Below are 60,948 nucleotides of genomic sequence, written 5' to 3' on the forward strand. Positions count from 1 at the left end.
AGTCAGAGCTATCTACCTTGAGAGAAAACCCACACAGACACAGGAAGAACATGTAAACTCCACACAGAAAGACCCTTCTTTGCAATCAGTTTCGAAGTTAAAACTTCTTGCTTGGAGGGGATAGTGTTCAACACAGCACCACCCTGCCACCCCATTGTATTTAACAATGTCAATCTACAAGTTATTTTGAATGGTTTGGGTGTGACCAGTGGAAAGACGTCCACAAAAGGTTGGTAAAAGGTTAAAGACACCTCCACTTGTCAGTCTACATAGGCCCTAAACAATGTTTGAATCTGGTTTCACTTGTATCGAATCAAAAATGGTTAAGTTAGAACATTTACCTTGTGTGACTACTGAATTTTAATACGAATAGTAAAGATAGCCCAAATTACCAGTAGCGTCCTTTTATTCATTTATCAGCCTTTTAGTCAATGAAGTCATCAACAACAAAGTTGCATGCCACGACCCATCACATTGCTCACAGTGAGTGAAGATGACTTGGAACACAACGTTCACAATTTGGGCAACTCATTGCATGTTAACATGACTGGAGTTGTCACCCTTGCTGAGGCAAGACCTTTAACAGTTGCCAGTAAGTCAGTTGTCTTTTGGTGAGTAACACTAGCTGTTAGCAACTTCATTTTGGCACACAACTCCTGAATGTCCAGTCATGTTTTCAGTCTTGTTAATCAAATAAGCCATTGCACAACATAGTGAAAATAAGCGTTGTCACCTTACTTTCCCCCTGATCTTGTGTCAAAATCTTTTACCCTTCAAGTTTTCTCTGGGGGAGGAGTAATAGCAGTCCCTTGCCGTTTCCTCCACAGTTGTTTTATTCAGAGGATTTCAGACTTCGAGGCTTTGCCATTTGTTTTTGAATGGCCAAGCAAAAGCTATGTATTTTGTATTTATTTTGCCACGTGCTCAGACTGAAAACAGCACTATGTTGTTAACAGAAAGTATTGTCTGAACAGGCATGTGTGTGAGATATTGCACCTAAACACAGCACATCATCATGGTTTCTATTTGACAATCATTTTATTCTCAGCTCAATTACCACAAGGTCACCGAAGAATAATGTTCTAGCTAAATCTTGAACCTAAACCTAACGTCAGGATGAGGCCAGTATCTAAAACAACCTGGAGATGCACAATGTCTCTGATTATAAGATTGTCCGGATATTTAGAGATACCAGAGTTAATGTTAGTTTTTTCATGATTATTTTTATGATCATGAGACAATTTTGGCACTGAATCCCTTGCTCCAGGCAGAGTGGTGGGGATCTTACTGGGTGGCTGCAGGTTTGAATCCTCTGAGCTCAAACTCGCTGCTGGTGCTGGCCTCTTGGCTGGTGGTGGTGCAACCTCACGCTGAGGGAAGATGCTGCTGAGAGCCTCAATCTGCTTTTTCCTCACTTCAAACTTCGCTTGAATGGCATTGAGATATTGTCCAAACAAACCCTCTGCCGACACAAGCTCATCCAAATAGGACATTCTATCCCTGTCCGGAACGTCAGACAGAGTCAGCCACAGTAGTCTCTCTGCCACCATCCAAATCCAAAGGGAAACTAAGTCGGGGCATATGAGCAGGTGGCTCTTTACCGTTGTCGGCTTCGGAAGAAAATAAAAGCCCACAGACTGCACTGTTTTTTGAGTTGGTGGAAGAGAAGGCCCTCAGCTGGTCAGCAGCGCGGTAAAACAGACGGAACAATGATGCGTTGTCCTGGTTAACTGACAAAGCAGTGGCTACAACCTGTTGGCTACAACACTCACATGTATCAGGCTCAGTTAACGCTCTCCTGGCGTATACAGTGCCCCTGAAGGCAGGACGCGTTTCATGCTAATCCTTCTCCTGTAGAAAGAAGCCACAACCCAGAGGCAAAACACTTCTTTCACTTGTTTAGGTTTGGTGCTCATCCCAAAATAGAATGTGGTAGCCTTAATATAAACTCAAAATCAACACTCTGTGAACAGCCACACTCCAGTCAAGGCACTGATGGCTAACAACAAGAGCAGTTAAGCTAAATTCGAGCTGGCAGTATCCTGAAAACGGAGCTTGCATTACAAGGAGTACCGAGTTTGCCCGAGGTGAGGTGTTCTTCAGAGTCCAGATGTTGTGTATTAATTCTGCCGCTGATATCACACATTTGTTTAAATCTACAGAATTTAGAAATGGGCTGCAACAGCTTGAAGTTACACGGAGGCAGCTAGCTTCCCCCCCAGCTTCCACACACAGTCAGCAGGGACACCCGATAATAACTACTACCGAGTGTTTGCTTCTAACCTGACGGTGTTTGAGAAACAGTGTCATGACAGCCGTGGGATTAAAGTCAGCGGGTTTTTGCGCTGTTCCCACCGTAGTTAGCATGGTGGCTAGCCCGCTAGCCCCGTTATGAAAGTTCGTTATAACCGTATACACATGCCGTAAGTGCTCTAACCAGCCACCGTCAGCCGGACAACGCCGCTGGCTTAACACACTTGTCACATTAATCATAGAGTCGTAGTTGTGATTTTGGTTTATTGTGATGTAGGGAATGGAACAGGAAGTTTGAGGTCCCGAAATGCTAGCGTTAGCGGACCAATCACAGCCAAGGGCTATCCGTGGGCTCTCCGCCATTTCGACGTGTAGTTAGAAAAAATGAGAGCTGCACGAAAAGCTCTCTGAGGAGCCACGGAGAGGCACGGAGAGGGCGTTCCACGTTGGAGAAGGCGGTCCTATCTGTCCGTGTCCGTCAAAACGCAGAAGCATACATTGGCCTTTAGAGAATGTCGAGAGTATCTGTGAGCAGATCACCCAGGAGCTCATCATGATATCAGACACAGAGCGCCACCTGTAACTCTCACACACATCTCAGGTGCAGCCACCATCATCACAGACACACTTCATTGGCACACACTCAGATTGATTATAAATTCAGGCCACGTCACCAAAAGAGCCCAGCAGAGATTGTTTTCTATCAGACAGCTTGAAAAAGCCAAAGTGACACAAGAACTCCTCACAGATTTATATAGTTGTTATTGAAAGCATCCTCGTGTCATCTTAAACTGTCTGCTGTGGCAGCTCTGAGACTCAAAGTTGCAGCATATTGTCAATAAATCATTTGTCATCAGAACAATAAATTGTTGTCCATCAAACTTGTATAAAAAAAATGGCAGTTTACCTCATGTCTAAGCCTGTCTGTCTACTCACTGCCTATTCTAATCTGGTGTCTGTCCATGCACACAAGCACAAACAGAAACAAATCCCTCTTACCCTGTGTTATCCAATCTTCACAACTGTTTCTTAATAGTTTGACTAATTAGGACAAAGATTGTAAAGGCTGAGAACATGAACTGAGGACCACAAAAGCACAACTCTTGAAACAATGTCCAGTTTCCAAAAACAGTGGTCGTTTATTCCATTCAGGGTTCGGTACACTGAAGGCGAAAGACAAGGCAGAGGTATCTAAAAGCCGTGAGGCTAAGGCAAGGTCGCTAAACACAAAAACATGGTCAGAAGCACAAGATGTGGGGATGTCGCTGGAACTCTACGTACAAGACAAGACGAACTGGCACATGACAGTGGGAGACGCAGACAATATATACTAAACAGAAATCAGGTTAACTAAACACAGGTGAAACATATTAAGGAGGGGCAGGTAATCCGTGAGTGAAGAAGTGAAGTTACCCGAAGAGAACAGAGACTAACGTGAGTATCAAAGTAAAACAGGAAGTGACATTAAACATGAAACAGGAAATACTGAGTGTGTGAGTGTGTAACCATGAAAAAGATGAACCACTTTTTTAAATAACATGGTTTATAATAAATAAAAAATGCTAAATTATGTATCTATCTAAGCAGATGGATTTTGTTAAGTTGTTATCTTATAAGAAGAGCTGTATGAATGTGTGTGTGACCTGTGGTGTAAAGCACTTTGAGTGGTTGAAGATGGAGAAAGACTCGATGGTTAATGACCTTTGACCTCTTCTTTGTGGATATTGTTTTGGTCTAACGTTCCGGTTGATGTTTCATCGATGAAGTGTTCCCCACAGATGTCACCTCAATATTGTCGCGTTTATGTGACTGAAATTCCATACTTGGGTCACATGATATCAACTGAACCAGCTGTTTGACCAACTGGATCCTGCTGATGTGTCTGAAAGCAGCAGAGGATGTCCAGTAAGTGACCTTTGACCTGATATTCCTAACAACAAATGAATCTTCCATATACTTTGTATCGAGTTAATATTTGCATTTACGTGATAGTTACTATTTATAGACATTGATCTGTGTAAAATAAAAAATATATAATATATTCCAATTCCCCCATACTTCTGTTTTTATCAACTCTGCAGTGACTTGACTTGGCTACTGTTATAATTATCATTGTGCTGCTTCAGTATATTGGCTCATTTGAATCTTTCTTCACATGCAGCCCGACAAGTTTGAGAGTTAGCGTAGGCAGGTGTTTTGTTTTTGTTGTGCTAGTCAGCTCTTTGCAGGACAAAAAACTTGAGACTCTGAAGTGGCTTTAATTCATGTCTAGTTGTCAGCTCAGTGATTTGGAAATATAGAGTGTGCTACAAACTAAAGGTTTGCATCAGGAAATATATTAAACTGAGCTTTTTATACTATATATACATTATATATTGTCTCTTATAGCATTAACTCACTATCTGCAGTCTAGAGGCTTTGAGACACTTTATGTTGATGTACTGCAGGGCCTCACATGGACTGTCAGAGAAAATAGCTTGATTTACACCACAAGCCCAGATTTAGATGTATCCCTTAGTCTATGTTTATATTAGTGCCATATATAACAAATTATGTTTCATACATTCAATGACAAACAACTGGTCATTAGGATATTGAACATGAGGCCACAAAGGTTTACTAAGATTGGGTTACCAGACCTAAGGAATATCCCATAAATATTTATATTTACATGCAGCTATAAATACTAGATCAAGGTAAAAAAACACCCCCAATTATTTTTGGGGATTTCTAAGTGTCTGATATGCTCTCATATTTATGTAGTTGTCCAAGACATTTCTCTATGTATCTTATTGACTGAAAAAAAACATTATATATTCCTATAAAGCTATGTTCACCCTAATTTAGCCTGATCAGTGATAACAGAAAATATCTTTGTGAGCATGCACTGTAATTCTAGTAATTTGGACCAAGTCAATTAAATATTAAACATCATATATGCTTTGGTAAAACAGCTCTGTACTGCATACAATTATTAAGGCATCGTATTCCGGATTTGGCTCCTACTACTACAACTAACATTGACCATTTTCAGTCACACAATAGGTGGTTTCAGCATCCAGTTTTATTTACTATTGATTTAGCAGTTTGTTGTACATGAACTTCCAAGTAGCTGCAGGATTTTAAAAAGTCTTAAATTTAGCCTGAGGCCTGAACTACATAAACACATTAACTTATACCGCTCCATAGATGGATTACAGCAGGAAGTCATTTACAATGTAAGCCATCATGTACAGGGATATTAAACACTTTGGCTTTATTATCGGGGGTGTAGGAGTGCTGCAGATATAATGGGGGTCAATTTTGCGTGGGGAAAATGTAGTGTATGTGGAGTATGTGTGTTCATTTTCGAGATGGCAGTGTAGGAGCAGGCTGACGCTGCAGTAAAGGGATGAGGTATAGAGCGGGCCCCGGGGTGCCTGCAGGCAGCTCCTCAATAGAGATGTCAGACTGGCTTAAAGAAAAGGTTTTACTGCCACTCAGACTCAGTCAGTATCAAGGCCCCATCAAGAAAGCACAGATATACTTATGTCTGCCATGTGTGACAATAACAATGGAATTCTCTCTCATGCAAACACACTCACATACACATCACTCCAGTTATTTTTTTCCTTGTATTGACCAATGTTTATCCATGCTACCAAATATCTACCCTTTAAAAAGCATCATCCCATTAGTGAGGTATTATGTCTTCCTCTCACTCTGCTATTTTGGTTGTAAAATTGAAATTGGACATATTGATGCTAATTAACAGCTCTTTATCATTATTCTGGGACTCCACAAGAGCATCTTTACTTGATTACCAGCTCCAAAATAGTACTTATGTTTCTCAAACTACTCGTTATGCAGCCCCTCAGTTGAGCCTTTGACCGAAACAGGAGGAATTAGCTCAGGCCTCCTGAAGAGTTATTGGCAGTACACAACCCTCCGTGACGGCCCCTGTTGGGTTGTGAACTGCCGTTTTGGAGTCTCGAGTTTGACAACTTGTCCTGCACCATTTTGGTTCTTTGAAAACAGAAGTAACCATATTTTGGAGCGAAGTGGAGCCTGACGGAGATCTTGAAGACACTGCGGGCCTACATACTTCTGCCACCTGCACATATTGGATCGTGTTAGCTGTCAGTCACATGGTATACACGCGCTCCAATGCACACTCTGCTTTTTGGTCGATTGACTCTTGGGACCGTATTTTTCAAAAAAAAAATCCTTATGAAGGTAGAGTTATTTTCATATAGACTTCAATAGAAACAACCAGTGGAGAAGTCCTCTGCTGGTCATTTAAGAAAATACAGGTTTCAAGCACTTCCAAATTGGCTTCACTTTCCGCACTTCTATATGGAATCTACAGTCCATAGATACAGTCTATGGGATGCTGATAACGCTGCTTTATCCTTTTATGGAGCACTCACATGTTCGGGTAGGGGGCTTTAATGGACGTGCTGCTCATTCTCCTTGGTTGTATGCGGTAGAAGTTGAGAAAAATATCAATTGTAGGCACCGGCCAGTCAAATCATGTCCAAACAAATACTCCAGCAAAAATACAAGCAAATAAAAGGCAGAGGCCCTTTAGCATAGAGCCTTAGCACAATAGCTGACTGTATAGACTGTCATTGGTTGAGCGACACTTACTGTACATGTGAATGCCAAGTTACAGCTGATTGTGGAGCTAGAGGTCGCGCCTTATGTTTTCCTATATGTTATTTTGCCTGGAGATAACATGAGTGGCTCCTTGCTAAGCATGTAAAATTGATGACCTTAGTTCTGTCATTGAATTTGGGGCATTTTATTAACATGTACACTACAGCATCTGTTGTCTCCTCGTCAAATATGACCTGACCCTGACGTAAGTGAAAAACACACAAACCATGTTTTTATCAGACCATTGATATGTCTTTTCCTACATGTGGGCAAGATAACAACAGACAACCCAAGCTTATAAATACAGCTTCCTTGGGGCACAATGAAGAGGCCCTGCTGTACTGCATCACAGCTCTGTTTAAGTTAGAAACCTGATGAGGAGGAGAGGGATCAGGAGAAACCTGCTCAAGAAGAGGACAACATTGAACCGGATCAGGTGTATGTGTCCAGGGATGACGAGGAAGAGGAGCCTGCTGAGAAAGCCGCATGTTGTTGACCATGAATCCAAAAAAAGAAGTTTAACGTTAACTCTAATGAGCTGCAATGAAATGTCAATATATGTTAGGTTTTAATATATACTTCATGCTTTATAATCAACCCAGATGGGGTCCCACTAAAGTCAGGATGATGTCATTTTCAGCACATGTACCATCCTGCCGGGGACACTGCACAATCCTTCCTCCAGCTTTTTCTAGTCAAGAGAGGGGTAAAAGAGAAAGTGAGGAAAAGAATGAAGGAGAGAATGCGAAATGAGATGTGAAAACTTGTGAAGGAAGCGGGTGAAGGTGAAGAGCGATAAGAGACGAATATGTGTTGACAAGAAAGGAGTGATGAGGAGAAAAATAGAGCCGAGGCGTCAGGAGCAGATGTAAGATAATAAAATATGCATTTACTCTTTTTTACTTATTAGGTTTATGATCAGAAATGCCTCGTCCTTTTTAGTTTTATAGTTTGTTCCTTCAGTGAAGACATAAATGAGTGGAGCTGAGCGGGTGAGAGGAAGAAAAGAGGGGGAAAGGAAAACAGTGGGAGAGCAGGAGTAGATCAAATAGAGCACTTAACAAAAAAGTACTTAAACTAAACTATATACTATAGTTTATGCCCATATTATATAGATGGATAGATATATGTACTTTATTGATCCCAAATTGGGAAATTATTGTGTCACAGCAGCATCTCAAGGGCATTGCACATAGAGCAATGAACAAAAGAGTAAATACAAGGGACGTCATAATAGAAAAGTGTGCAAATTTGCAGTAGTTGTTTGCAAAGATAAAGTTGGTAACATGATTAAAAGAAATATATATGAATATAAAAAAAAAATATTGATTACTCCTCACAGTTATTGCAGGAGTAATCAGAGAGTTTGGATGTGGACAGAAGCTATACAGCACCGTTTGATAGAGGTGAGAAGTTGTACAATCCTATTGCTGTTGGCCCTTTCAAAAGAGTCTGGTTGTTAAGTCTGTTGGTGTCACCGGCTCTGATGCTGCAGACCACAGCAAAGTATATTTCACTGGTAAACATGGAAGAGCTCAGCTTCCTCAGGAAATAGAGTCTGCTCTTCCCTTTCTTGTACTACATAGCATCAGTGTTGGTTTTGCAATCCGTTGTCGATGTGGACGCCCAGGTACTTGTAATCCTCCCCTGTGCCAACATCCTCTTCCAGAATACGCGGTGGCTGTGAAACCCTCCACTTCCTCCTGAAGTCGACTACCATCTCTCTCTGGACATGGCCACATTCAGAAGCAGATGCTTTTTACCAGCCCACTCCACAAGACTGTCCACCAGCACTTTGTACTCACCTCAACCCCCTATCCCTTATACACCCAACTTTGGCAAGTGGCACGACTCTGTACCAAAAGTTTGAGGTGTACAGTGTGAAGATGATTAGAGTGGGGGAGGGCAGACGCATTTGGGGCACTGAGGCTGTGTGGAAGTCTGGAAGTGTGGTTGGGGGGTACAGATGAGGGCTGTTCAACCTGAACCTGTTGAAGAACAAATTTAGCTCATTTGCCCTCTCCATGCTGCCTCCTGGCTGTCTGTCTCTCACCTCGAACCCAGTTATGAGTTATCCCTCACATTACTATGTTGGAGTCTGTCCTCCACATTCCTCCTGTAGCAGACTTTGCACTGTCTCAGCGATGGTGGTCGTGAACTCTCTCTGCAAATAATATGGCCGCATTCCCAATGCTAGCAGCTCAATGACCGGGCTACAAAGACGCTCCTTTGCATTAATATGTCCGGAATTTCACCATCTTTCACTCACATGCAATGCAATCCCTCCTCCCTTCTTCTTTCTGTTCTTTATATTGTCCCTGTTCGCCCAAACAATAGTTCAGCACGGTAACACCGCGCTGTGGTTGCGAAATCCGAATGCAGCCATGTCTCCGTGAAACACAACAAGCTACACTCATGGTGTCCCCTCTGGGTCTTAATCAGCGCGCTGTGCTCATTCATCTTATTTCCCAACGACCTCACGTTCACCATGATCACCGCTGAAACTGAAGGTTAATATTTCCTCTTCTTCAGTCTGCACATAGTTCCAGCTCTGCATCCCCGGCATCTCCTCTGCAGCTCCTTTGGGATTTTGGATCTCTCACCAGGCAGCAGCACTGGTTTACTCAGCGCAATCAGCTGGTCGCATGAGTAACCAAGGCTCTCACTCCTCTCTGCATAGCTCTTCATAACAAAGAGTGTGGAAAGTACAAGAAAAATTAGAAAAAAAGTCACAAAACAGCACGTTGCCATTGACAATTAGTCCACAGGACAATGACTGAGAAAGAGGTAAACTAAAAAACTAAGTGACCAAAAGAAGCAAATTCAAGAAAAAAAGAACTAAACAAGGATCAGTATCAACGTTAATGTTAAACATGATACACTTGAATGTGATAACTTTTTGTTGAAATGTGAAAATATAAAATTTATACAAAATGTGTGTAAAATCAATCTCAGTTTATTTGGTTTATTCACATCAACTCTCATTAAATTTGACCCTTTACACTAAACATAAAGTTAGCATTTAAGACAAAAAAAAAATTGTGAGTGTGGGGACATCTTACATTATAACACAAGGTTACCTTTAAAGAATCATCTTTCATAGGAGACCATGGTTGGGACTATAATCAAAATGGTTAAAACCTTTTCATTTACCTATTGCCTGGCGTAAATACACAAACACAAACAAATATCAGCCATAAATATAAAATGATAACTATGATTATGGATAAAAATCACATTTGTTTTTTCGATTTCACGTTGTATCTTCTGTCCTATTCTCTAACAATGTTTTCGCTGCTTTGCAATTTCTTTAAGTTTGTAATACCAGACAAAATTAGTCCCGAAATGTATGGATCTCAAAATTCTGGCTAGAGCATCAAATATTGTTGAGTAACAAGCGAAAATTGTTGAATGATGTATTTACAGCATCAGCAGTAAACGGAAAGTCATTATTCTGTGACGAGTGACTGTTGGCTGCAATGGCAACTCAATTTACTAATGTACCATTTTCAGCTCCACTGACTTCAGGATCACTGACTTGCACAGCAGCTAATAAACAACAACATAAAGTCATATCTTGGCTTGTTCAGGTGCAGGTGAAATTACATCAGATAGCCATCAAAGTCTCCAGGCAGTGAGCTGGACACACTGCAGAGCTAGCTCCAGTTTTTCTCCTTCCAAACAATGTAGTTACCTGTCGTCTTCCCTGTGCCACATTTGATTATTATCTGTAAAAAATGTGATAATGGTGTGAAAAAGCTTGGATGTTTTATTGATGAAATAAAGCAAAGTAAATGGATGCACAAAAAGACAGAGGTCACCTTTGTCTGGTGACTTATAGTTACTAGGAGGATTATCGGTATATACATGAAAACACATGTGCTGCTTCTATTGCTGAGCAGTACTATTATATCACAAAGATCTTTATGCCTTGTTTTCTTCATGTAATTGCTCTGGAATGGTTGGTCCACAAACTGAAAGATCTGTGGTTTGATCCCAGGCTCCTCCTGTTTGCATGTAAAAGTTGTCATGGGCAAGATAATACCCCTTGATGGTTGTAGCATTAGTGTGTGTGTGTGTGTGTGTGTGTGTGTGTGTGTGTGTGTGTGTGTGTGTGTGTGTGTGTGTGTGTGTGTGTGTGTGTGTGTGTGTGTGTGTGTGTGTGTGTGTGTGTGTGTGTGTGTGTGTGTGTGTGTGTGTCATGTAGTATAAAACGCTGGCTGAACTAGAAAAGCCCAATGTAATTGCAGTCCATTTATAATTCAAAAAAGTAATCAATATTTTATAATAGTGAGTGAAAACTTGTCTCTATGCCACAAGATGTGTTTTTGAAATTAGCGAAGGATTTCGGTACCTGGACTAAAGCTTAGGTCAGGCTGTTGCAATCAAGCGCAACAAGGCCAGAGTAATTTCATGGTCCTTACTTAGGCCTCAGGAAGGTGTTCACACAAGAGGACTGAGCCAAAGTGGGACCTTGCCGGCATACAATATGAACACTCATGCAGAGGGTAAGAGGGGTATCTTAGTCTGTGGCCTCACTGAGAACAAAAGAGGAAAACACACAAGGACATGTAATGGCTTGACAACAACAGACATTTTTTCCAAAGCTCGGGCCGTCATTTCTCACTGTAACAACATCATATTCACTAGATCACCCGCTGAGAACATTGGGCAAGGGCAAGAAAACAGGGAAATTGTGAAGCTGGGAAAAAAAGCTGAGGGTGTCCCCCCCCCCCCCCCCCCGACTAATGTAGCTCCCTAACACACTGTTACTTTGTTCTTTCACTCTTGAGCAACCCGTCGTGACTTACACAGAAAATCTACAAAGCATTACAGCGACATGACATCTTGGAAATATGTTGTCAACACTGGCTGGAGTGGATGGAGTTGCTGGTCTGCTCCCGCAGGCCATCGATACTCATATTAAATTTGCCTTAAAAGAGAAAGGGAAAAAGGATCATTCATTTTGAAAGAGTCACAGCCCACAAGGAAACTTAATCATGCTGTCAGTCTGTCACTGACATTTGCATTCCTAGGGTTGGATTCACTGTGGCAGCCAAAAAGAGAATATAACAAGACACAAAAAGCATTTATACAAGTTAAATTGAAGAATACAATAAACCAAACAGAACATGTGGAGTGGCTGTGGTTCAGGAGGTACAGTGCGGGTCATCTACTCTCTAGAATGTCACTTGTTCGATCCCCTGCTCCTCCAATCCACAATCAGAAGTGTTTTGGGCAAAATACTGAACCCCTAATTTCCCCAGACTGCGATAGTAAAAGTATTGCATGTAGAAAGGTAGTATGAATGTGTGTTTAAATGGGTGAAGGTGTAAAGTGCTTTGAGTGGTTGATAAGACTGGAAAAGCTCCATACAGTCCATTTACCTTTAACATCTATTTAAAATACGAGAACGGAAATTACAGGGACTACAGAGCAGTGCAAGATATCGGAGTGAACCATCTCAAGTAGCGATCGGGGTTTCAGTGCGATGACATTTTTGCAGTGGCTCTACATAGCAGCTGATCATCTTAGGCCAATTGTGTTGTCTTTGTGACTCACAACTTTACAACTTCTGATTCAGACTCGATGTTCAACATGGTTTCCACCAATAGCAGGCAAAGCTTTTAGAAACCCACTCTGCACTGCAGTTGGCGAGGAGTGTTTGAAAATCGTGAAGAATTTAGCAGCTAAAGATTCAAATACTTTTCTCAGGAGTTGGTGGAGACCAGGGTCAAGTGAGGACAATCATTGGACCGGCCAGCTCCAAATTAATTATCCATGTTTGCTGGATGTTTAAAGGTAGGGTTGGTAAATTATTCCTGAAACACCTCTTATCTTATATGTTGAAATGATCTTCACTTTGCACGACTGTAATCGCGGTCAGTGCGGGTTCATGTGTTTTGCGGGTGGAGCTTTGACAAGACGGACGATGGGGATCAGGATGTATCGGTTGCATTTTTTCAAAGTGTAACCTGCTGTTGCTAATCTTTCCAGGATTACCAACCCTAGCTTTAATAAGGCACTATTCACCACAACTGTATAAAGTGATAATAAGTCAATGTTGTAATTGCTGCTTATTATACAGAACCCACGTGTCCTGATGCTGAACCCAATATACATCAAGACTAGATAAGTGCCTCACAAATACAGACCATTGATAATTTGTGACGCCCCCCAGAGGGCAGTATAAGAACATGACATCACGTTCACACGGCTTGTTTTCATCTTGGTCAGCTACAATTACACTCAGAAGCCACAGAGCTGCAGGTGTTATTCACATGTGAGCGTGAAAGCAGAAGTGAAAAACTTTCGTTTTTTCGTGACCTTTACAATCTTTTCATACTAAACCTTGATATTTGTGCCGTGTCTTGATGATTTCACAATAACTCACCAAATAAATCCGATGTTCGTATCCACAGTATCTTCACAAACCAACTTTGATGCATCCACTTTGCTTCTGTCAAAATTACACGTGTGGATATTTCAAGCTGAGGCTTAACGTGTCTAAAGTGAAACCAAACCCGGTGCAGAGCCCAGCTGTGCAGCAAACACACTGCTTCCTCTTTCATCACAAACAGAGAGTGAAACGAGCTTTACGTCTGGTCAAAATGACGAGTGGGCTTCTTTCATCCGACACAGACAAGACAGATAGAAGTCACCCACAGGGCCGAGCCGTTCTTTCATCTGCAGCCGAAAGCACGAGGCTGTTACACTCGAATTTGTTCCTGACATTCCCAACTAGCAGGTAAGTTGTGAAAGGCTGCTCTTTGTTCGCTGTACTTAGACTGTCACGACATAAAGAGGCTTTTTTTACAGCGAGATATCACCATGTGTCTTTTTTCATAGATAACCTTGACGTGGCCACGGTAACGAGATGCAGCACTTGTTTTATGTCACGTTGCTGTTGTCGCTCATTCTGACCTCGTCTCTCAAAACCCTGGACTCGGACCAAGAGCTGCAGGACAGCGGCTTTGGCCAACCACCGCCTCGCCACGGCCTCAAGCTGCTGGTGTGGTACGTTCAGAAATGCCTGGACAACAACATGGTGGCTCTGTGTGACCCCACAAAGGGAGTGTATGGGTTCCATGAGTTTGATAACCGAGGACCCAGGCACCTGCTTCCAGTGATAAGGGATAAACAGCAGTACGGGTACCACACTGTCGGTAACCTCCATTCTCATCATGCTGAGGACCTACCGTATGAAGTCAGGAAGTACTACAACCGCAGTGACCCTAAAAGTAACATGGACAGAGTTCTGGTCCGATACAACACCAACAACAAGCACATCGACCAGATCTACGCCTCTGCACATTACGATCCAAAAGAGACGTACATCATTGGGCCCAAGCTGTTTGCTTATCTTCGACACCCATCTACCATCACTGAAGTAGTCCCCTGCAAATCCAATATGAGATCACTTTAAAAGCTTTGGGATTCTTCAAACATTTCAAACAATCTTGAATGATATATGTTGTATTTGGCTGCTGCTTCTTCTTTGTAGACTTGAAAAAATACTTTGATGAGCTTATTCTGAGTCTTTTTTGACATTGGTATTCAAACTGTGGTTCTGTTAATTGCTGAGAAAGAACATTTTCCCCTGTTGATGCTGCCAAGTGCAGTTTGCTTTGACAATATTGTTATTCTATGATCATGATAATAAAGTCTCTTTGAATCTGAATATTTGAAGCAAAGTTTTGTGGAATTTTTTGTTAAGCCTGCATAACACTTAGCATGCTTTCAACAAAGTGTGTTTGAATAGTATGGAAAATGTTAGAATGTAATACTTTGGATTATTTTATTAATATAGACGTGATTGTTTCCGTGTGTGTGTGACCAAAATTCCATCCTTATGTGTGGTCTTTACTGTTTAACATCAAATTCTTTTATGTATTTTCATACATAATATTTTAGTGATAACATTGTATTTATCCACTGGGATAACAAAATCCAATGAGTTGAGAGAAATGAGCAGTCAGACAAAGATGACAACGAACCAATACCTTTATGGCAGTAACACTGAGAGTCAGTGCACCTGAAATGGTGGTGAACATTTGTCATTGTAGGCTACAGGGAAATGTGTGTGTACGCGTATAAAGAGTGTGAATGATAATTCTAACTTTAGCTTCCCTTTCTATGTTAAATAACTTTGACAGAAGTAGAAAAGCTTCGGCAAAGCTAAGAAAAGTTTTACATTTTTTTCTGAAAACAGTGGTCATGTAAAAATGAGCACAGTGAAACAGGCTTTGCTTGCTTTAATCATTCTTCCAGCTCATACTTATTAAATGAATGTTTATCTGAAGTTACAATTCCATTAAACTTGGCTGAAGGATTTAGTATTACATTTTACTGTAAGTAAAGTAGAATGTTTTTTGAATGATTCCTCAGGATAATTCACGGTTGACATGTTTAGGGGACTGATATTTTTAGTGTAATTTGGTGCAGCTCCAATTAAAAATCCAGACCTAGTGAATTTAAATTTAGTAATTTTAGTTTCATCACAGGACTGTTTGGCCTCTCTCAATGCCTCAGTGTAGCTTTTGTTAAACATACTTTATACAGTCGTTAATCGGTTGATATAATATATATTATATAATACATATGGATGGATAGATGTATGGATGGGAATATAGAGAGACAGACAGACAGATTTATAGATAGTGTAGTGTAAATTATCTTGAGATGTGAAATAAAGATATTCTCAGACCGGAGTTGCCTTTTGAGTTTTTAATATTAAGCTCTGCAGAGGTCATACATTCAGCACGGTGTGTCAAAGTGAAACCGCCGAAGTCAAAAAAGCAGGTTCTTATACACAGTGGTGTTTCAGGAAACATAGCATGAAAAACAGACAGGAAATCATTAGCTGTGTTTGTCTGCCGTGGCTGTTGGAGAGAACTTTACTGTAAAAGGACATACACCCTGTTTGTGGTCACATGTATTTTGGTAGACGGATAGAGGAATCAATTTCAGATGTCATGGTCAACACGAGAAGCATTGCCAAATAAGGACATGAACTTTGAGGTTACATCCTGTCAAGGCAGACAGCATCAGTCATGACAGTAAGACACTGATCAGTGGAACTGATAGATAGATAGATAGATAGATAGATAGATAGATAGATAGATAGATAGATAGATAGGTGAATGTGTTGTTTAGTTCTTACTTCTTAGATCTTATTACCTACTGTCAAGGTAAAAAAGTACCAACAAACATTTAAAAACTCTGGATATGAAGGTTCCGCTGAGCTTTGGAAATGTGTACCAACCCCAATATCAGCTTGAATAGCAGGCAGTCAATCAAAGTGTGGACTCTAATGAGTTGTGAAACAAGGCAGCACACACCTTCATGGCCAAAAGGCACAAACCCTCACAAAACTCACTCTCAATATTATGATGACAAAGCACCCTCACGCCCTGCAGTCCTCAAAACCCACAGAAGGGCCTCATTCATCTTCGGCTCCCCTCTGTTGCCAATGAGAGGACACTGCTCGAATCGCTGTTCGCTCACAGGTTGAATTCACATTTGATTTGATACTCCCACTGAAAATATTACAGGCCTCCTGAAAGGACCCATGCACAAGGAGGAACAATCTGAGTAGGTAAGATAGATTCATAGGATCCTCTCCCTGTGCAGAAAGTATGTGGAACATCACTGCCTGATTTTCTCACAGGACCCGAATGTGCCTCAGAACCCTTCAGAGACTTCTGGCTGTTAATATGTTAAAACTCTGAACTACGCAGCACATGGCAGTTAAAGTTTTAAACCTTGAGATGCCATCTCTGGTGAAATGCATTTGAATGATATAGATTCAAACGATGTGTGCAAAACATTGGTTGCAGGAAACACACCTTGAGCAACTGCGCAGTTAAAAACACAACAGGAAAAAAAATTGTGTAATTATGTTGTCTTGGGGAAACACAACTTGCAAAAAGAGGATAATAGGCCCTTGTCCAACAGAGATAGCAGAGCAATCGCACACATTAAGAAACTGGGCTTCTAATGTAGAAGTTGCCCTTCAATGGATTTTTTGTACATTACTATTCATAAAGGGCACAATGTTTCTGTCAATGTTAAATAAAAAAATAAAGTGTGTTTTTCCCTTGGCCCTAATTTTAAACCTTCAAGGATGGCAGTATTATGCACTTAGAGACTAATTATCTTATCATTGTAAAGACAGGAGCTACAGGCAACCAAAAGGTAGACTGCTTACAGACATGCACTGAACTCCGATGCGAGTGGGGGGTTGATGGCGTTTCTAACATGTGACAGATGCAAAAAAAAATTTAAAATAAAGAAATGTGTCAAAAACATAGAAGACACCGACAAGGAAGTAAAGAGAGTTTGAGGTGATAAGAGCAGACGACAGTGTGAATGTGCTGTAAACAAAAATCTTGTGATCCCCGTTACTTCCTGCCTCTGCCTGCTGCTCCGTCTCTCGCCTGAATAATGCAGAGAATTTGTTGTACACGTGAATGTGTCTGTGCAGAGAACCTCCCGCTGGGTTCTGCATGTGTGAAAGGTAAACTGTGGATAGAGTCCGGACACAATTCTCCGGATCTGCAGGTCACTTCTGACAACGGCTCATGTCCACTTTTCTCATATGACCAGTACCTTGTATAGTTGCTGCTGTAGCTTTGAGACTTACGGCATCTTTTTAATAATTCCACGAATGTCTGTCTGTTTGTCTGTGTTTGGCTCAGACATCTTGAAAACCGTTTGTATGATCTGCTTCATGCGGTCTCACACATGCATGTGTATTGTTAAGGGCACAGGAAAATGAGGTGTTGAATATAGTTCGATCAATGTGAGTCATACGTTCAATAATTATCAAATTTTAAGAAACAGCTGACCAGTGCTCTGGGACTCGGCTAGGACTTGTAAATCTAAGTAACGTTGAAGAAGGACAACTGATTGTCCAGTCCTGTCCCAGTGCTGAGACAAGCTTCACTGACCTTTTGAATAAACGGGTGAACAGCTATTTGTGCAGTGTGTTTTTGCCATAACTGAAATAATCCTTAGTCCAACTGGTTTTCGCAATGAATTGAGGTTATGTTCATGTTGGGGTAAGGTCTGGGGTGGATGTGCATCAATTACAGTTAAGCTTATAATCCTAAAAAAAAATAATGTTTTAGTCAATGGAATGTCCCGAAAAATGCCACATGCAAATGATTGTGAGTGCGGGTGTGTCAGCTTATGACATGTGCAACATTTACAGCCGTTAGCCTGACATGCTCGTGACATGCAAATCTCTCACACCATAAAACCGTCCATATGCAGATAATAGCACTAGTTTACACACTTAGCCCTCCCCCTCCTCCTCCCCATCCACACGCTCTGTTCATCTTAAACGTCCTTTAGTGGAAATCAAACTGAAGGCGGCTCTTAGCAGAAAGTGGCTCTGAAGTTTCTCTCTGCCTGTCCATGCTTAACGGAAGACAGGTTTTCTCTGAGTAGATGGCTCTGTGTGTGTGTGTGTGTGTGTGTGTGTGTGTGTGTGTGTGTGTGTGTGTGTTGGGGGTGGGGTGGGGGGTAGGGGGGGGGGGGTCCTAACTCTTTGACAGAATTGTAAAGCGGCGGAATGAACAGATGTCTCCCAATGATTAATGTTCCCCCTGCCTTGCCTCAGAGGAGCTGCGTGCCCATGCATCTCTAACCCTACACCCACCTCCTCCCCAGCACTCTATAAAACTAATTTCTTTAACTCGAAACCTTTCTCTGTCTCCTCTGGTTTCATCTCGCCTCTGCCTCCCTCTTATCCCTTCACCCTCTCGAAACCTCGATTTCTGGTATATTTTTTTTTTTTGTAAAATTAAAAACAACTGGTCAATTTTCAGTTTTTTTTTTTTTTTTTGGTACCAATCAATAACATGAGACTGAGAAGCATCACATAAAGTCCTATTCTTGTGGAAGGTTTTTAATGGGAGGCCCTCTGTGATATGACTGTGATGCTGTGTGTCATTGACAGAAACAAATAGAAACTGTTATTTTAATCCTTAAAAACATTTGTCCGGTAGTGTAAGCCTGACCCCTATTGGCTTTAGTAAGAATGCAATTATTTATTGTTATTTTTGTGATTAATATTATTATTAATTGTTTGTTTAATGTGCAAAGGATGAATCAATGATGCCTTGTTTCTTTCTTCCGCAGTATTTAAGTTTATCACAGCATGCATTAAATGGACAACACGAAACATGCTGAGCAGCTGCCTCCCACATGCTCACACATGCATGCTCAATTATACAGTTCTTCCCCTCTTGTATCCTCTAAACATACAGCTATATAATTACCTCAAGACATTTTGACTCATGAATTGACTAGACGGAATAAAAATGCGCAATATTCGCTGTACAAAACCCGCATCTTTTATTTTCTCGAAACATCCTCCTCAGTTTGCCTCCTCCTGTTTTCTTAATGTTTTTATTTTAGGAAAAGACCACCAAAGAGCCGCAGAGCCACAGCGCCCCCTGCTGTAGCTGCGGGGCAAAGACGTAACCCACACACAGTCTCCGGGGAAATTGCCCATTAAAATCCAACACTGCATGGTAATGAATACCAGGCCTATGGTAAAGGGCTCGCATTAAATATTTACACTTTCACTTAATAATTCATGAGGTAATTTTATATTTAAATTGGATTACATTTTTAATATAAATACAGAGCTAAGTGGGGGAATAGTATTCTCAAACATCAGTCTATACACCTTCCATATTGACTTAGGGAGTTAATATGACACAGACAGCATACATATGTACATCCTCCGAGCAAGTACATGGAAAGACAGACTGAAAATCTTCTGTGTCGGCAGCACTGGGTTTGTCACATGAGTTAAGAATTGTGTTCCTCTGGGCCGAAATGGCCTGGAGGGGATAGTGGGATCAGATCAGCCATTTTATTGAGGCCTCAGGTGAGGCATAGTAAGATAGTCACATATACAGAGTTAACTAGAGACTCTAAATTGACTGTAGGTGTGAATGTGAGAGTGAATGATGGTTTGTCTCTGTATGTCAGCCCTGTGATTGTCCAGGGTGTACACCGCCTCTCGCCTAATGTCACCTGGGATTGGCTCCAGCTCTCTGGGCAACCCTCAAGAGGATATACTGCATAGATGATGGATGGATGGAATTCAATCATCATTTATTTGAACTGCGCCTACTGTGCCATTACCCAGGATACCTGCCCTTTAGCCTAGGTTCCTGCCAGTCACTTTGAAAACTTCCTGTTTTCAGCCTTTGGAACTCAGGTTCTCGCTTCGACCACCAGCTGATTGCTTTGATATTTTTCTTGCTTTTGACCATGTACACTTTGCTTTCCATCTTACCTGGCCTACTTGAAGACACCTTGTTTACCTGAATCTTCATCAAACCCGTTCTTCAGGAAAAACACACTTTTGTACTACTCATTTGCATTGTCTGATACAATATGGACATTTTGGTTGGGTAGGTCTACACCTTAACCACCCTTGTAAATCCTACATATATCCTGTCTCCAACCCACTGTTTCCCCACCCTTCTTCCATTCACCCCTCTACCTCATCCCTACCCTCATCTCTTCAGTCTCCTTCTCTCCTGCACTGTAACATCTTATTCAGTTTGGTTCATACCTCTTGCATCTATCATGCCTCAGACAGAACCCTCAACTTGAGACCCGACCACCTACCCCCAGAGCAGCCTATGAGAGGCATCTTCACCTCAACCTCTTTACTCAGTATCCATTATTTTCTGTCAACATGCAATATATCAATGTCCATTGAAACATTTAAATCACATATAATTGTGACATGGTCCTGTTTTGGACAAACATTGAAAGAAGCCAACTTGTCCCGTGTCATGCTTCAAGTACGACTGCAAGTGCATCAAGAGTTGCCTCAACATAACCATGAAAAAATACTGTAGTTGCCAGGAGCAGATACCGAAGAGGAGGAAATTGAAAAACACTGTCAGCTAAAACTGCAGATATGCTCAATAAAAATCGTTCCTTTATCTTGGTCTCCAGCACATCCGCATATGGAGGATAAACTCTTGTCTCAGCACATCTCTACAGCAAGTAGGACTGAAGATCAACCAGTAGAACAAGAATGCATTAATTTTCATTTTGATGATGCTAAACCTTTTATACCCATCACTGATCCAAGTAGAGGGAGCTAACCTAACATAAATGGAAGAGTTCACCTACCTTGACAGTACTGTCAGATATGATAGAGGAGCAGTGACATGACCAGCTGACTCATCAAGAACAGAAAAACCCAACCATAGCTGAGCTATTTCTGCACCTGATACCTCAACATCAACACCAGGCTGAGACCAGACCAGAGCTGTGAATGTTGGGCAGTCGAAGGACAAAGTAAGTAATCATCAAATGGCATTACATTTGATTAAAAAAACTATTCATGCAAATAAGTATGATAAAACCGGAATGCATCCTCCAGTAATTCAGAGGTAAAGTCGTACAGCATATTGTTGTACTGCACTGTGCTATTTATTCAAAGCTGCACAATCAAAATGTTTTATGTGAACAATGAATCAAATAAGTGTAACGTGAAAGGTGAAATGACAAACTCACAAAGTGTTATGACAAACTCTGCACTTCCCCTCAGCTTTATGGTGCCTCACTTCTTGTTGTCTGGCTCTGAATCAAGCCCGTCTCAAGTCACAGCAGGCTTTTTATTATTGTTAGCCAAAGAAGCTCTGATGATCCCACTGTACACTACCTGCCCAGCACCAGACAGCAGAACACAGAGCTGGTGAACAGTATGCAGCATTTACCTGCCAAAGAGCCAGATATCTGAGGAGATGAAAGCTAAAAAAAGAGAGTGAATTTTGGACATGGTTTCATCAGATGGAGAGAAAAAAATCAAATTAAAGGCTTTTCTATTAAATGTATGGTCACATGACCAATGCTTTTCTAAAAAAATGAGGTGAATTGTGCCACTTCTCCACCACTTGATATCACACTCCTCTCCCCTTGGGAAATAAAGCTAACCCTCTCCCGGATGGCATTGGCAAGCATCAATATAAATTACACAGAGATAGTGAGAGAGAATTTTTATCTCCGTTTGATAAAATTCCAAATAGTAATTTCTTGGATAGTACACCCAAACGAGATGGGGATCTTGACATACAGTACAGATTGGTGAGGATTAAATTAAAATTTTTAAAATCTGACCTATTTGGCATAGCTTTATCTGTGTGGGCACTGCACAAAAAGTGTGAGTGACAGATTTCTCAACACGACAACAAGAGCTGAGACAGCACACAAGGATATCTGAGGGTATGCCATCGTCGCCAGTGGCCATCGGGTGAGCTGTCATTTCAAACATTCAGCCCAGAGGAGGAACAGACAGCACAGAGGAGATCTGTCTCCTGAGAGGAAAGTGAGGATATAGCTTTCACACCAGTACCTTTTATTTTTTGCTCTCAGCAGACATTGTGAGGTTTGCTGAAGAAGAAAGTGATGGAGAGGGTTCAACACACTTCTCCCATCAAAGCAAATAGTGCAGAGAGAACGGATCACTCACTGGAATGAACTTCAACTTGATGAGGTCTCGACAGATTGGTAGTTCTACAGTGTGACACACTTTTAAACCCATTTATCTCTCGTTTGTTTCGTTCGTCTTAATTCCATCCTTCACCCCTAAGATCGGTGCGTTTTATCAATAATCACTTTTGGTGACAGGAATGAAACTGCTCAGGATCACTTCTCTTCACACACCACAGTTACAGAATATATATATATATAACTGTCACTTCTCATAGAATCTGTAACATACCATCAAATTGTTTAGCAGGTGGGGCCATAAAGACGGAAACACAGATCTTCAAATCTATTGAGTTTATATTTCTGCATGATGGCGGAAGATAGTGGGAAATATTCTGGATTGACTGATGACCTGTTTATAAAGGGTCTAATTGTCTGACATGCTTGCTGCCTAATGCAATTATCTCAGCGATGCTATTGGTGAGTACAGCGTTCATGACCAATAAATGAATGGCCAGAGCAAAGGAGTAAATACAATAAAAATAAAATCAAGCTGAGGTGTTCCTGTAAATGTGTTCTAAAAGGAAGGAAGAGGTGGGTCCCATCAGACATCATGACAATCATTGCTTGAAATCTTGCTGAAATCTGTGTGTGCAAACTCAATACACATATAAATTAACACATACTGTGTACAAATACACAGTGTACTATTGAGTGTGGTTGGGGGATGGGGGCCCTGACAGATTCTGTTTAAGGTACCCAAAATGACTCACTGCAAACCACAATGCATCTCATCTTTGCTGGTTTTGTATTCCACCCGTGTAGTGTTGTGTAAAATTGCATAATGTGACATTGCCTTTAATAGAGACTCGTCCCTGTAAGATTTTCCCTCAGAGGTCAACGTGTCTTTAGTCTTAATGAAGTCAACCTCTTCACAATCTTCAGAGCTCCATTTGCTCCACTTCTCCTTTTTATGTTCAAACTGCTCATGGTTTCTGATGTGTCAGTTTCACCCTGCATCTCAAGCACATGACCACATGTTTACTTAAAACATTGTGAGATATTGTACGGTATGTATACTGTACATTTCCATCTGACGTGTCAGGATGTAGCCTTTGTCATCTTTGAGTTTAAAGTTCAAACACCCATCATCTGCATAGATAAAAACAGGACCATTGAAACCGCTCCATTAACGGTCGCTCCAATTATCTGAGATGGAAGTACATCCTCATAAAAACACTTTTCTATAGGAAGCATCTACACATGAATATGAATCAGAACTTGGAGCTGGTGGGTAGAGGGATGAAGGTAGCTGTCCAGTTTTTTACAGACGAGGCACTGATCCCAATGTCAGAAATGGCAGGATAGGACAAAGCTTTCATTAAGACAGGGGATATGGTTCATTTACATCAGAGATGCACGTGCAGTACAAAGCATGCTGAGCAGCATTCCCATCTCAATCAGTCAGCCGAGCATGAAGCAAGAGGGGCAGATGCAACACTCGTGGTCCTATCCAACTCTGGAATGCAATCTTAAGACACTTTAGAGCCAGAGTGGCCAATCAGGAACACTTTGGTCCTTTTAGCTGCTGAGATCATCGGAAACAAAGTAATTTGTTGGTTAACCTGCTCTAAAAGTATCTAAAGTGCCACATTATTCTGTAGTGGAATGCAATGGATAAGATGGAGGCCCATCTTGTGATGTAGTCATCAAAAGCATCAGTGGCAGGGTTGGAAAGGAGATCAATAGTAGGAAAAAGTGAGGAGGTGCAGAAAAGGCAAGAGAGTTTTGGAAGATGTCCAAACTACCAAAGTTGAATTTTTTAAAAAGTCAAACAGGCAAACAGCAACTGTCAACTCAAGGTAAAGAGAGACACTTATCAATCTGGTAACTATTGTAACAACATTTTTACAACAAGGTTGGAACCAACCACTAGTGTTTGACATTCAGTGATAAAAAAAAACAACCTCTGTACCATTCAGTGGTTTGGGCTTTGGAACCTGCTGCAAGGGATGGCTCTTTCATAAAGACAGATACAACAACATGAACTCTTCGTCAGGAAAGAAAAAGTCAGTTTAACAGACAGAACCAATGCTTACTGGTTGATTGTAAAAAGACAGGTGTGTCATTACCTCTTGGAAAAACGGTAAATCTCTGAAGCACAATGTATCCTGGGATGGGTTTGGCCGAGAGGGATCCACCTTTTGGAAGCCTTGAGAAGGTCAGGGTGCATTAGAAGGAGCCTTCATGGGACCGTCATACCACTTTCAAAAAATCAGTTTTCAAATGCAGCGACCCCTGAATTCAGACACAGCTGTGGTTTGACACTGGGTGGGCTGGACCACTATGGAACCAGAGGTAGAACCGGTGAGCTGGATCTGTTCCTCCCACAAAGTCATTGCCATTTGCGTCAAGTGTTCTTGGGCATGAAACCCATGGGCTGGTTATTATTCAATTCCTTTCTCTTATTCGGGAATAAAACAGCAGAAATGACACTGCAAGTAAAGCAAATGTAATATTTATTGTTTGTGTCCAGGAAATAAAAGTTCAAGTTATTTCTCATTTATATTATTTATACATTTTTTTCTCATGACACTTCAATGGCCTTCTTTGGCTCTATTGAAAGGTTTAGTCTGTAAACTTTGAATCGCAAAACACAGATCTGTTTACATGTAACTTTTAACTACAGACAACACGACAACAAGCATCGCCAGCCTATGAAAGCAGAAGGAAAGCATAACATGTGGCATTCATATTACTGTTTTTTAATGAGACTTTACCTTGATGTGCTTTGAAGCGCAAAACAAACTTTGGGTTAACATCAGCATGCTAAAATGTCCACAGTGGTAGTGCTAGCATGCTGGTGCTGGGTGGGTATAATGCTTGTTATGTTCACCATCACAGTTAGGTCCGTCAGCATGCTAACATTTGCTTCTTAGCACTTATCTCAGTTTAATTTTGACCTTATAGATGAAAAGTCAGAGGATCTTTAAAAAAAAATGCTGTAAGACTCAAATAAACATAAAATATTCGATTATAAAATACTTAAAGGGGAACACAACATGTGTCTTCTCATCTGTGCCCAGGTATGACTGTCGGTGATTTGATTTTATATGTTTATATTGTATATTGTTTTATTATCTTACCTGATTTATTTTGAAATATTCAGAATATTTTGTTACCTCCGCCGAGGAGATGATGTTGGCAAAGAAGAATACAATCTTTGGTGCAGATCCAGGAATGTTTCTATCTTTGTTTAACATTGATAGTTCAGGTGTTTTTGAACATTTCACAGGGAATAATTATTGGATCACAATAACACAAAATAAAGCACGCTGACAACAATACACTTATAGCTCTGATGTCAACGATTTGTGCTTACAAAAGGATTTCAAAAAATAAACATTGACCTGATAAGAAGAAACAGTAAAAATATGATTGCTTATGAGCTCTGCTTCCAAAGATTAAGCAAGCATTGTGTGGGTGTGGCAGCAGAGAATAACGTTTGTTGTGTGATGTGTTTAAGGCTGCTAAAAATCTATGAGGAAGGAATAAAAAACAGCCCATATGATTCCCCTTTTCTGTGTGTGTGTGTGTGTGTGTGTGTGTGTGTGTGTGTGTGTGTGTGTGTGTGTGTGTGTGTGTGTGTGTGTGTGTGTGTGTGTGTGTGTGTGTGTGTGTGTGTGTGTGTGTGTGTGTGTGTGTGTGTGTGTGTGTGTGTGTGTGGAGGTTGTGAGGGACAGAGCAGTATAGAGAGGCAGGTGAAAACAGAGTTTATATGGATCCGTCCTGACCTCTGAAAGAGAGACAAAAGCAAGCAGGGAAGAGTTTATTAGATTACTACAGATCTCTAGTGACGAACTGCCCTTCCAGGCACACACACATTGGAGAGACACAGACTGATTTCCAGCTCAGTAGTGCCACCAAGTGGAAAAGTTATTTCAGACTCAACTGTTGAGGGGTTTAACTGCAGTCTGATCTACTGCAAAATAACAACAGAACTTTGAGGGGGGTTTTCTGGCAAAATCAATGATTTAATCAATAACTGATTTATTTCAACACTTTAGCAGAAAGAAATACAGCTTTATTGGAACTTTATGGTGCTACAAGGAATTTAAAAGAGAAAATAATAACATATATTGGTTGTTATCAAGCGATTTAGTCCCTGTAAATCAATTAGAAGGTGACAGTAGAGTCTCATTTTGTGAGATTTAGACGTGGGGCGACCCCTTGTTTACATTTGGATCATAGGTGTGAGCCTCTTGAACAGTTTTTTACTAGTCAGGCAGTCGCAAAAAGGCACAAATAAATATACACATGAGCATGATGAACAAACATTGTGACCACACAGTCTATATGATGAATCTGTGTAGATTAATAATGTATTTTTCAATAAAGTGGTATACAATGGCCATAACAAGTTCATATAATGCTTAAATTAATAATCTGCGTTTGAATTAAGATTACCTTTCTTGTTTTTTACTAATCGTGGCTCATGGCCTGCGCTCATGTATTATTGTATGTCCATGTGTGTATCTATTGTGCAAGGATTTGGTGTCAAATTAGGGATTCCAAATGACCGACCACTTAACTAATCACCAATTATTGGAATTCTCTTTTCAGCCGTATGTTGTATCAACTATAAAAGTGTAAATAAATCAACACTCTAATTAATATGAAGGGAAATGGGCAAAAAAATAGTTTTTCTTCTTTTCAGTCACCAAACTGTTCTACTGTAGTGTGTCAGATAAATGTGGATAGTACAAATAACATTGAAATACAATATTGTAGTTCAATAATTTCGTGTATTTAAATCTGTTAACTGGTTTCATTGTGCCTCACTTAGTGAACCAGATTGAAGATGTATGTGTTTGACTGGTGAGATAAGATAAGATATGACTTTATTATTTCCTCAAGGAAAAAAAACTGAGTAAATGCAGAAGAACTGATGTCTAATAGAAGTAACAATAATGAAATGAAATAAAACAATGAAAATAAAATAAGTGACATGAGGCAGTAAACTAATACAAAGTAAAGTGGCAGCAATGATAATTGCAGTGATTCATATGGAATATTGCACATGATATTGATCATAATATGGTGAAAAAAAATTTCACATATTTTTCAGGGTTAATTTATAAAATGCAGGCCTCCATAAGGACAGATAAAACAAGTTCAGGAGTAAAACGTAACTGAGTTAGTTCCACTGTAACTGAAAGAAGACCCGCCCCCACCTTGTCTGTGATTGGGTTATCCCAAAATTATTCACTTTACAAACCAATGATCACTCTTCATGCCTAAAGCTAACCAATCAGAGACAGGGTAGAGGCGGGACTATGTGGGGAATAGCTGCGTGAGTGTTCATTTCTAATGACGCAATCATTTCTAACCAATCAGCTCGATGTTTACACCCGGGTGCTGTCGCGGGAACACAATCCTAATCCAAACACGGAAGTGTTGGTTCCATCGGGTGTCGGAGAGCAGCAGCTTCCCAGTGATTCACGTGAGTTTTGTAGAAATTAGTAAAATCATATTCCGCATGTAGGTAGATTAACAAGTTGGCTTGCTGCTGGAGTCAGCTAACGAACAAGCTGATGAAGATTAACGCTAGTTGTTACATTTGTAAAGCTCCGTCAGTTCTTGCAGCATTTTGTTCCAGTGCTTCCACGCACAGGAGAAGTTACCTTTGCTCAACAGTGTGTCACAGGTTTCCGTCAGCAACCCTCCAGTGAAAGTAATTAAAGTTGTGCCCGGCTCCCTTCTCTTTTAACGTTCATGATTTAAATTGATGTGACGTTATGAGGAACGGCTTTATTTTGATAGTTGTGACCGGAAGTGACACTGTTTCATCCTTTATTTTGACGCTGTACTGACACGGTTCCTTCTTCATAGTTATGTGTGCCGTCATGCAATGCATGCATATATATTATTATTCCCCATACAAATTTGTATTGTGTCGTCATTCTATCTTTCTCAGAAATAAAGGTTACATAATGATATTTGGCATTAAATTCACATTTAAATAAATTATCCAAAGAGTGAAAGAATAACTCCACCATGAGTGTTTTTGTCAAACTGCTTTTACTGTGACAAAAACTTTCATCCTACTCTTGAGTTACAGCTGTTAATGAACATTTATTTTAAATATCTAACATAAACCTCATATGTTATGTTTATACCCTTTTGTAATCATTATATTTCTTGTTGTATGTATATTCACACCTCCTACTCTACCCTGAATGCCTCGATCGAACCCCTCCAAATGTTCAATTAGACTCAAATGGTCAAACATCAAGGTCACTGTGATTTGTTGATGTTGTGAATATATTATAATAGGAGTTCCCCCAGGGTATTTCCTACATTTGGTACAACTCTACGTTTGGACTCATAGAAACTGATTTGATGCTGGTGAAAGGTCACTGTGACATCTCCAAGCAGGATTTTAGGCATAACTCAATAACAGTTATATTGTTAAAATAACAAGAAAGACATAACATATTGAAGGACTAATTATCACCTGGTCTAAACACACATCAGGTATCATTAAACCTTCACATTGAGCATCTGAGTGATGAATATGAATCATTCCTTATCAAACAGGTCTTCCTTCTCCTCTGGTATCACCCGATCCAGGACCTGTCCAGCTAATTTTTAGGCCATCCATTGCTGTTGTGTATGATCATTTTGTTCTGTCATAAGAGAAAGTTGTTGAATTGTTTTGTATCTGAGTTAATACATCTTGGCTGTAGAAAACTCCTAAATGAAAAAAGTTACTAAAATTATCATTTTTCTGTCTCTCTGAAATGCTTAAAGTATTTCATCTGTCATATGCTGACATTAGTGAGTCAGATATGCTGCACATATGAGGTGTACAAATATATATATTTTTTCAGTTGTCTGGGCTCCCATTGGCTGATGAATGGGACAGAATCACCATGTCTCTGAGCAAGGAGGATTTGGATGAACAGTTTGAGCTGTTCTTAAAGGAGGTAAATCAACATGCTTTACATGCCACTCTGGTTCTGATCATTGATTATCATTTCATCCTATAAGCATTGCATGAATCACAAAGCATTAAATAAATCAGGGTCACTCAGTTGATCCACAGAAACTTCAACTCTCCTCAAAGTTAGAACACTGGATATTGTAACTTCTTTAATTTAAAAGCAGCAAAAACGCTCTAATGGTTTAAAACGCATCTCTCTGTCAGTCTGTTTCAGATGACTCCGTTGATCTGGGTGGCTCTGAAAAGCAGCCTTGTGCTAAAAGAAGTCAGAAATCAGCCCCGAAACCAGCAGCGCTTTGGTGGCAAGATGATGAAGACAGCGGTGGTGGAGCAGAGAGAGGTAATAATGAGGAGAGGACTCAGTGATAAAACATCTATCACACTGGACATGTTAGCCTTTGGCACTCCTCATGATGAGGATGTGCAATAGCTGTGGCTACATCAATCGCCCATAAAGGTAGACTGAGGTGAAAAAAAATAATAGAGGTCACTGACTCACTGGGGTATCCTGAGAGAGACAGCGGTAGGGAGAGAAAACAGAGAGGGAGCAGCATTATAATTCCTTTTTTTTTAAATATATATATATATATATTTACACAGGTTTTATTTTTATGTGGATATTCTTATTTTAACCATGTATCTTAAATAATTGTATCTGTCTATTGTCCATAAGTTCACCTGAGAGTTTTATCTCTTTGTCGGGGTGTTTTAAAAGTAGGCAGGACTCTGTTGGAACAAGGTGTCATCAAGTCATTCTCTGCACCAATCAGGCTTTAGCAACATTTAAATAACAATCAGATGAACGCAAACAAAGTCCTGATTATAGGATTGAGTTGTGTTTTGTTTTTTAAATAATTGATTAGGTTTATAAGACTTTGATGGTTGTGTATTCAGTCATTGATTCATTTACCCAAACGTTCATTCACACATTTCCTTGGCTTTCTTGTTCAGGACTGTCGGGGTCTGGAAAGTCTTTCAGGAAGTCTTTGAGGAAGTCTCATGCTATTCAAGAGGAGGACGAAGGAAGTGTGAAGGAAGAGGCTGTTGTTGTCAGCAGAGATTACACAGAGACAGAGGGTGAGACCACAGGGCATAGAAACATGTTTCACATCAACCAGTAATATCTGACAGCATCCCACAGCTAAGATGTTAAATGTTTTCTATTTGATTCCAAATGGGAAGTCTTAATGTCAGATCCTGCATCTCATATTTCTCCTTTAACGTTGTAAAGATGTCAGGTTTTCAGTAGATTTCCAAATGTGTGTGCAGGTGTAGAATCAATGAAGGTACCAGCTGTGGACATGAACACTATGGGCTTGGACACCCTGGAGGAAGAAGAAGAGAAAGCCATTTTTTTTGCCCAACTCGAAGCAGGACCATCATCCACCATAGATTACTCCAAACTGAACAGAGAGCTTGACTCAATGAGTTCTTCCATCGGTTCTAAACGCAGGTAAGGAAGTAGCCTTGGTCAGATGTTACACCAACAACAAGACTGAAACATACATGTAGCGGGGTCTCTTACTACACAATGACAGAAAGGCTTTTTTCAGACTTGCACTGAACTCAGACATTCTCAGGAGGAGCTGTTATGTGAGAACTCAAATGTCTGAATTTCAACCAGCCTTGTAGTAAAAACTTTGATACAGACTGATCAAGTTTTTTCCTGTCATACTTCATTTGCCTGTTGTTTATATATGTTGTGTATTGCACTGCGCACAGTACATGTTTTTTCTGGAAGCTGATGTACGAGTATTCTCTGGAAGTATTGAATATATATGTATGTTAAAAACAAACTGTCCTTGGTTATAATCAGCACTCTTTGCTGCTACTGTCCTTGAAGCTCAGGGTTGTCACTGTTATGTAATGATGATGGCTGTTCTCCCTCCAGGAATGCTGAGGAGGCAGTGGAGCAGGATGAAGATGGTCAAAGGAAGGCCAGAGTCACAGAGACCCCCTCTCTAGGTAAGAGTCATGAACCCTTCCGGAAATGTCTTTGATTTCTTTTTTATCAATCTTTGTCTCGGTGCATCTAAATGAGAACATTGCTCTTTCTGCTTCTGCAGGCTCTCCACACTACAGTGAGGATTTTGAGGATGAGGAGAATGAGAAAGATCCAGTGCAAAAGGTTGGTAATCAAATTCATGATGATACAAATTAGAAGGTAGTTTAAGGTAGAACCTTATTCACCTGAATACTCATCCATGTCTAAGCTTGGTAATTGCTTTTTGAGTTTGAAAAATCTGATGTATCAGCTGGTAATGTTTTTTCTAGCTTAAACAAACTATCTTGATATGACTTCTTTCATTTTTTTAATTTTCACCTAGACACATTTGGAGGACATTTTACAGCTGAAAAAAAAAAACTGTTACTGCCCTGAGTGTTATTTGTCGGTCGATACAATGTTGAGCCGCACACCATTTTTTTATTCACTACAGACCTTTGGTAGAGAATAGTATTCAATCATACACCAACAAAGATACGTTTTTATTTAGCCTTGTGGCATAAGATGACACCCAAGATAATAACCTGTGCGCAAAGAATAATACTTGTTTTTTCAAGATATGGAGCTTGTGAAAAAAAATCTATATTGTGTGTGCAGGTTATTATCTTTTCTGTTCAAGATACAACTTAAGTAAAAGGTCCGCAGTGACTTCTTTTATAAGCACAATTCTAGAACTGTAAACAACAGGACAGATAACCCTATATTGAGGCATCTGATAAAAATGTGGTATGAGGTTCACAAAGGTCTTGGATTGAGGGTGGGGCTGTCACCTAAAACACCTTTAAAGCAAAATGAACTTATACCCATGACTCTTGATAATACGATTCTGGACAGATGGCACCATAAGGGAATCCAACACTTGGAAGATTGCTTCGACAAAAGACTTTTCATGCCATTTGAACACCTGAAGAGGAAATATAACTTGTCCAATCAAACCTTTTTCTGTTATCTCCAATTAAGATCCTTTCTGAGGGCTAATTTGGGTCCTGAAATGACTCTGCCTGTTATGAATGATGTTGAACGATTTCTTTGTGATGGGAACACACATAAATTTATTTCTAAAATGTATCGCCTATTGGAGGAACGAATGAAGGCCCCAAACCAGGTGTGCATAAGTCTAGAATGAAGTGGGAGTCAGATCTCAATGTTACAATTGATGAACAATTTTGGACAGAACTATGTCAAAACCGCTTGTCAACTATTATCAATGCCCGCTACAGATTGATTAACTATAATATTCTACATCAATTATATCTTACCCCAGAAAAATTACACTCATTCAAATCTAACATTATGCATCCCCCTGGAAAAAATCACTTATTGTCTCAGAAAACAATATAACACCTTTTTGAAAATTTGGCAGGCATATTTAGACCATATTGGTACATCTCTTACACCAAATACTCAATGACTTAATGTAGTTGTTTGTATTGACCTTGAACACTGACCTTTTTTCTTTTTTTTTTTAAGGGGGGTGGGGGGCACTTTGTCCTTTGTTGTCCTTTGATATGTCTCTATACTGTTGGTATACTGATATGTTTGTTTGTACACATTACATATGAAACTGAAAATAAAATATTTCAAAGATACAACTTAAGTACAATCTCAACTACAATATGCATCTTCTTAGTTCTTCTATCGGCCAACCCGCAAGCAAAGGCCAGAGAGTTATCTGAAACTGTATCTCCTATCTTGTTAACTGTATTGCAGAGGGAGATAACAAACATTGATTCATGTGACTTAGGAAAAGAAGATAAAGGAAAAGTATTCTGCAAACATGGCACACAGTCTACAGCCTGAACCTAAAATACTACTTAGCAGCTTTACCATGTTCAACTCAGCAAGAAGCCAAATAAAATAAACACACTCAGACTAATGCATCAAATACTAATGCATCAAATCACTGTGTGTGCACACAGTCTGTGTCAGACAGGCTGAGGTTGATCAAATCAGGCTCCGAGCTTTGTCTTTGTATAGTTTAAAACAATCTTACGTACCATAATGCTACGTGGTTTATGAGTGTGTTCTTTTTTTTCAGGAGCTTGAGCTGTCCCCAATTATTGGCAAAGGTAAGAGAAAAAAATTATAATTCATTGTTGGGTTTTCGAAAAGACAACAATCTATCATTCAATTGAAAGTGGAATATATGGTTTGATGACCATAGACAGAATATAACATTACACTGCACTATAGTAAACATTATGGGAATAATACTACCTCACTAACAACAATGTATATATGTATGTAAACTCATTAAATTGTCTCAATTAGTATTAGTTCAAATTAAAGGTTTCCTGTAAATAAAGAGTATTTTGTTTTATTACTTCTTCACTGTAGAAACGAATCTGTACCCGTAGATAACTGTATAGTAAAGTATTTCATAGATGGAAGTTTCTCTCAGGGCGTCTGTTTGATTCTTTGGACGACACTGGTGGAGAAGACAGAAAGACGGACACAGCAGGATCACTGGACAGAGGTAACACAAAGACATAGGGTCAAGTAGCAAAGTGTTATTCAGTAGCATAATAGGATAAAATAAGCACCAGAGAATGTTATGCAGTCTTGAAGTTCAGCTGCATCGTATGATCAGTTCACCTATTTTGGGTAATAATAGCTTGGCCAAATCATCACTCAGGCTGCAGCACATCCACCACCCAAGGCTGAAGCCTCAAGAAGCCCCTGGGCCTGACTAACAATACTGTCTCCTAAAGGCTCAGGGCAAAAGAGGTTTCTCCCTTAGAGACCCCATATGCAGAAAGTCCCCTGACCTATACCCAAGTGGTAAGGAAGAAGTAATGTCTGACCTGAAAGCCTCCTGAGATGTGGAGAGTGGAGCAGGTCTGTCCCCCCTGTGGCTGTGTTCACCCCAGAGGCTCTGATCACAAGCTGATTCCCAGTGGTCGGCTTCACTCGCTGCATTGACAGCAGGATGTTTGACCCCAGCACAGCTTCCCACAAAGAGAGGCAGAGGTGGTGTTTAGCAGGTGGACGCCTGGGGTGTACCTCAAACGTGTGTCACGGCCACTTTTCACTGTCACTATCCGGCAACGGTAGATACAACACACAAGAGAACCACTATGACTATAAGCTATATTCATTAACACACAATAACCTGTTGTGTGGGCAATTGTTTTCTCGCAATAACGAATTTAATGCATTTACAGTGCCTTGCATAAGTATTCACCCCCTTTGGACTTTTCTACATTTTGTCATGGTATAACCACATATTAAAATTTATTTCATCATGAGTTTATGTAATGGACCAACACAAAATAGTGCATCATTTGGAAGTGGGGGGAAATATTACATGGATTTCACAATTATTTACAAATAAAAATCTGAAAAGTGTTGAGTGCATATGTATTCACCCCCTTTACTGTGAAACCCCTAACAAAGATCTGGTGCGACCAATTGCATTCACAAGTCACATTTGCAAGTCACATAATTAGTAAATAGGGTCCACCTGTCTGCAATTTAATCTCAGTATAAATACACCTGTTCTGTGACGGACTCAGAGTTTGTTGGAGATCATTACTGAACAAACAGCATCATGAAGACCAAGGAGCTCACCAAACAGGTCAGGGATAAAGTTGTGGAGAAATATGAAGCAGGGTTAGGTTATAAAAAAATATCCAGAGCTTTGAACATCTCTCTGAGCACCATAAAATCCATCATAAGAAAATGGAAAGAATATGGCACAACCACAAACCTACCAAGAGGAGGCCGTCCACCCAAACTGAAGAGTCGGACAAGGAGAACATTAATCAGAGAAGCAACCAGGAGGCCCATGGTTACTCTGGAGGAGTTGCAGAGATCCACAGCTGAGGTGGGAGAATCTGTCCACAGGACAACTATTAGTCGTCTACTCCACAAATCTGGCCTTTATGGAAGAGTGGCAAGAAGAAAGCCATTGTTGAAAGGGATCCATAAAAAATCCCGTTCGGAGTTTGCCAGAAGCCATGTGGGAGACACAGCAAACATGTGGAAGAAGGTGCTCTGGTCAGATGAGACTAAAATTGAACTTTTTGGCCTCAATGCAAAACACTATGTGTGGCGAAAACCCAACACTGCCCATCACCCTGAGCACACCATCCCAACAGTGAAACATGGTGGTGGTAGCATCATGCTGTGGGGATGCTTCTCTTCAGCAGGTACAGGGAAACTGGTCAGAATAGAGGGAAAGATGGATGGAGCCAAATACAGGGAAATCCTTGAAGAAAATCTGATGCAGTCTGCAAAAGACTTGAGACTGGGGCGGAGGTTCATCTTCCAGCAGGACAATGACCCTAAACATACAGCCAGAGCTACAAAGGAATGGTTTGGATTAAAGAATGTTAATGTCTTAAAATGGCCCAGTCAAAGCCCAGACCTCAATCCAATAGAGAATCTATGGCAAGACTTGAAGATTGCGGTTCACAGACGGTCTCCATCCAATCTGACTGAGCTTCATCTTTTTTGCCAAGAAGAATGGACAAACCTTTCCATCTCTAGATGTGCAAAGCTGGTAGAGACATACCCCAAAAGACTTGCAGCTGTAATTGCAGCGAAAGGGGGTTCTACCAAGTATTGACACAGGGGGGTGAATACTTATGCACCCAACAGATGTCAACTTTTTTGTTCTCATTATTGTTTGTGTCACAATAAAATTTATTTTGCACCTCCAAAGTACTATGCATGTTTTGTTGATCAAACGGGAAAAAGTTTATTTAAGTCTATTTGAATTCCAGTTAGTAACAGTACATAATGGGGAAAAGTCCAAGGTGGGTGAATACTTACGCAAGGCACTGTATATAGCACTTCTCTTGTCTTGATGAACACTCAAGCGCTTTACAGTACAGCTTTGCCTTTCACCCAACCACACACATACATACAGTGCGTCTATTTGCAGCACTTTCTTTATCACACAGCTGAATTTGTTTTCTGTGCAGGCCACTCATATGTGAAGAGCGGAGGCTCAGAGATGGAGGCTCTGCATGAGGCGTACAGACAGATCCAGGTCGTGGAGGGTTCAGACGACCATAATCGTGATTACCTGCATTCACCTGTGGAAGGAGAAGGGAGGCTCCACAGATCTGTGTCTTCATCCTTCCCTCCTCAACATGGCAGATTGTCTCTTCAGCCGGCTTCTACTAACGAGTCAGGTCAGACACTGCCCTACTGTTAACATTAATTGAGGAACTCTTTTTGTATTTTATAACAAAGTTACATGTTACAGTGTTGCTAGCTCAGATAGTTGTTTTCTAAATTGTCCGGTGAGTTAAAAGTGTTGAACTTTTAAATTTCAAATTTCCTTTGGTTTCTTGAGTAGACAGCACAGGTTCAGCAAACTCAAAGTTTTATGGACAATGAGAGAGCCTCTGAAATGAGACTGTACTGAGGTGTTTGCATATGTCAAGGTCATTTTTAGGAACAAACTAATGTGAGGAGAATAATTACTTTGTGTTTTCATATTCAGATCTTCCCACTGCAGAAGAACTGATGAGGCCGATCCGAATAGACGAGGATCATACTAGAGGGTTCAGCCTTCAACCTGTGAGGTTAGCACTGCAAAATCTAAGATGGAGAGCCGAAATCTGAGAGCACAGGTTTAGTGACAGATTCAGCCTCAGCAGAGTGTGAGAAGATGGATTCACACTTCAGATCTTCAAACGTGTATTTGAGAGTAACAGCTCTTTGTGCATGCATTTTGTGCACTGCGGAAGGATAAACGCATCACTTCCTGTGTTCATCACGCGGCCAAGACCATGTAGAATCTCAACTAAATGCTACCACCTTGTAACCTTAAAAAAGTTTGACAGTTCTTATCATGACCAGACAACATTTCACTCATAAAATAAGAGATAGAAATTACCCATTTTCATTTGAGGGACTTCCTGAATTTAAATGATTTTGAATAAAACATTTTCATAAATAGAGGAATTTCATACACTAAGGACATTTATTCTTTTAAATTGAGAACATCTATCACAGAGATTAATTCTCCTATGTTAGAATTTTGGCGCTGATTGCACAGCTCCTCTCAGTGGGGACCACACTTTTGTCAAGACAAAATAAACTCTTTCTGGGCTCATTTTACTCTTAACATGAACTTAAGTTGTCTCTCAACATTAATTGACACACATCAGTAAGTTAAGTAGAGTTTCCATCCCATTAACAATGTGAAATACATACAATTCTCTACAACTCTGAGGAGAAAACTTAGTCCCTTGAGCAAACCATGGTCTCACACGGCCCTCTAGTGACCAAAGATTGCAGCAACAGCTCAATAGTCTTGATTGGACATCATGAAGCATCAACCTTCGCCGCACCGCTGTGGCTAAACGGTTTGAGGAAAAGTCTCAATTCTGACCATGAAGTATGCTGAAGGTCTTATGAATATTCTGAGCAGATTTGAGATCTTTATGTAAACCAGCCAGGAGCAGGATATCAAAGTATAAGACATGCACTTCCTGTCGCCAGCAGGTGGCGCTGTGACGATGAGTCAATATTGACATATTAATCTGTTCAGGCCAGGATTTTGATAATGTGTACATAGTTTTAGGCTGATTGGACAATGCACAGAGGAGTTAAAATAAAAAACTATATTTGGCGAATTATCATATTTTACGCCACGCCGCCGTCAAACCGTGTGACTTACCCTTAAACTTTGAAACCATTTTGATCTCAATATTGTTAAGATGACACTCACTTAATTCCTTTCAAATTACTCCGGAATACTTACATTTTCAACACTTTTTTGAATATCTCTGGTGCAATCTTTAAGATTCAAGATTAACCAAGACTTAACTGTATTCATCAAATTCATACTTTGTTTGAAGTCTATGTATCATAGGATGTATACTATGGCGGCTGTGGCTGAGGGGTAGAGTGGTCGTCCTCCAACCTGAAGGTCGGCAGTTCGATCCCCAGTCTGACCCATCTGCATGCCGAAGTGTCCTTGGGCAAGATGCTGAACCCAAAATGGCCCCCCATAGAATAACAAAGTGCTGCGAATAGATGCACTGTATGAATGTGTGTGTGAATGGGTGAATGTAAAAAAACTGTACTGTAAAGCGCTTTGAGTTTTCATCAAGACTAGAAAAGCGCTATATAAATACAAAACCATTTACCATACTATTTTGACTCACTGTTGATCCATTGGCTCAAAAGAACAAATTCTCCCAACTCATAACCTGAATTTAGTTAAAACAACTTGCACTTAATACCAAAAACAATGTTCTTCTCGTCACAGTGCTTTGCAACCTGTCCAAGAGAAACCATCCTGCTCCTTGGAAAGAACTTTCCCTGACGTGCCTTATACAGAGTCACAACTGAAGGGTCCAAGAAAAGCTGCTACGAAGATAAAGGAAGACAATGAACCGAACTCCCCAGACCATCCCAACCGTGACCTGAAGTTGAGCATCAGAGAGGAAGTACAGAGGCTGATGGGGGATCACAGCAAGACGGCTCCTCCTAAATCCTCTCAGGCTGGCAAAGTTAAGAAACAACCTGTGAGCCAGAACTCAAACCTTTCTCCATACAGCGGTGTATAGATCTGTGGTTGTTTTTATATACATTTAACATATCAAATGTGTGGTTTATATATAAAAGTAACAGTCTAGTGCATAAACAATACAAAGTTAACCTTAAGATTGACATTGACTGAAAACGCAGATTTTAGCACTGCAGCTTCAGAACATACAAACTGGAGATATGACTAAGATACCTTTCTTTGTTTTACCAGAAAACAGCTCCACCAAGTTCTTCTGATGGGCAGTGTTGTCTTTTAGTAAAGCATCTAATATCCCTGATGAGTTGTGGATATTTTCCCCCAGGCCTCCCGCAGCTCGAACTTTTCTCTTCCTTCTACGTCTTCACTGAAGAAACCAACCTTGGCTTCCGCGAGAGCCAGGAAGGTGGAGCAGAGAACAGCACTGACCTCCAGGTCGTCAGGTATCAGTAAAACTGCTGCTGCAGCCAAAAGCCATTTACCACAGCGTCCATCAACAGCTACATTCACGAAGAGCCCAGAAAGAGACGACGACACAGGTTAGTAGTTTGTGACACTCACACACAAAAATATATATAGTTATCAAAGTGTTCCTGTTGAGTTTTTTTTTTTTTACTCCATGCTGAATTTGTTTTCTTTCCTATTTTGTTATCAGTTGCCTCAGAAATTTGTGTTTGTTTTTCTAAATTCCTTGGTTGCTTTATAATGAAGGATGGTGTTGAGGTGTGGAATCAGAGTGTCATGTTTATATATGTGTGTTCGAATTGTAAAGCTACTGACCAACTTCTATATTTGTTTGATTAGCAGAGTCAGCTCTCAAAGTGAGCAGTGAGCTGGTGGCATCTGTTCAGTCCTTAGTGGGCGTCCTCCAACAGCAGATCCACACAAGTAGTCCCCAGGAGACCAGGCCAACACATCATCTTCCAAACAACAATGTAAGACAACACTGGACGTCCAGACTCTGAAAGCCCTGAATCAAGATCTTCAGCCTGTATTTTACTTTATATGCTGTTCTGCTTGGTAGAGATAGTGGTCAGCCCCAATATTAAAATTGGACTTGGTTTAAAATTGGGTTATAATGTGGAAACATGTGAACAGACTCATAGTCATTTGCACATCACTTTATGAAGGATTTAATTTGAAATACAATGAGCAACAATAGTAAGACCTGAGTCTCTTCCAAAGCTGTCATCAATATGCTTGTTTAGCAGTTTTCACACATGACCTCCGGATGATGTCCGGACAATTGGAGGTTGCTTTTCACACATCCACAAGGCAGCAGGAGATTATCCACTCAGAGGTGTTCACAACAACACAGATATCTGTGGAGTGTTCAGGCGAGGGGTTGAGTAGCAGACAGAGGCACAAAGTTACGTATTGATACCTCTGTCGAGATCACATGAAGCAGCTTTATTCACCTGCTTTCCTTGCTTGTGTTTTCTCTGTACTCAACACCTGGTGTCAGGGAACATCTGGAGTCGCACATCACAGTTTGTGAGACTAGTGACACATGACAATTAATATGGCCAATTTTTGATTTGTGCCAATTCTAGTGAGGTGATTATCACTTTGTAGACACATTTATAGCACAAATTCAGATAAATCACCAATTTATTGTAGAGCCCAATTGTTAGCTGATGGGAAGCTTCTCTTCTCAGACAATTTGTCATTAATCATTCATCTGATATTGATGTTGATGCCTGACTTGCAGAAGGATGAGAGCAGCTCTCTGGTGACGGAGCTGAGAGCCGAGCTGGCTCAGAGAGAGAGGGAGCTGCAGAAGATGAAGGAAGAAGCAGAGGAGCTCAATGCACTCAGACAGCAGATCTTCCTCCTGCAAAGCAAGGTGTGGAAATGCACTGAAATGTACAAATGTTCATTCCAAACCTTGTACCCATGTTTGATACATGTCCCAGTCTGTGTTTCCTGCACTGTGTGTGATGTAGAGTGGAGGCTGTTGACTGTTCACGCCTCATTTTCTGGTATAGCTTTAGTGACTCCTCAACTGCTCAACAGTCAATGTCCACATTTTTCAGAATAATGCAGGTTGAGAAAAAAAATAACACAAAAAAGGTTATAGATAAAACCCTGATGATATATAGGTAGAGCATAGTGTTTTATTTAATGACATGAAAAAGTGAGTCAGAAAGTTTCTCTGAGTTACTTTTTGCTCTGCAGCTGTTTTGTTACTGCAGAACAAAGAGTAAATCTAACTCCTCACTCTGTGGATGTTATACTAACCCTGAGCTGAGCTGCAGGAAGGCCTCTTTATTTTTCATATTCCATTAATGATTTGAATATAGGCTTCATGTGTACTGTGTAGTTGTAGGGTTTGTAGATGAATGTGGGACCTCAGATTTTCAGATGGTCAGTATTATAGGAATACAAAATAAAAAAGAAGTGGCTCGACTTTTGTTTCTTGTATTCCTCAGCTGCGAAGTGCAGAAGAAGCCAATCACAAGACCAAACGGGCCGAGGCCACAGATCCCGCAACAGAGGGAACGCTCCAAAAGATGGATAAAGAAATGAAAGAGCAGGAGATTCTCATTAAAGGTTACCAGCAGGTTCGTCTCCTAGAGCTCCTCATCAGACACAGTTTGCAGATTTCCTCATTAATGTCATTTTTTGGCATCAGGTTGAATATGAATTGTTGCCTAATAGGAGCTTTGAGGTTTCGATTTGACATCAAGTCCTCTGCTTTGTAATCTCCCATCTCATGTACATAATGTACATAGTGCTGCTACTGATACATAAAATTAAACCAAATGGGTTTTATTTTGACAGTTTCCCTTTTAAAATACACTATTTTTATGTTCCCTAGATTCTACAATTTTTTTTATTAAATGACCATAGTGCTTCAAGCTCTCAAATATTAGTTGTAGTCCTGTTTATATTTTGAAAATCATTCTTAAATGGGTAGAAATACATATAAAGCAAAATTGTACCTGTTGTTTAGGTTAAGTTATCTGTCATTATGTCAGTGATGCAGTCCATTCTCACTGAGGTGAGGAGCCTCCTGTTACTCATTATAAGAAGTGGACAATCAAGTATAAAACACTTTTACACCAATGTAAAAATTACGCCTGTTTTACGAAGATGAGTTTTGACATTGACATGACAGTAACAGGCCACTCCCCACAAATCCAGAGCAACCAGATGTTGACCTGTCACCTCTGCATCGTACTGATTCCATCTCAGCCATTACCACACAACTTGTTCATTAATGATTAATACGGGAAAAGGGAAGTAGAAAGCAACACAACAAATTGTACGCCCATCAGAACAACATACAGTTGTGAAGCATCCCATGCAAAAACTAAAGAATGTTGTCACTTAAAAACAAACCTATTACATGTTGTGTAGTTGTTCTTTTTCTTTCTGTCTGTCTTTATTTTTCCATTTGTTTTTGATATTTGTGCTATTAAACCGTTTTTTTGCAGGAGAATGAGAAACTCTACTCACAGATGAAGGCTCAACAGGCCCAGAGCAAAGCTAACGAGGAGGCCATGTTTAATGAAAACCACAGGCTGCGGAATGAACTGACTTCCGCAAGGTGAGAGCTGAAACTTGAAACATGAAACATTCAACTCAAAGGAAATTCTTTTAAATTTGGCACAACTGTTCACTTGGACTCACAGAATAACTGACTCAAGTTTGGTGGTCAAAGGGAAAAGTTACGGTTCTTGAATGTCATATTTCCAGAAAGACAATTTTTTTTCAAAACGTGTATAGTTCCATATTTTTATATTGTCTGTGGCATTTTCAATATGCAGCACGGAGAAGCTGATTCAAACCTCGAGGCCTGTGGGAAATGTCTGTTCAATGGATCACGCTCAACGCATTACAGACTTGTTAGCTCAAATAAACAAATTCCAGGTAAGTACCAGGATTACTGAACTACTGTTCGACAGAGCATCTGTTTCATTTTCATCACTTATCATTAAAATGTGTGCTTGTCTGTGTCCAGAGGAATGAGGCGAAGCTCTCTGAGGAAATGCACAGACTGAAGCAAGAAACAAATGCTCTGGAGGAAGAACTGCAGCTACTGAAGAAAGAGAGAAACTTGGCTAAATTCCAGGTCATCTCCACCTCAGGTGAGTGGTGGAGATGTAGTGTCCATATTTTGTCCAGTTACATGTTCAAAACATCGATTGAATGGTCTACCAACATGTTTACCTGCTGTAATGTTCAGAGTACACATCATTTGGTTGGCTGGCCTCTTTTGTAATTGGTCAGCCTCTTAGGTGTTTGTGTTGGAAGTGTCCCATCCCTTACCTAAAGGCTTCCTGATCAGCTGTAGAACACTGCCATTATAACCATTAGGCGGTCACGTTAAATGTCACAAGACGACGTAGACGCTTTACTGAAAAACAACAGGAATACAAAGGAGGCGTTTCAGGCACTGAAGGAGCAGAACTTTCTGTGGAAGAGAGACTCACTTTGGCCTTTGTTACTTAGCAGAACGTTTACATGCAAACTAAAGGAAAAACAACATCTATGCACGTAAAATCCAAAGAACACTGAAAGGTTAGAGACAAAATTATTTGAGACAGCTCCCAGTTTTTACAAGACCTTTATTCTGTATATGTACAAGTGATCTTTGGACAACATATCCATTCCATATGTTCTACAGGTGATAAGACGTTTGAGATGCGTGTACTGGAGGAGAAGCACAAAGAGGAAGTGTCTGGCCTGAAGAAGAAGCTGCAGTGGCTTGCTGAGAACCAGGAGCTTCTTGACAGAGATGCTGACAGACTGAAGGCTGCTACAGCTCAGATTCAACAACTCACTGATCAGGTTACATGATGTCATATGTTATATGTTAGGTGTTATGTGTATAGTGACAGGAGGAGGGTGATCCACTCTACAGAAGGTCGTGGGTTGATCCCTGGCAACGACAGTCTGCATTCCGAGTTGTCCTTGGACAAGCTGCTGGACGACTGTGCTAACAGTGTGCTTCTTATAGAAGCCCTGTATGATTGTGTGCGTGTGAATGGGTGAACGTGACTTGTAGTATTAAGAGTTTTGAGAGGTCAATAAGAGTATAAAAACCCTTTGTATATACAATCCATTTACCATGTTAGTATACTACTCACATTTACTACAGTCTATATAGTCTTATGTTTCTTTAACACATACATACCTATGTATTTATGTATCTCAGTTTGATCACAAAATGAACACCCTAACCCTTTATTATTAGGACTCCCACTCTTCTTATTGCGGTTTTACATTGTTTAGATATAAATCATAAAGCATAGATCTGCCAACCAAACCCGACGCGAACATATGAATCAATTATCTAGAAAAGATTCGGACTAATGCATCAACTACAGCTTCCAGTGCACGTTCACTTAAAGTGGCACTCTTGAACTTGAGATCCCTTTCATGTCAAATCTTAATTTTGAATGATTTAATCTCGTCTTCAAACTTCATGTCTGTAACTGAATCTTGGTTGCAAACTAAGGATCATGTTCTCACTGAACACATATGATTAGTGTGTCTGAGATATGTTGTATGGGCATTAACAACTGTGTGATGCTGCAGCTGCAAAAGGAACAGACACCTTGTATCCGTTCTGATGTGGAGCACAAAGTCAGAAACAGTTAATCATCTGGACATTGCTTATGGTGAAATAACAGGTTGTCTTCATTTCAGGTGGAGAAACTGAAGATAGAAGTTGGCAAAAGAAGCGGTGAGCAGCAGAGAAAGGCAAAAGAGAAAACTTTGGACACAAAGAAGATGCAGGACCTGCAGCGACAGGTTCCTCCCACAAGCAAACAAACTAATCAGACTTATTACGTACTGTCTCTCTCCATTCCTCAAGAGTTTGTCTCAATTCACCAGGTGAAGGAGCTGGAACAAATACTCAGAAACAGGAATCCAAACTCCCTGCCTGCTCTTATATACGCTGCAGCCAGAGCTGGTGCTGAGGAGGATGTGGACGCTGAGCAGTCGCCCAACAGGATCGTCGCTCTGCTGGAGGCCAGGATTCAGCGTCTGGAAGCACAGCTGGAGAGTCATGATGAGGAGGCCAAACGAGGCCTGAGGGCCATGGAGCAACGGTTCCACAGTGTCAAGGTACAACTGACTCAATGCTACACTTTGTTCATATGCTGATAACTGATCTCTGATGTAATAACTAATCAGCATTTATTCAACAATTAAAATGAAGTCTAAGAGCATGAGCAAAAAAATCCTCTGGTCTGATGAGAGAGCGTGGCCTAGGGGATAGAGCGGGTGTTCTGCAACAAGAAGGTTGCTGGTCTGAATCCCACTCTTTCCCATCTGCATGCCTAAGTGTCCTTGGCAAGATACTGAACCCCTAAATGGCCCCTCATAAATGCAAGTCACTTTGGACAAAAGCGTCAGCTAAATGACATGTAATGTAATGAGATAAGCATCAAACTCAGACCTCTGAGCAATATGTTTGCACATCCCGTGGCTTATACCATCACTACTTTGTGAAAGCAGCCTGATGTTATGGGAGGTTTTGTCAGCAGCAGGGACAGAGACACTGACCATAACTGAGGAAGGATGATTCCAGTAAAGGTCTCTGATCGTCATTGAGTGGCCCAGAGTTAAAACCCTTAGAAGATCTGAGACCTGGGTTGATCTGTCCGAAAATCCAAGAGGATTCTCACTACCCTGTCTAGTGCCCCTGAGCAAGGCACCTTACTCCCCCAACATCTGCTCCCCGGGCGCCGTACATGGTTGCTCACTGCTCTGTGTGTCCTGCACCAGATGGGTTAAAAGCAGAGGTTAAATTTCCCTACAATTGCATGAGTGTGCCTGTGTTGGGATAAATAAATGTATATAATCTAATGTAACTGCTGCTAAAGAGATTTCTACAAAGCTCTGAATTAGGCTTCTAAATATTGTTATTAGTCAGATGATTTAGTTTTTGATTCTTAAAAAAATGCATCTGGCATTCTTTATTATTTGGTGTGGACTGAAAGGTGAAAATGCCACTTTTATCAATTTAAAACATGGACAAAATAAACACAACTATCGTCCATGGACGGATGCTTTGATTTCTCACATTGGCAGACAGTCTGTCACAGTAAAGAGAGGTTCGACTGATGTGTATTATAAACCTTCAGTTTAAACCTGCCCTTGTAATTCTAAATGGGATCATTGACGCATGAATTTCTTTGGTGATAAAATAAGGCCGGATCACAGTGCAGCTCGCAGAACCGTTTGTAGTTTGAGTGATTAGATCTAAAAACAGACACAATCTTTCTCTTAAAACAAGAAAATATGAAATTAGTTTGTTTGCTCCTTTCAGCTCCGCTACGAGCAGCAGATCTCCGAGCTGGAGCAGCAGCTGGAAACTAAACAGCAGGTTGAAGAAGTGAACCAGCCGTGGATGTCACAGGTTCAAACTCTGGAGAAAGCGCTGCAGCAGGAGAAGGAAAGCCACCAGGAGAAAGACAAATCCCTCCACGACCAGATTCAGTCTCTCCAGCAGCAGCTCAAAATCAGGGTCAGCACAGAGGTTGACCTTCTCACTGAAATGCAATAGAAACCTTTATAGAGAAATGTGACATTCTAATCTAGACCTGAACCTTTGGCTTTTTACCCATATTCAAATTATGAACTAACCATGAATTAAATGTCTCCTTTAGTAACATATAGTCAAATATACAAAAAAGAGAAAAAGTTCAATCTTACTTGCCTGTACAAACTGATATATACCCCCCCTCCCACCACCTTGCAGGCCCAGCCGAGTCCAGGCCGATACCAGCGCCAAGCCGAGGCAGCGGTTGGAGTGCGGATAGAGCGGTTGAGCCACGAGCTTGCCACCAAAACACAAACCATTCAGGATCTTACCCGCACTGTGGAGAGACTGCAGAAGGAGAGGAGGAGCATGCTGTCTGTCCCCAGCCCACGAGCAGGAACCCGCTCCACAGAGAACAGACGACAGCCAGGCCCGACCAAGGTCCTCAGCTCCGTTACTGCATGTGGAGGAGAGGAAACATTTCCAGCTGCTCACAATGAGAAGACCTACCAGCCCACAGCCTTTGCAGGTGTGATTGACTTTCCTCTGCAAGCTTACATGAATTCTAATATAAGTTATGCATGAACTTATATTCAAATAACAAAATTGGCTGAATGAAGCAATTCTTTCTTTGACTTAATCTGAAACATTCCTCTGGTTAGGACAGACCCACACCTAATAAGTAATGTAGATGTACGTACACTGTGATCTTGGGTGCATCATTATTTACACAGATGGAAGTTTAATTCGACATGTTTGAGATCAGTCTACATAAAATAATTATTTTAACTTCAAAGAACAAACTGCAGAGTGACTGGTGCTCATAGTCTCAATGTCTATAAGTTATTATTATGTAACGAACTATATTGAATGTATATAAATATATATATATTTATATGTGTGAACATCAGTGAGACGCAGCAGATCAGCCAAGTAACCGTAAGGTGCTGCACATGCAGCCACTCTGGCCCAGACATTAGGACCTCTGCCTCTGCTCAGAGCAGCATGTACAAGTTCACATTTTTCAAGTCTGTCTTATACCTATACTGAGATGCCTCTTGCTGAAATGATCCCAATGGGACAGGTGGGGGTCAGAGTCCACAGAGGATCCTTTACTGAAAGTTTGAACAGGAATAATAATAACAATGACCAAAGCCTTCAATGTTCTTCAAATGTTCACTTGAACCCCCTCCAGAGTATTGGGGATGTTTGAAATGAACTGCCGGTCCTTTTGACAGGAAGCCATATCTCAGAGGTTCTGCAGGAGAACCAGGCTCTGACTCAGCGTGTGGAGCTGCTGGAGCTTCAGGCGGAAAAGGAGAAGAAGGAATTAAAGGCAGATGCTGTACAAGCCAAGGAGGAGCTGCGCAGGTATGTGTATTTGTGTGAACTCTTCAACAGTCGTCTCCTGCAGATTGAACTAAAGGATGTTATGTGACTTTCCAGGCTCCGGGAGCACAGTGCTGAGCAGCTGTCCTCTCTGAAAGTAGAACACCTCCAGGTGTTAGACAAGCTGCGGGCCGCCCATGCCCTGGAATACTCCTCCTCCAAGGTGGCTGAACAGGCCAATACGATCGACGCTCAGGAGGTACAGGGCCACTGACACACCAGTTTAATGACAACAGATGGTCCTGAATGTTTCTGATGATTTAAACATCTACCTACAGATAAAACTGAAACATCTTCAAGAACAACTGAAGGAGCTGCAGGGAAATAAAGATGCACTGACAGTGTCCAGGACCAGAGAGAACGCTCTGCAGAGGCAGGTGAGTGGGTGCTCCAGGTGTTACTCATGTTGTTGGGACCTAAGTCTGTTTACACAGTCACATTACAGGAACAAGTCGTCCTTATGGGGACAAAATCAAGCCCCTGAACCAGTTTATGTGAGTTTAGGTTAATCCTGGTGTTAGGGTTAGGGAAGTATTACAGGTTTTCTGAATTATTCAAATGTATTTCCTGAAACTCCCTCTCCTTTTCTCAAAACTTTAAACAACAACCCCAAAATTCAAGCTACTCTCACAAAACCTTTGACTTGTCAAAAATCAAACAATTGATTCAAAAAATGTTTGTCATTAACCAAAACCACTGCCGTCAGATAACACACAAAGCCAGCCAATGCATAAACTCATCAACAGAGCCAGATAGTTATTTATTGTTTTGTTTTATTTATTTATTCATTCAATTATAATTCTAATGTCAGAAGTTCATTGCTCTTTGAACGGGTAATTATTAATATTCTATTATCATTATATCAGTGGTATGAAATGTTTTGCTGAACCTGCTGAAATGTAAGAAAAATACAAAATTTCATTAAATTGGTGAAACAACACAAAACAGTTGCCACTATTTGATTTGTACAAACTTCTAAAGTCCATCTTTGCTCTTCAGGTGCTCCATTGGTATTTTTTAGGTTTTAATCGTTAAGTCATAAGTTGTCTCTGCTCCAGTGCCAGATTACCATGCGTCAGCAAAACCAAGATAAAATATACCTAGGTAGTTTTTTCTTTGAACCCTTTAACAGTTAGTCTTCTTGTCCACCTTGTGTCCAGCTGACCAAACTGCTGCAGGAGCTGAAGGAAGCTAAAGAAGCTCAGAGCTCCGAGGTGAAACTGCTCTGTGGCCTGGAGAGGAAGATCCTCAACATGGAGCTCAGACACCAACAGAGAGAGACGGAGCTGCAGCAGGTACACGTGATGGGAGACATCACTCTTCACATACATTTGCATCTGGAACACTGATCTTTCCACTTTAACTCTTTTAGCTCCAAAAAAAAAAATCATGTTTTTGTTTAAATTGCATAGACTGAACCTGTACTGGTTGTTGGAGTTATTTCTAGTTCTGTCGTCAAAAGAGAAATCTAGTGATGCAGCGTTTGTTGAGGCTGCTCTGTGGATTAAACCGCTCCAGACTGGAAGTTAAACTGGCGACACATCTCTCAACCTACTTCTAACTACATTCTCCCCCCAGAGTACTTGGTGACACACAGACATCCCCTGAAATTTGTTCAGTATCAGATGTTTCATATACACTGGGTTGGTAATGCTTTGTTCCCCTGCTAGCAGACTCATTTGAAGAGTTTGATTGGTTTACTGAACGGATACTGGCTAATCTCTAACGGTCACTCCCTGTACCTGCAGGATACCGGAGGCTCGTGGCAGATGCTGGAGCCTCAGCAGCAGGCAGAGGTGGAGCGCTGGAAGAATCTGGCCCAGGACAAGAGCAGAGAGCTGAAGGCTTTCCGCCTGGAGCTGGACTCCATCCTGGACTTCCTGAAACATCTCCAGAGACAGGGAGTGGTGTTCCCTCCCTCCTGAAACCCCCCCCCCCCCCCCCCCCCCCCCCCCCTCCCCATGACAACCCACAGACTTGCGTAAGCCAAAGATGGACAACAAAAGCAACAACCAGCATCTCTTCATTAGACTTAATAACACTGTGATATTGTTCAGTGTGAACAATGTTTTCTTCTCCAGATCAGTAACTGATAAATATTAGCAATATTTCATGATGACATGAAAATCTTAAATATACCCACAACGTTTTAAAGTTGTTGCCAGTAAAGAATATGAATACACCCTTGTTCTACCTGTTCATAGTTTGTAGCTACTTGTATTTTTGATGTATGTTAATATAATTTATTTAGGGTGTAGTGAAAAATAAATGCTCCCTTTAAACCTTTGTCTTACTAAATTGTATTCACTTTGTCCTGCCACCCACTCAACACTGGAAACACTGTCCCCACAGTTTAGGAGGATATATATATATTTATAACTTGTCCAGTCTAGGCTACTTTAAAAAACATGGCAGCCTCCATCGAGAGGACCCGCTCCCGGTGTAAATATAAAATATTTAAATATAAATGGCCCATTCTAGGGTAAAGAAAACAACAATTTGTAGAATTTAGATGAAAAACACTAGTGAAAACCTCAATTTTTTTTTTATATTAAATTTATGACAAAGGATCCGCTTCATTTACATTTTAATACAGAATACAAAGATTATAAAAACACATGACCGTACAGAGTCCGACTCATTCAAACTTCCAGAAATGACATGACAGCCTTCAGTGAAAAATCAAAGTTCAAACTTTTACACCTATGTATAAATTACGCCTGTATATCCTGTTTGGACTATAACAGCGGAAATCTGCTGAGGAGCAGAGGACGAAGTGCTCCCTGGTACCTCCTGCTTTCTGACTTTCGGCAGTGCAACAAATTCCTAATGCAGACTGTGGGACATATTTTGACCTGAACACAGCAAGAGAGCTGACATCCTTTTGTCCAAGGTTGGACAATGAGCAGCTGGGAGACGGCTGCAATTGCTGGCACCATGAGCAGCTACTAAAGCATATTATCAGAGCACATTTTATTTATGAGCGCTGGTGAACAGGCCCCATATTTGTTTCATGCCCTGACAACACAGGGGAGTGAGTGACAGCTGCATGGACATCTGTAAGAAACTAAAGCTTCCTAAACCTCTGATACAAAAGGCTGATATGGTCCTTATGTCCGGAGCCCAGTGGCAGGAGATCATCATCATAGAGTTGACTGTAAGATAAGTTAGTCAGGATGTCGCCCTGGCTTTCCATCTGCAGAGGTAGGATGTGGAGGTGTTTGTGGTCCCTCACTCTGCAGCGTCCTCTCTGAAAGTTTCAGAGGGAAGAGACGATGTGTCTGAGCTGAAGGAGTCTTCAGTTTGCTGCAGGGACACAGGTCGAGAGGTTTCTGATGTGACTTGTCACTGACTTCGTGACCTGGTGCACTTCAATATGCAGCAGCCTTACAAATAAATTCACACCCCTTTAATTTTAGCATTTTATTATACATTTTCATTTTAAATGTATAAAGTGTACATCGACACACAATAACCCATTAGGACAAATTGAAAACTTTTACAAATGTAATTTATTTAAAAAAAAAAACGAACCTCTCTTTTACAAAAGTATTCAGAACCTGTCTTCATTCACACTCCAGATCATGGGATGTTTTTGGTGCACGAAAAGCAGCCGTGTGCTGCAGAACGAATTCCACCTGCTCAGCTCCAGCAGCAGGTTGTGAGGTCAAATAATCCCCATGATGCTACTTCCCACTAACGCAATGTTAATTTTGTGTCCATCATCAGAAACGTCATCTTGCGGTAAATCCTGTGGAGGATCTCCTGCAGTTTTATCACATTATCTGGATACTCAGACAACTGCGCTCACTCCCCAGAAAATGTGTGAAATTCCCTAAAGTTTAATGCAGCTAAGGTGATGGCCAGGAGGAGGCTCGCTGGATAGCGTGCTAAAATAAGTGTTAATATTTCTTTCCACTGCTGGATGAGCTGAGATGTTGATGGCGATTTCATAACATTTCTTTTAGAATGATAAGTAAACTGCTGTTAATGCTAACATTAAAAAAAAACGTACAGGTAGCACCTCTAGAAAAAAAGTTCACAAATCAACTCTTTTTTAAAGCTGGATCAACCTGAATTTAAGATGGTTCAAAATGTGACTCAATCAAAACCGTTTTTACAAATAGGAAACAAAACTTGGGGGAGTGGTGAGAATGTCCCAACATGTTTATTGCACTGCAGCGGTGTAACTGTAACTGCATGTACGTAAACCGTGTGTGCAGAAGATCCTCTGCAACTCAAACAGGCTCATGTTCATTGTCTTTGCATATACAGTATATCATCAATTTACATGATCCCATTCATTCCTCCTCTTTTCAGTCTGTGTCCCTGCTTTTATTTCTACTCTGATATTTACAATGTTTCAGCTCAGATGTTATGAAATCTACTAACTGCTCCACACAGCTTGTCTTTACAGGCTGTGCTGTTTGACTTCAGTCAGCATCATCGCATCCTTGGTGCATAGATTTATCACAAACACTGGTTTATAAGTTAAAAGTAAATCGCTCTCGTTCTCCCTCGCAGGCACACGCAGTCTTTTCAGGGTGGAGCACATCAGCCGCAGAATGCGTGGAGCTCCGCTTCACTGAAGCCCTGCTGCTTCAACAACCTGGAAGAAGAAGAACAAAGAGGAGCAGAGACATTAATGTCTAATGACACAGGGACGGAGAGAGAAAACAAAAAGAAAATATCTCATTCCTCTCTATATCTGGAGGGACATCTGTTTTTTTCAGTAAAGTTTGTATCGTTTACATACTTTTGTAACAGTCTATAACAATCGGAATAACCTTTTAGGAATCGGGGCCACTGATCTCCTTCAGAAGAAACACCTCAAACAAGAGTCATGAGGAGATGACACCAACACCCACAAAACTTGGAGGACTAGATCATTTGCTGCTATCACAGTTAGTTCAAACCAAATTTGAGTGGCTGAATAAAATACGCAGGTTTCCCCTGATCAGATTTGGTTAACGTTGTTTCAACATCAAGTTCCTTTTTTTTAGTTTCCAGCCTCATGCTTCTGACCCCGTCTGCCTGATGTGGATGCAACCACAGATCTCTATTTAGACCCTCGTGATTATCCCTGGAGATGAATTTTGTCATAGCACTTGTTGAGTGCAGTAAAGTTTATATAGTTATAGTAAAGGTTATAATACGCACCCCATGGTGAGTTCTGTGAAGGCAGAGGGGCCACACACACACACGTAGCTTTTGGACCCATCAGGCCTGTTGAGGAAATCCTGAAGCATGGACTCATCAACTCGACCTGTCCTGCCAGACCAGCGCTCACAGGGATCAGAGAGGACGTACTCCACCTGAAACCTAACACACAACACACACATTGACACGTGTGTACCATTCACACTGCAACTCATCCAAGTCCCTCAGTGAGTCACATTTGATCATTTTACACAACTCTGCAAGTTCTCTTCAGCTTCCCTCTCAGGATGTGTGAGCTGCTCTGAATTTGGAAAAATAAAATCACTCAGAGAATTCTATTTCTTACACACTCCACCACCTCATTTGTTAGAATGTTAATTAATTTGCATGTTCAGGTGGGAACAGGGAACAACATTAGAAGACTTTAAACACAATCACACTGCAGTACCTCTCATTGTTAGCAGCCAGTTCATCCAGGTCACGGCGCCAAAAGATGTCCTCTTCCCGCCGGTTAAAAAAGAGAAGCTTGGTTTTTCTGAGAACACACAAACGTGTCATGAATTGATCAGGCAGCGCTTGGATCAGCTGAGCAGAAAACATGACGGCCATTCTCTCTACACTGTGTTGTGGATTAGATAGTAGGATGACTAGGACAATACTTTTTTCAAACAAGACATGAGTGGTAGCTTTACCATTGTAAAACAAAGAAATTATTGTTAAAATGGTAATAATAATATGGACAACACAGTTATTATGAATGTGTGTTTTGCCTCCAGAGTCTCTTGACAGTTCCCACCTGATGGTGTCGACGTCCTGGGCCAGTTGGATGAGGCGAGCCATCGGGGTGAATCCTGTGCCTGCTGCTAGTAGGTAGAGGTGTGTGACATCACGGAGGGGGCGGGCAGTGAAGGTACCCTCTGGACCACTAGTGGATACATGGTCTCCTGCAGAGTAACAACACACTGGTGAATAACAAACCCAGAAATAATCCAATAGATCCCACAAAGTAAAAACCTAGAGACACGTTCACGGTTTCGAAAAAGAGGAGACTGTTGTGGTTAGTCCGAAATGTTGTGTCTACTTTGAGAATAAGGGAGTTCTTTCCATAAGCCTATGATGAGACAATCAATGTGAGTTACAAATCTTAAACTTTAGATATGGCATCATAACCACAAGTTAATTTCCTCTTGACATCTAAAACAAACCGGGCAGGGAGTTACCCTCTGGGGAGCATCAGTTCCCTTTTTTGTGAATAATATCAGAAGACACTTTGTTTGAAGTGAGTCCAAATCCCCTTTGGAAAGTTTAAGAGATACAGAAAGGTCACTGCACCAGGTTGATTCAAAAGGGTTGTACTTTAAAATCTAACCTGGTCAGCCTTGATAATTAAATTTACCAGGTGTAAGAGACAATATTTTGCTACAGAGAGCCGCTGTAAAAAGTTTTAAAAACTAATTAAAAAGGATGTGATGGGAAACTCTGAATCCACCTTTACACTAAAGAAATGTCAGTGGCCAAAAACAAAGAGCAACTCAAAAACTCAGTCAAATTAAACGTATGAATCCAAAACTATAACTAACTGTGACGGCCTTGTTGAGACTCACCAGTGTGCATGTTGTTGAGGTGTTGAGTGAACACTCCATCGGGGTAAACTTTGATCATGAGGTAGAGATCTGAGTCCTGTGAGGAGCGCTGGGAGGCTGCTGCCAGGTTCTCATCTACTGGAGTGTACGGCCTCACCACCTCGCTGTCTGGATATGGACAACAGGAGAAAATAAAACTTTATATCAAATACAACTGTATAAAATATATATTTGGCCCTGTCTAGTCTGAGTATAGACAGTGTGTGTGTGCACTAAACTGAAAAGACTCTGTAACCCCTTCCAGCTCTTGCAAATCAAACTCAAAACGATACATTTATCGGTGAAAGTAATTCACACACATTTAATCACCGATTGGACTTAGTTTGAGAACTTTTGACTCCAAATCAACTAGCCGCAGAGTTCAGATACTTTTTTCCAACGTACACTTTAAATGTTTGAATTATGTATTCAGTAAGGATAAGAACCACACAATGATTTGTGTGTTTATTAAAATCTGTTCATGGGTGTAGCATAGATGAAGATTGGACCATGTTTTGAGACAAGTTTAAACTCATACAATACTATATTATGTAATGATGATCTATAGTGCTCTCCATGACAGTGAAGACTTGCTTAAGAAAGGTTTGGTGCCACCTAAAGGACATTGTATATGTTGCCATGTTTAAAAATCGAATTAATACTTAATAAAATCCTGTTAAATATAGGAAAAATTGGCATAAACCAACTGTTGGTTTTCATAAACCTCCAAGATATATTATACAACACACATAAAAAAATATATTGTGTTCTTGACGTGAACTGATCAACTAATTGTGTGGATCAAAATCTCAAAAGATGGTCGACAACATAACAGAAAAACCTCTGTATGATGCAGTTCAGTCTTCTTTTCAGGAGGTTCAGTGAACAGTTGGATAAACATGCAGATGTTCCGTCATTGTATCCTGTACAGTGTCTGTAGCCTGTTGCTTGAGTTCTTACCTTGAATGAGGCCTTTGAGGTAGACATGTTTTCCAACAGGCACGTGCATGACAGTCCCACGTGGGAGTTGCAGTCTGAACACATGGGTGTTGTGGTTCACTTCAGTCTTAGACACCAACACACAATCCCGGTAATAGGGAGCTGAGAAAAGATCAGTGATGTAGTTTTTACTTTTTTATTGGCTTCCTGATAACGGAGCAAATGTCAGATACAGAGCATTGAAGCAGGAATTGCTTCCCACTTTGTGGAGCCTGCACAATCTTTCTTATACTTCCAATTTCTCTGACATGGAATCTCACCTCTGTCTTTTTTGTATAGAAAGGAGTTGTGGAACTCAAGTGGTTGACCGAGACTTGTCCATTTGCCTTGAGACCGTTTCCGTAACGTGACCTGGATCTTTCCCACGGAGAAAGCACTGTGGACTGTTGAAACAAATGATACTTGAAAAATTAACTCTGCTTTACGAAAAGGTTTTTAAAATCTGTGCAGAGTCAAGCTGTTGTCTTACCAGAAACATTTTCCTCAACTTCATCAGTGAGACCTGAACGAGGAGGAAAACAAACAATAACTTTACAAACAAATTCGGAATATTATGTCCGTGTCCATGTTTAATTTCTCTGGTGTCAGTACCTTGTCCGATGGCATACTATCAACAAAAACACAACAGGCAACAACACCTCAGTGACACAAGGTAAACAACAACTGAAAACTATGAGTTACATTACAGTGCTCAGGAGTTCTACATTTTCCGCTCAGTCTGTTTTGTTTAGTATCTTGATGGAGCAGCAGTTGTTTATGTTTGTTAAACACATGTGCCTCAATATAGCACATCATCTTTGTCCCAACTATAGGTTGTGATAAAGCTTTGACATGATGTATTCAATGTGATTTACTTCATTGTACATATGTACGGTACTTGTTCTGTTGTCCACAGACAGGAATTATATAATAGGAATACACAAATGTAGTTGTTTGTTATTAACCACACTATCGGATGACCACCTTCTAAAACAACAGCTTATACTGGCAGTAACAAACAAATGTTTTAGCCATTTTTTCACAAACAGATGTTACAAAGGGCTTCAGCGGAGATAGAAGAGACCCAGGAAGTAAACTACATGTGCTGAGCCTCAGTGTTTTAGTTATATTCTTACTGAGGACAACAAAAGTAAATGTAGAAATTCACATCTCTACTCACGTAAATGTATCATGTAGGACATTTTGCCCAGCAGTACTTCCAGTCGTAGAACACCCGCCTTGAGGTCAACAGTGGTACAGCCTGAGCTGGGGATCTGACAGAGCAGAAACAATAAGCATAAATATGTCACCTATAAAAGTCTCTCATATGCCATCTTTGTTGGTGTCTTCTAGGTGTCAGGCACCTTGTCTCACCCAGAGATATTTGTATTATTTAGTTTTTTTTGGTTTTGCTGTAACGTGTTAAAATGTCATCGAAACACTCAGTCGCTTTCAGTGAACTGTCCGGATGATCCCCTGATGTGTTCTCACATGGACATTATCCAGAGTTTACCAGCGGGGTTGGGCTGGAAAAACTCTGGAGAATTTCAGATACAACTGACTCGGGCATTTCCATTCTCACATGCAGCCATTCCAGGAGAATTTCAGGAGATTGTTCAGAGTTCTGGTCTGAAAGCAGTTTATGGGATCAGTTACGAGCTTGATGCCTCGTGGTTGTGTGTAGGAGGGGGGGGGGGGGTTACCTTTCTTTTGGCATAAATGACTAGATGAGCAGTCGCGTCAGTTTGGAACCAGTCGTACCTACATCAACAACAGACAGGAGACAATAATGAAGGTTAAGTATGAATGTGCTCATGTCTTTTTGTATAAATGTGTGAATTATATTTCCCATGTTTTATACCGAGGTCGGGAGTCTTTGTCGGAGGAAGGGGCCAGTGATGTAGGTGGGGCGAGGCCAGTCAGTGGTAGAGGAGGGATGATGGCTGAGAAGAAAAACAGAAAACAACACTATAGCAAAGATTTAACTTTAGAATAGGGTTAAGGCCTATTTAAAGTCGGATTTTGTGCAGGCACGCAAGCACGCAAGACAAACAAGAGCCCCTTGCGTACCCTTTGCGTACCCCCTCTTGCGGCTTGCGTGCGTCCGCCAATTTCTCTAACTATACGACAAAGCTATGCAAGCCTCACGCAGCTCGCAAGGCTGTGATTGGTCTGCTTACTACATCCCGTCCGGAGTCTAGTTTCCGGTTTCATAGCATAATACCGCCATGGCAGAAACCAAGGACGATTTTGAAGAATGGACCAACTCGAAGAACGTTTGGCAGAAGAGGTGCGAAAATATGACCATTTGTACAACCTGTCCTTGGCCGAGGACAAGGACACACAGATGGCCATAAATTCCTGGAAGGTGATCTCGGCGAACGTCGGGTTGCACGTCGACGAGTGTCCGAAGCGGTGGAGGAAAATCCGGGACAAATTTGTCCGGCAGAAAAAATCTATGAGGAGCAGCAGTCACGATGCAGGGGTAAAGAAATTCCCTGCATTTTATTTATTCCTCTCGTGGTTGGGACCACACATCAAACACCGGGCGACGTCGTCCAACTACGACTAGGTAAATATAAAGTTCTGGGTTTTTGAACAGGCGCTGTGTGTCGAGCTAGTACGCTAGCAGTGTAATCAGAGTGGGAGAGTTCACATGGTTGGAGTATCCTTCATCATATTGCAAATGGGACAAATGGTGGTAAAGAGCCTTATTGTAGATGTAATGCAATTGCCTTTAACCTTTGCCACATGCCGCCTCCGTCTCCTATTTTGTGGTTGTTCTTCTCGTCTCCTCCTTCGCAATATTATCAGTTGCTGTTCAATGTTAATCTGCTCCAGCAACTCACTTTTGACTCAAGGTTGCCATCGTTCACGGTGTGTGGAAAGCACGACTGGGAGAAGGTAAATAAACACTCAACGACGACTGCCACACCCACAAAGAAGGCGTCTCTAAGGTAGTCTTCGACAAAACACGTTACTCCGCCTAGTGTTCTGGCGGGGAATTGCTTTGCAACCCTTGGGGAACCATAAACCAAAACGAGTCCGTCGATGCAACTGCGTGGCCAGCAGCAGTACTATAATTCGGCATTGAGACTCACTGTCACACTACTACTACATATTACATTCCTCTGCCGGACATGACTGAAAATGGCTTCTGAGCTACCAGTATATTAACCCTAAACAAATTTAAATGAAAGGTCAAAAAGTGTGTGTGTGTGTGTGTACCTTTAATTGTGGTTTTAGTGGCCATCCTGCCCACCAGGCACTCCTTCAGCATGGACTCATAGTTCACCCAACGATGAACCTGTGTAACAAGCATGCCCACACCTACATTAAACAAGTTACAGAAATACATTAAACTTGGCAGCACTCACAAGGCCATCAAAACTAAATAAGTCCCAGTCCTCCAAATGTCCTGAGTCTTGTTTACACTCTGTTTGAGGAACATGTTATAGTTCCTGCTTGGGCAGACATCCATTGGCCACAGTAACCAATAAAGACCAAGCATGTGGCTAATATTTTAATGATACTATCTTTTACCAGTTGGAAAAGTAAAATTTGTGAATAACTTTCTTTATTACATTTGTCATCTATTACACTTCTGTCCCTTCCGGAGGAGGGTTCAATCACTGACTCTCTGAGGTTTTGGTAGATTCTCCTCACTCTTGTTAAGGGCAGGTGATGTCCCACCTTGTGAAGCCTTAAGAGGAAAATTGTGATTTGAGAATATGGGCTATACAAAGAAAATGTGATTGATTGACCTCACATACCTGATCAAAGAGTTCTGTGCCATCGATCCCAGCTGCCTTCAGAAGCTCCTCTTCTCCACCAGGGTGGTAATCCATGTAGGGGGTGATGTTGTACACCATACCTGAAAACAGGGAATCCCCACCCCAGGGTTTAATACCTCTGACAACCATGGATTAACATCCATGTCTGAGAAGAATGTTCAGGAATTCAATAAAACCTTTTTAATTGTAAATCCTATGACTTAGGTTATGACCTTGAAACCAAAAAACATTTGAAATCAGTTCATCCTAGAGTCCAGTTGCACACTGGGGGAGACGCAGGTCTGTGAGGGGGCAGTCAGTGGTTTGGTCTAGCTGTCATTTCTAATGGGCCGTCTTGTCTGGAACACACCACTCTAAACACTACTTCAGGTCAAAGTGGAATTAAGGATCATTTGACTGCCATTAAGTGTCCTCCAGAGTGGGAACCAGCTCTGTTCCAGGTCAACCACACAGGCTCACCTCGAATGCAGGTCCAGCAGTCGTTCTTCGTGTTGTGTTTCTGAAGCTCTTCCTGTGTCACTTCGATCAGACGTCCTCTGAGCCCGGTCAGGTCTTTACCACTCTTGGCAAAGCGGACCCAGTCCATGAGACTGTGACCGGGCTTCAAGGCCACCTGGTCAGGTAAGGGCAGAGTCACGTTAGTTTGAGTCTCATCTGGAGATGTGTGAAGGGACATTAAGACCAACTGTAAAGCATCATCTTCATCCTACAGAATAATGCTTGAATGCCACTTTCATTTTAAATTTACACTAGAATACTTCATGATACTAACACAGAAAAAGAACCCGAGATTTAGCCTCGAACTGTGCATTTCATATCGAAGTATATCCGTCTCGGTCAGGTTCTGTAAAGCAGGTGAACTCAGTGTATAAAGAACATGTCAGTGTGCTGTGGAGGTGGAGGTACCTTGCTCCTCCCGGACTGACCGGCGGCTGAGACCCGCTGCTGGGAGCTCGGCGCAGGGAACGACTGGGTCGGGATGTTCAACATGTTGGAAACGCTTCGGAGACAGTCCCAGTGCCGGAGAAACCCTATTTAACCAGTATACCACAGTAACACATGAACGACAGCCTGTAGTCACACTGACTGCTGGGTGTTACCGCTACAGACTTCCTCTGTGTTGTCATACATAACTTTCAAAACAGTGTTGGGCAATGCTGCTTAGCTAGGAGGCTAATCTAAGCTAGGCTAACGAGCGACCTCACGAATAACAGCTAATTAAACATCGCCATATTACATTTTGATAAAAGTTCATATTTAAAGCATTAGCGCCATCATATAGACGCAAACTCCGTTCGACCCTTAGCGTCCAGAGATGAATTAAGAGCTAAATCCAGCGTTAGAGTTTACGCCTCCGTGAGGACTACAACCACTGTCGCACATTCTGACCTCATCGTCAACACATGCTGTCATCAAGCTGCGACGCCGCACCGCTTCCTGTCCGTCATCCTCCACTGACACATTAGAAACAATCAGTTTTAAAACATTGGGTAAATGAATATGACCTCATCGTGCAGCCTCAATATAAATTGGATATTTCAACCGTTTAATAGAAGCATATACGTCATGATAGCGGTAATATTAGCTGCATTACATTCACCTATACCTGTCCCTATATGCTCCACTATAATATACTCAG

General features: G+C 41.0%; 3 protein-coding genes and 1 long non-coding RNA gene across 7 annotated transcripts; 2 read left to right on the top strand and 2 right to left on the bottom strand.

Annotated features, from left to right (window-relative positions):
- Positions 1-8,186: 8,186 nt before the first annotated feature.
- Positions 8,187-13,468, bottom strand: LOC128449380 (uncharacterized). 2 transcript variants are annotated; one of them, XR_008339865.1, is made up of 3 exons: positions 13,286-13,468; positions 11,703-11,824; positions 8,187-9,573 (listed from the first exon to the last, which is right to left on the bottom strand). It is a non-coding gene; the product is annotated as an uncharacterized LOC128449380 (long non-coding RNA). The 2 variants fall into 2 exon arrangements; XR_008339866.1 differs by lacking the exon at positions 8,187-9,573 and adding an exon at positions 9,828-10,619.
- On the top strand, positions 13,440-14,572 carry si:ch211-198c19.1 (uncharacterized protein LOC100151013 homolog). The gene is made up of 2 exons (XM_053432513.1): positions 13,440-13,639; positions 13,741-14,572. Exon 2 carries the CDS (start codon positions 13,769-13,771, stop codon positions 14,315-14,317), a length of 549 nt encoding a protein of 182 aa, XP_053288488.1. The 5' UTR covers positions 13,440-13,639; positions 13,741-13,768; the 3' UTR covers positions 14,318-14,572.
- A 13,193-nt stretch (positions 14,573-27,765) lies between these two features.
- Positions 27,766-49,684, top strand: cep162 (centrosomal protein 162). 3 transcript variants are annotated; one of them, XM_053433306.1, is made up of 29 exons: positions 27,766-27,868; positions 29,259-29,354; positions 29,576-29,711; positions 30,323-30,448; positions 30,641-30,824; positions 31,263-31,336; positions 31,438-31,499; positions 33,415-33,445; positions 33,778-33,852; positions 36,305-36,517; positions 36,832-36,913; positions 38,608-38,866; positions 39,191-39,404; positions 39,670-39,800; positions 40,577-40,711; positions 41,298-41,429; positions 42,306-42,418; positions 42,639-42,741; positions 42,833-42,959; positions 43,499-43,662; positions 44,524-44,628; positions 44,713-44,946; positions 46,154-46,351; positions 46,586-46,895; positions 47,605-47,737; positions 47,813-47,954; positions 48,034-48,132; positions 48,916-49,050; positions 49,504-49,684. In XM_053433306.1, the coding sequence occupies exons 1-29, from the start codon at positions 27,767-27,769 to the stop codon at positions 49,678-49,680; spliced, it is 4,092 nt and encodes a 1,363-aa protein (XP_053289281.1). In that variant the 5' UTR covers position 27,766; the 3' UTR covers positions 49,681-49,684. The 3 variants fall into 3 exon arrangements, with proteins under 3 accessions (XP_053289281.1, XP_053289282.1, XP_053289283.1); XM_053433307.1 differs by having other exon boundaries at positions 39,673-39,800; XM_053433308.1 differs by having other exon boundaries at positions 38,608-38,851.
- A 1,479-nt stretch (positions 49,685-51,163) lies between these two features.
- LOC128449840 (cytochrome b5 reductase 4) lies at positions 51,164-60,707 on the bottom strand. Its single transcript, XM_053433163.1, has 15 exons — positions 60,216-60,707; positions 59,769-59,922; positions 59,289-59,389; positions 58,744-58,822; positions 57,377-57,458; positions 57,219-57,276; positions 56,696-56,789; positions 56,006-56,038; positions 55,797-55,919; positions 55,498-55,638; positions 54,520-54,666; positions 53,712-53,859; positions 53,364-53,450; positions 52,916-53,077; positions 51,164-52,364 (listed from the first exon to the last, which is right to left on the bottom strand). The coding sequence occupies exons 1-15, from the start codon at positions 60,297-60,299 to the stop codon at positions 52,310-52,312; spliced, it is 1,548 nt and encodes a 515-aa protein (XP_053289138.1). The 5' UTR covers positions 60,300-60,707; the 3' UTR covers positions 51,164-52,309.
- Positions 60,708-60,948: the final 241 nt, after the last annotated feature.

Source organism: Pleuronectes platessa, chromosome 10, assembly GCF_947347685.1.
Source record: "Pleuronectes platessa chromosome 10, fPlePla1.1, whole genome shotgun sequence".
In the NCBI taxonomy this organism is placed as follows: Eukaryota; Metazoa; Chordata; class Actinopteri; order Pleuronectiformes; family Pleuronectidae; genus Pleuronectes; species Pleuronectes platessa.

Coding starts and splice junctions, on each gene's coding strand:
- si:ch211-198c19.1 (XM_053432513.1), top strand. CDS start 13,769: ATGCAGCACTTGTTTTATGTCACGTTGCTGTTGTCGCTCATTCTGACC.
- cep162 (XM_053433306.1), top strand. CDS start 27,767: ATGTTTACACCCGGGTGCTGTCGCGGGAACACAATCCTAATCCAAACA. Junction 33,446..33,777: donor GTCCCCAATTATTGGCAAAG/GTAAGAGAAAAA, acceptor AGTTTCTCTCAG/GGCGTCTGTTTGATTCTTTG. Junction 40,712..41,297: donor TCTTCCTCCTGCAAAGCAAG/GTGTGGAAATGC, acceptor TGTATTCCTCAG/CTGCGAAGTGCAGAAGAAGC.
- LOC128449840 (XM_053433163.1), bottom strand. CDS start 60,299: ATGTTGAACATCCCGACCCAGTCGTTCCCTGCGCCGAGCTCCCAGCAG. Junction 57,459..58,743: donor CACTAAAACCACAATTAAAG/GTACACACACAC, acceptor TTTTCTTCTCAG/CCATCATCCCTCCTCTACCA. Junction 55,920..56,005: donor AGTTGAGGAAAATGTTTCTG/GTAAGACAACAG, acceptor TTGTTTCAACAG/TCCACAGTGCTTTCTCCGTG.